Source organism: Uloborus diversus, chromosome 10 (assembly GCF_026930045.1).
Source record: "Uloborus diversus isolate 005 chromosome 10, Udiv.v.3.1, whole genome shotgun sequence".
Taxonomy (NCBI): Eukaryota; Metazoa; Arthropoda; class Arachnida; order Araneae; family Uloboridae; genus Uloborus; species Uloborus diversus.
Genome location: NC_072740.1, coordinates 100625548 through 100697636, shown reverse-complemented (window position 1 = coordinate 100697636; position 72089 = coordinate 100625548). Strand labels below are relative to the sequence as shown.

Genomic DNA, 72089 nt, shown 5'->3' with positions numbered 1-72089 from the left:
CAGAAATTACAGAATTTTTTTCGGGACATTCGACGAGTGCTAAAAAATTATAATTAAGCTGGTAAACATTACATGTCTGAAATTTTTAGTACCCGCTCCACCCTATTATGTGCACTAAGTTGAATTGTGAAAGAAAGGCACGGGAAAAAATATATTAATTTCATTATTTAAGTAAAACTAAAAGTATGTATCAAGGCTTGCCTAGGTGTGCTGAGTCTTAAGTAAGCACATTCTTTTCTTTTTAATTACAAACAGAAGTTATACAAAATATTGCTGGTATTGCATTTAAGCAAATCGTAGAGTTCCCACCATCAAAATACAAAATAAATGAATAATTGCTAACCATGTAGATACACGATATCAACAGAAATAAATACAATAGAAATAACCAATAGTGCCGTGAAAAATTCTAACTCTTCAAAGGATGCCGCGAATGTGAAAAGTTCAGGAACACTAGCTTTAATAAATCAATTTTTAAACGAATAACTAGAACACTAAAAGTAATACGTTAAAAGTAAGCGTTTGAAAATCGAAAGCAATCATATGCAAATAATTAATCCGTAGCAATGAATAATATTATTGTTACATTGCTATTTATTTGCTTCATAAAAGCTTGTTTGCTATAAAGTTCCTTGTATCTTTGTCTAGGAAAAACATTTTATTTGCCTTTAACGAAATTCTCTCTGAAGCTAGTTGTTTCGTTACAAGACGAGATAAATTCAGAAAGATATTGCTTTGAATGAAACAATTTAAGTAAAATAAATGCAATTGTTTTTTTTTTATATTCGAGTAGGGTTTTGCATTAAACTCACCGAGTGAATCATTTCAGAAAAATATTTTACCACCATACTTATTTCGACACTAACTTACATGATACATCCCAAACCTTGTCCCCAACAGCCGCGCTATAAGCAATTTTTTTTTCCCTGTCTGTCACGGAATCTCACTGACAGTGATAAATTGCCCGTCAGATCATCCTCTTGAGTAAAAAAAAAAAAGTGAGCTAGAATACCTGAAGGGAAGGGTTGTAGGGAGTTCGTGAAGTATCTCACTATTATGCTCTCCTGCATGGAACAGGGTATAAGAGATAACTCTTTTAAAACCTTCCATAGCTTTGCAAAAAAAAAAAAAAAAAAAACGGATATTGAGAGTTTTTGATAAATGATTTTGGCTTTTCAATGCGTCGAAAATTTTTCTTTTGCACTTCCTTCGTTGTTCTGAGCATACCTTTTGAAAGCTAGCCATTGAGGTCAGACATAGGGCAGATCCTTCACTAGCTTTTGTCCGGATCGAGACAAAAAAGTTTGTACATTGTGTGAAAGACTATTCTCAGAGTAATTTTGCCTTTATGACTGTTCGTTAGAAATGAGTTCACGTTTTCTTTTTCCCCATGTGTGTTTTCTTTTACCCCAGAGCGGGCCATTAAAGTCAGATATATGGTCAGTCGGGGTAAAAAGAAACTGAATTTCAATGTTTAACTTTAGATCCTTCAATTTCTTTTGGATGAATCGAGGCATAAAATTTTGTGTATTGTGTGAAAGACTAAACTTTCTGAGAGTAACTTGGTATGTAAATTTTGCTCTTATGACTGTTTTTTTAGCAAATGCGGTCATGCTACCTTTTACCCATGTGTGTTTCCTTTTACCCCAGAGTGAGCCATTGAGGTCAGACATGGGGTCAGTTGGGGTATAGGGAAACATAATTACAATGTTTTACTTTAGATACTTCATTTTCTTTTGGATGAATTGAGACATAAAATTGTGTGAAAATTGATTTGAGAATTTTGCTTTTGTTAGCAAATAAGCTCATGATTCCTTTTACCCATGCGTGTTTTCTTTTACCCCTAAGACTAAGAGGTAAATGGAAACAACCCACTTATTTCCTCATGAGGTTGATGTAGGTAAGTATTCGCACTATACACAATCAGATTAGAAGCTTAAGAAGTTCTACACCGGAAATACTCAATATGTGGCCTATAGGCCTATAGGTTGCATGCGACCCCTGAATCTTTCAAATGTAATCTGAAATCATTTAAAAAGAAAAAAAAGTGTTATGTATTTTTTTTTAAATCTGAGTTCAAGCAAAATACACACAAAAGTGTAATTTGCATTAAAATTTAATGCTCAAAAAAAAAAAAAAAAAAAATACAACAACAACAAGAACAAAAAACTTCGTTGCTTCCATGTGCTCTAGAGTGCAGTGTTTATGAGTGAATGGAAACTCTAAATCGCACATAAAAAAAGCTGGGAACGTGAAATTTATAAATAAATGATTCTAGTAACTTTCCTAACGAGTTGTGGATTGACTTGTTAGTTGAAGTTGAAACCAGTTACTTCGCATTTGTAGACCTTCTGGAGAAGAAAATGTGAGATTACTATCTTCAAAAAATCATACATAGAATTGTTTGGGAACCCGCGTAACTCTCAGAATTTATTCTGTATGTTGTTTAGCAATCACTCACAACATTTTAGTTTCAAAAATTACCACAAGTGATGCAACGGAGTTTGTTTCCGGTTATCCCATGTTTCCTTTTACCCGACTGACTCGAAGCGAAGATATTTTTAATGCTAAGTGTTTGAATTTTCCTTTTATACCAAAATATATACCACAAATTTAAAGATTTTTTGTGATTTGAAAAAATATTTTCCTACTTTCACAGCTTTTTGTTTTAAAGGCTTTCAGTTTTTCTGAAACTTGGAGAAACTTCGGGTATTACGGAATATCCTTTTACATTTTTTCAATTTTTTTATTGTAGATATGTATAATTTATTTAAAAAGTCAGACTTGGTACCGATAGAAATTTAACCATGACTTTCAGTTTGGTCAAAGTAGTTTTTTGAAGTTTTTTTATTCAAGGAAAAAAAAGGAGTATAAAATGAAATGGTCGAGTAATATGAAACAGGTGCTTGAAAAGGAAGAAAATGAGCGAAATATCTCGAGAAATGAGTTTAAATAAGTCTGATAGTGTTATAACACTCAGAACACATATAACACGTTAAAACGCAATATGTTTTATGTCACATTTCCTTCGATTACACGAATTATTGTCCATCTGGATTCACGAAAATCGAAGAGAATACGGAAATCGTAAGTCAAAATGATTTTGAACTCAATAATTTACTTTATAATATTAACAGTTTCGTAGATATCGAAGATAAGTTGTCGCATATTTGTTTCATCAATTAAAATCAGCTGAAAAGCAACTTTTTTTTTTTTTTTTTTTTTGTGTGTGTGTAATATTAAGTTCATACCTTTGGAGATTCTGCGGTGGGCATGGACGTCATTCATTTCGTTTCTCAAAAAATGACTAAAAACATTTAAACTCAACATTTTGCATTAAAGCGGTAAAAACTATTTTCCTCAAAACTTCACTTCACATGCAGGAGGTTGCGGGTTCGATTCCCGCCCGTGCCCTGGGTGTTATTTCCTCTCTCTCTCTCTATGTGGTGTAAATCTTTCTTCTGTTGTCTTATCTGTTAATAAAGAAGTTCAACCTTTCGAGGCAGTGGCGCCAATCTTTCCGTAGTAGTTTATTACAGACACGCCAACAACAACACTGATCTTAAAAAATTTAAAATCATTCCACTCGCAACTCACATTCAAATAATATTTGACGCCCAAAAAAATGCTCTACAGAGCTTTCATTTTACAAATAAGTTAATTGCAATATCCAAAATACTTATGCTGAATTAACCGTCATTTTTTCAAATGCCTTTCTCAGTTTCATACTATTTTCAAAAAAAAAGCTTCCTTAAATAACATTTTGCTAATCACTTTGCAAATTTGCCAATCAAGATTACAATCGTTCAGCATTTGGATGATTCATCATCTGAGTGATATACTGATCTCTTTCATAACAGCGAACCATGTCTGAGGGACGGTTAAAATTAGCACAGTTATCTTTCATGTTTTCGGTCAATTATGACAGCCGTGAATAGCTATTAAGTGCATTTATCCATAGGAAGAAAAAAATAATTTTTAAGCATCACTGTAACTCCGAAACGTCACAAATTATTTCTGGGATTTTACTGGTTTCCACCAGTTTCCGGTTAAAAACAAGTTTTTTTAAGTTTCTTGAATCCTAAAGTGATACAAGTTCTATGAATGTAGAATCTTCAAAATTGTGAAAAAAGATTTATTGATGTTGTGAAAAAACAATTTTAGATACCAGTGTGAAAATATATTCATGTGAAGACATATTTTTTGTGTGTGTGTGTGATACCAGTGTGAAAATATATTCAGCTTATTTACCAATGTTTCACCTTCAGACTAGTTATGGTTCTTCTCAGATTTACATAGCTATAAATAAGGGCACTATAATGCGCAATTTTCGGACTTGCGTCGGTCTGGCTCTGAGGTACAGAACTAACGAATGTGAAAAACGGCACTTTTCAAGAGAGACAAAACAACGAATATAATTGTTTTCCAGCTGACACGTTAAATTATGTTCAATGTTTTCATTTTTACAGATAACTTTAAGTGTAAAACTATCATTTGAAGTAGCTATAACCAGTAGGTAGCCCTTTTTGAGTAGTAAGGCAAACCCATCGAATTTGCAAAATTCGATTCGCGATTTTTCACATTCGTTAGTTTAGCATGGTGCCGGTGATTTTTAAGGTTTTATTTCTGGTGAAAAAAAACGATTAATGCCAGATTTGTTTTGAAAATTCTTCATACGACATCTACATCTCCAATGCTTTAAAAAGAATTTATGGAGCTATTTTTCTGTTTAAGAAAAACGGTAATCCGAAAAAGCCCTCAAACTTTCTAAATAAGTATCTGTTTAAAATTCATCTAATGTTTTTTCCTTGCTTGAAAAAACAATGCAAATCTTACTTGAAGTTGCATGATGGCTAGTGTGACAGGAAATTAAGATATAAATGTGATACTCACTTCAAATTTTTTCTCTTTGTATGAAATTAGTGTAAAGCTGGTAAACTATCAAATAGGGTCGGAATTCAAGGATATAGTCGGAATACCGGGAAAAAATTGTAGGCGTCAGACAAGTTATTTCTCACCATTTATTGAAAAATTCAGTGTAATATAGCTTCAGATAGATTCTTGTTTTGAAAGAGCTAGTGCCAAGGTATTTAAGGTATTTTTAGTCGCCTGGGCGAGCAGAAGCCCGGGATTTTTTTGAACACTACACATGAACAATATTCCGATAAGTGGTAATGATCAGTATAAAACGTTTTGCCATTTCATTAAATGTGTTCTGTTATTAATCATGAGTATCTAACTCACATACGTATTACTATACACTTCATTTACATTTTATCCCCAAAAATCTAACATATAGAAGACATTATGCTTCTGAAATCAATGCGTAAAACATTTATTATGAGAATAAGAGTAAAACATGTGTTACTATATCTTTAAACAACCCAACAAATTTCTATCAAATTCTAGAAAGTTGAAAGTAGAAAGAAAGTTAAAAAAAGAAAAACCTGGAATGCTATGAAAAAAATATGTGGAGGTATATAAAACTTAAAGAAAATATGTATGGAATATGTATGGGAACTTTTTAGAAAGATACTTACTATGAGCAAGTATTTCTCAATAAAAATTTTCACATGGTACTGGAAAGTCTCGGGGGGGGGGGGGAGGTTGAAAAAAAGAAAATCCTCTAACGCAAGCGCATGATGAGCACCTTAAATCGTTTGAAGTACTAATACAGAAACCGCTTTTCTTAATACGCAGGTATGTAAAAAATATGATGAGCACATTTTCAGGTACCTCGACGACGCGATCGAGATTACTTTCACGAGCAAACACTTGAAAATGAACTCGTGTGCTGGAAAGGATTTTTTAATAATATTGTGAAAAAGATATAAACTTTACTGTTTGTGTAAGGATAGTTTCGTTCTTGTAGAAGAATTTTGCTGTAGTATTTTTTCATTTGTACGAAAGGTCAACACTGCTATTAGAAAAATCTACATTTCAGCATACAATGAAATGTTTTTCTGCACAAAAAGGATTCCCTTGTGGTAAATCTAATACTTTTTTTTATGCTTACATTATGCTTAGTGGTCTGGACGGAGTCAGCTGTAAAAAAAAGGAAGAACACCCTTCGATTAACAGTCAACTTATCTGAATGATAACTGTAGCCTGCATAAAGGAGTCGAAACACCAAGTAACATTCCCACTGCATTTATTTTATAACGTGTGTTATCTGTTGTATGTTATGCGTACATGTAATGCGGTATATTAATGTAAAGTTGCTATTATGTCGGATAGCCCGAGCTTGCCCGAAGTTTAGATAGTTTATAGGCGAACGATCTACCGAAAGAAACTTATCAATTTAACCGAACAACTAAGTCCAGTGCTTTTAATCTTTATGAAACACACACACACACACACACACACACACACACACACACACACACACACACACAGGTTAATTAAAAAAAAATTCTTGCTGAAAGCGACGCAAAAATTGGAAAATTGTATTAGAACTTTGCTTTAAAAAAATTTGCATAAGAACTACAGGCTGTATAAAGGTTTTGCAACAGCAAGGGACGTTTCCGAAAACTTGATTTTCAGACCGTAAGTCTATTTTTCGTCATTAGTCGGCCTGATAAGTTTTAAAATGAGGGGGGAATTTCTTCAAGAGTTAAGAAAGATCTCGCATACTGACAGAAAAATAATCCACAGAAATAATATATAAGATAAGATATTGAAGAGGAGTGTTTTTATTTTTGAAAATTTTTACAATTTTTTATCGCAGGCTGCTTGAACCGTTATGGCTTAGATGGCAGCACATGTTCATCATTTAAATGATCGGTTAAAATACAAAATCAGTTGAACTATGTTCGTTTTTTAAGCGAAGCTTTTCGAATGCAGTAAAAATGTGACTGTCTATTTGTTTTTTGCCGATAGAAAAGAAAATGGTATTTTACCCATCAAATTGTTAGTAATTTTAATGTTTTACTGCGTATTCTAATAAATATTCATAGTTTAACTAAATGAAAAGCGTAATTTCAATTTGAATCAATTTCAATTTTCTGAAATTGGTGGATGAATTTTTTTCATTTGTACAAAGGGTCAAAAACTCATTAGAAAAATCTACATTTCAGTATACGATTTATTATTTTTTTTTCTGAACAAAAAACTATTCCATTGTAGTCTGAAATCTTAAACCTGATACTTATATTTTCGCTTACATTATGCTTTAGCTTTCTGACCGGAGCCAAAACTTTAAAAAAAAAAAAAAAAAAAAAAACCCGTAGTAAAGAATCGATATCGCTACATGTTGCATCAAGTTTTCTTAGCAGCATGGAATGTATCCATCTCATTTATTTTATTACCTCACTTTTATTATTTATTGTTTTTATGTGTTCATGTAATACGTGATACTTGTCTAATTTTTTGCTGCAGATCGTCCGGGCCGGGCCCGAATACTCATTCTTCTGGTTACCATTCGAACGCTCTGCCGATCGAGCTATTCAGCTCTGTCGGAGCATAGCTCGACATCATAGCATCGGAGCATAGCTCGAGATCATAGCGCAAGTTAAACTTATAAATTTTACCGAAAACCTCTGTCTCTGGTGCTTTAAAACATGTTTTGTTTTTGACAGAAAAAAACAATTTTTAGACAGTGGGTCTATTTTTCATCATTAGCCTGCACGATAAGCTTCAAACTGAGATGTAAATGAAAGAAATCGATCAAGAATTGAGAAAGATCTCGCGTAGGAACAAAAAGCAGGCTACAGAAATAATATATAAGGATAGCTGATGTAAATTTAATAAATTGATGAATTTTCAATTTGTAAGTAGAATTAGTTTCTGATTTTTTTAAATGCATCTTTCAATATTTAATATGACATTATTTAAAAATTCAATTAACTTTATAAAACTTAGTAATTCAGTTTTTTAAAAGTAAAACATTACTTTTACCTATTTTCCTTGTCAAATTCAAAAAAAGAAGAAAAATGCATGAAAGAAGGCTTTGTCCCCCCTTCCCCCATTAACTTTTGAGTAAATAGTCCGATTCGAACAAACTTTTTTTTTTTTGTTCAATTTCGGCATGAACACCTTATTCCCACATTTTACTTTTCGATTTGAACAATTTTTCTCTCAAATTTGAACAGTTCAAAAAAACTATAATTAGCTCTTACAGAGCAATTCAAGGCAAATATAAATTCTGAACTAAGAGGCGAATTTGCTTCAGACAAACTTTGTTGTAAAAAACTCTAGATGAAGAACATGTATAGAAAATATCTTTTTGATTTGAACAATTTTCTGTTCAATTTTAAACACTTCAAACCCTTTAACATTAGCACCATATAGACCCTAATCTTAAAGACGAATTTGCTTTAAACATACTTTGTTGGAAGTAGCTTTTGATGACGAACTCCCGACTCTGACTCCTGGAGTTTAGGGCTGTCAACTCCGACTCTGATTCTGTAGCTTTGGCAGAAATTTAGACACGGAGGGAAAATGACCGACTCCGACTCATGGAATTTTAAAGTCTCCGACTCCGACTCCTTCATCTCAAAATAGCTCCGACTCCGACTCCGACTCCGTAAACATTGGTAGAGTTGCGGACTTAAAGGGAAAATGACCGCCTCCGACTCCGAGTCTTTGAATTTAAAACTTTCAGCTTCTCGTCTCTGACTTCTTTATGACAAAATTAGATCGACTCCTACTCCAACTCCGCAGCCCAGGTTTTTACTGTGAAATAATTATTGCTGACATGATTTGTTTTTTTTTTTTTTTCACTCCAAAGTTTTAATTTATGCATTCTGTTTTTGGCTGCGGCTAATGAAGCGAAACTCCAAGTTCTTTATGTTTTAACATAAAAGATTTATTTTTCTTTTTTTGATGATGAAAATTATTTCGTTAACAATTTATTTAAACAAATTATTTCAGTTTTGTTTCTTACTTATTTTTTAAAGTACACACACACATATATATATATATATATATATATATATATATATATATATATATATATATATATATATATATATATATATATATATATATATATATATATATATATATATATATATATATATATATATATATATATATATATATATATAAATCTCGTGTCACGATGTTTGCTCGGGGTAAACTCCGAAACTACTCAACCGATTTTTCTCAAATTTCTTACCTATGTGTCATTTGGTCCAACTTAAAAGATAGGATAGTTTTTATAATGTTTTACTGCAAATTTCATATTAATTATGCAATAATAGTGTGAATTAATTGTTTAGTTTTAAAAATTCTTAATAGATGGCGGTGTAAGTTAATTAATCGATATAACTCTATTATCGCATGACTTACTGCTAAAAACACCACCACAAAAAATTTAGAAATGTTGCTTAGAATTTCCATATAACGTTTCGGGATATTACAGGTTATTATTCACTTCCTGAGAAAATCAACTATATTTTTCAAAACGTTTCCTTGAATTGCTACAAATTGCAGATTTCACACCGTTGTGAAAAATATTTTTCTCCACCAGTATCAAGATTAACTAAACGTATTTAATAGGTGTATCGGTTTCAGAGCGATTATGGTTCGTCCAGATTGACTAAACACGTAAAGAGTGCGAAAATATATCTGGATCACGAAGCTTTGCAAGAGTTGTAGAGGAGTAACATTCCAGCTACTTGCTTGAGAGTCTGTCTTCGCATTGGCGATGCGTGCATTAATGCTTTGAGAGCTTTCTTAGAAACGCAGGAAGGTTCAAGGCTATTATATTAAACCTGCGTTAGGCTTCTCTGAAGCTGCTAGAATCATAACTGCCTTTAACCAAGAAGACTACTGAATTCTTCAAAAATATTCCAGGTTACTTTCAGGAAGGTTAATGAATTTAGCGGAAAACAATTATTTTTTTTATTGCGTTCCCCAAGAGATTTTTAATATAATTAATTCTTGCAAAGATACGTTCGCAACAGAAAATTGCAGTGACAGTTGCATCATCAGGCATTGCTGCTACTTTTTTTAGTTGGTGGACGAACAGCACATTCAGCTTTAAAGTGGCCTATTAGATATTCATAACAAACAAAACGCAATCTGTAACATTAAAGAAGAAAAAAACGTGTAATGGCTGTAGTGTTGCAAGAGAGTGAAATTAAAATTTGGGATAAGTGTACTATGGCTCATGAGTAAAAGCATTCATTCGACGCACATCATAGGATTGTGCAAGATTTGAACGGCAACGATAAACTTTTAGACGAAATTGTCTGACTACTGTCTGGAGACTTCCGGCAGACATTACCAGTTATTCCGATGAAATCAACGCATGTTAAAAACAATCGTTTTTATAGCGTAATGTCGAGATAATGCGATTGGCCATGAACATGCGAGTATAAGTATTTTCTAAGCAATTGCTATGTATTGGAAACGGTGAAATTGAACTGTATCAAAATATACAGTACAACAAATAGCCAGACAATTTCTACACTGCCGTTGAGACGAAAAGTGAACTAATTGAGAGTCTATTCCGAGGTAAATTTATTTTTTTTTAAATCATATTTTCCTCTGTAATCGCGCTGGTTTTGTAGCAGTTTTGTTTTCGGTAAACATTCCCGAACAGACAGGAATATTTGTGGATCGTCAATTGTCGACTGTCAAATACATATCCCGATGTATGTCGCAAATAGTATTTATTGGTCGCACAAAGTTATTGGGAGTTGACACTTTCTAATGCAGGTTTGACATAAGGAGAAACAGTATTCGTCAACTGTTTAAAACAATTTTGACGACCTACTATCCAACATAATCATCATTTTTTAAAGAGAAACTATATAACTTTCACGTTTGAAGACGTATTTCATAAAGTTTAACAAACACATAAATGTCAAAATCCAGATTTTACACCAGAGATGAATATGAAGCTATAGTTTTAACTGAAGGTTTTTGCGTTTCAATTTCAAATTTGCCACTTAATTATTATGATATGCCGTCACTTGATAGCTGGGCCACCGGCTTAGTTAACACTGATTTGCAACGTATAACAACAGAGCAATGACGCTGTCTTAGCTACAATTATTGCGAATAATGAGCCATTACTGACGGCTGGAAAAAAAGCTCCCCATTGATGCTGAACAAGCCTATACAGTTGTCGATGAAAACAAATCAGTAAACATTCCAACTGAATTTTAAATTCCCTGGATACACCAGGAATGCGACTACACGATTTCCGGTTGAAAATTGGCTGAACAATTTATTATTTTTCGCAATTTAAACCCACCTAAATTACGAAACGGTACACGTTTCTTCATCAAAAGTCAACAATTTTTGTCGGGAACGTTTAAAGGAGAAATGTTTGTGTTGCCACGTAATCCATTAATAGCGTCATAATTTTCAAACAAATTTGAAAGCCTTCAATTTCTGATTCGTTTAGCATTTGCAAAGACCATAAATAGATTTCAAGAACAAACAATGTCTACTTTCGGTTTGGACATGAAATATAAATATTTCTCTTATGGACAACCATATATCGACTACTCATACGATCAAAGCTATCATACTTTTCGTATTAGCAAAAGACTGGTTAAGCAAGAACATTATGCACAACTTAGTGCTTAGACAGTTTTTTAGTTTTCAAATAATAGAAACAATAGTTCGAAGTCAATGTTATCTACTCCATTGAAAAAATTTAATTTTTATATGTTTTTAATTTAGTTAGTGTATTTTGTAAAGAAGCTTTTGATTACAAACTATAGAGAAAGCTGAGGTGAATAAAATGTAGTGTAGAATCTAAAAGTGTATGGTGGTTTACGCTTAGTTTCTACATTTGGTATTTTACAATCAGTTTCGATATTTACTATCACTTTCAAGTTTTTTTTTTTTTTTTTTTTTTTGCGGAAGTCATACTTACAAAATTTACTAAGCGTAAGTATAGTGCTTTTTCCATAGAAAATTTAGTTAGTACTTACTGAATTCAATAAGTACTTTCTTCAGCCTGCACTGTAAAAAAAAAAAAAATCCGAAACGTTACTGAGTAAAAATTTTCGATACTTGCTTGCAGTTCTGGCTAAGCTTTGGCTATGTTTGCATTACTGCTTATAGACGTTCCTTAGTAAATCAGAAAGGTGCTAAGCTTTTTTTTTTGTATCCCTTTCTAAGTTTACATTAAAGTTCCAGAAACACGACTTACTTCAAACGGGAAGATCTTCGAATTTTTCAAGAGGCTTCCGAGATGATTTCAGGAAGGTTATTAACTTTTATCGGAAAACGTTCCGGGTTTTGGCATGACATGTTATTGGCAGAAATTGGCCACATCAGCTGCCCATAATTTTCCAGGAGCATTTAGGAATCCTTTTTACATTGAATCACGCCCATTATCAATCTCATATGTTTTAAAATCGGCTATACTATTTTAAGCTCTAATAAAAATATTTATTTGATTCTATCAAAATAATGAGTAAAAATTTATTTTAATCCAACTTTTTTGCCACAGCAACGCGTGGCTGGGTCAGCTAGTATATATATATATATATATGTGTGTGTTTATTAATTTTTTAAATTATTTTTTGGCAACGGGGGAAAACAAACGATTTTTTTTTTTTTTTTTTGATGTAATGTATTTACGTATTTAAATGAACTCTTATTATTTTTGATTCCTTTTTTTTTTCTTTTTGAAAGCGAGTGAAGATTTTTTTTAATGGAAAAAATATATTAGGTGCTTTGTTTTAAAGGTGCTATTACTTGATTTGATCGTTTATTTATTTTTTACGTATCTATTTCTTTAGATGAGCGAAGCATAGTTTGTTCTTAGAAATCAGCTCAAAAAACGTTATGTTGGATATAATTAGCAATCTCAGCTTATTTAGAGAACATTGATTAGATAGATTGAAAGTCGATGTTGGTATACGGGAAAGTATGTTTGTTTAGTTTTGAACGAAAATTCTTGTTATACCTTCATTTTCGTAAGGATAACTGACGAGAAGTTTAGTAAAACGTCACTTAGGGCAAATTTAGCAAGCCACCTAATTTCTTAAATTTAATAATTTCTTATCGGAATATGCTTCCTATGAACAATTGCATTTTCGCACCTCACTTGTTTTAAATATGAATCAATGAAATCCTCTTCTTTTATAGACTCAAATAATCAAATATCAATCAAGCAACACATCTGAGGGTTTGTAAACCTTGACCACGGAGAGATGGCGCGTGAACTCGAAGCGAAAACAGACCACTTTATTTTGTAATAGGTAGGACCTGCAAGAACGCTAGACTTTACTGCTTCCGTGTTTCCGTTAATTCTACATATTGCAAAATGAAGCGGTCCGTTTTTTCTTTCAATTCACCCGCCATTTTTTCGTAGTCAAACTTCAACGCGGTTTTCGTACACAAACTAGTGGTATCACGCGTGCTCTTTTGGAACCAAAATGTTCAATAAGGATGCTCCGCTAATCATAGTGGCCTTAGATCTGACGAAAGGAACTAAGAATACAAACTTGTGGTGCCGATTAGGTAACAGTACACGATGGATCCATGTTCCACGGAAGTTGCTCGTGATGCTATCTACAGTCCGCTCCCGATTGTTGGTATTCGTCTTTGATCGCATCTACTTAAATATCGATTGAAAATAAGAGAAATCAGGGTTAGTAAAATTAAGCATTGTCGAAACAAATTTCCTTCGTGTAGCGACGTTGATTGTATTTTGCAAGCGGTAGAGTGTGTATAAAATAATTAATTTTTATAATTTGCCACGTGCCAATACTAATGAGGTGGACTATCACTTTAGCAGCATGTAGTGTTCTGTAAAAAGGTTAAAGCATGTTCTATAAAAGACGTCTGTCTTTACTCCCCCCCCCCCCACACGGAACAGAAATGACGCCTTCCAAATACCATGTGGACCCCCAAGAATGAGATCACTCTCACAAAAAAAAAAATAAAAAAAGAGAAAAATACCCCTGAAGACTTCAATGGCGCATCCTGCGTCCCCCTCCTGTCCCCCAGTTATACACCTGAGGTTAAAGTACCGAGTTCTTTACTGTTTCCAATATTTACTTATTGATTGGAAAACGAAGAAATAAAATATTTACAAACCATAAAGAATAACAATAAATTTCAAAATAACCAACTTTATTCGCATAAATGCCATTACATGAGAATTTGCTCACATAAACGAACTCGTTTTTGAAGTATTGCAGCATGTCCAGCTCAAGAGAACCGCCTTCAGTGGCATAAAAAATTGTATTTCTTCAAAATTACCCGTTTATTAAACTGTAATAATTTTCACCCTCTTTAGTGTCATCGACAAATATTATGAAGTACGATGCGTCCTAAAAAGAATTTTTCGAAAAATTCTTAGTTTGGAATTTATTACCTCACATATTTAGTTATTAATCAAAGCGAAAATGTTCTATTATAAAACTGTTGAAGTACTAAGATCACTTCAGATCCATGACGTGTTGAAGTACTAAGATCCATGACGCGTTTCAGATCCACGACGCTTACATGTGCCTCGTGTTGCCGAAGTTTTGACCGCTTTGGTTGGCACCTTTATTGGTGCCGTACTGTAGGTTGATGATGCCTTCACTGGCCCGGAGTTGTTCTTCGGTAAACTGTCGTTTGTTTTCTTCAGATGGTTTGGGTCCTAGGCATGGTCCGGTGTACTCTGGGTGTGTGTAACACTGGAAAAATAAAAAATATTGAATAAATACAAGATGAATTCGTTCTTCCAGTGTGATTCCAATTGGAAGCGATCTGTCATCAAGTGCAAGTAATTGTTTCAAGTGCGAATGTGGAAAATAAATTTAAGGAAACAACTGGTGAAGCTTTCACCATGAAATAACAAAGGAAGTAGTCGAACCTCCATATATCGAACTTCCACATATCGAAATTTTCTATACATCGAAATCCCAGCAAATTTCTATGTTCATTACATAGAAAAATTGTTTCTATATATCGAAAAAATCTCTATACATCGAAATTTTTTTTTGGGACATTCGTATATTTTTTCCACTTCAGACTGTTTGTCTTATGAAAAATGAAGGTTAGGGGAGAATATTATGTTCACCCAAAAGTCGCTACAAAACTCAGAAGGAATCTAGGGTTGAAGGATGTGTAGATAGGTCGTTGTTCCGTTCTGGAAGTCTTAAATTCCCTCAAGTTTATTTCAAATCTTAGTTGTAACCAGTAATAATTGTAAAATCAGTATCAAGTTATCCCTTTTGTCTGTTGATTATCATTCCTAGTATTTTTAGCTGCAGTAAAAATCATTCAAGTTAAGTAGATTGATTTTTTACTTTTCTCTTGATTACATTGTCAAAAGTTAATTGCCGAAGAATGAAGATGTATGACGGCGCAAAAATGTTATTTTTTTAATTATCAACTTTTATTTAATCCCGTGCTCGTACAAATTAGAAATTGGGTTTCATACACGAAAATTAGCTTTAATTTTAGTATTTTAGGAGATTTGTACGATAAAGTAAGATCGTTTCTATACATCGGAATTTCTATATATCGAATTTTTTTCCGACAATTTGCTACTTCGATATATGGAGGTCCGACTGCAAAAACTTTTGGATTCCATGTCTTCTGTAATGAAATGAGAGGCAGTTTAAAACACGTTTTACGGATATTTGCATCCACTTATTTTTTCAGCTCAGAGTAATTTGAAATTGTTTATTTCATTTTTTTTGAGGGGAATAGAAATAGATTCCAATTTCCGATAAACAGAACATTTATTTCTCAATGAAATTGAATAATTATTTGTACTCAATAATTAAACTAAATTTCGAAACATTAGTTTGTCAAAATGTCAAACTAATTTGACATTTTGGCGTGACACGAAACAGAATAAGTTTAGATGGATTTTTTTTGGGGAGGGGGGAGGGAGGGGTACTCATACTTGGAAAAAATGTTAAACTTCTATAACTTGCAATACTTTTGCCCAGTATTGTATATATTTTAATACTGAGTATATACAGAGTAAGCATAAAAGAATATCTTGGTTTTAAAAGTTTATGTTTCATAAACTATTACACTTACCACCATAAATGATACACAAAAATAAAGATTAACTGTCCAAATTTTTTTGAACACAAGTAAGTACTAAAACGTGCATGTTCCGCACTAGTGCTACCAGAAATTCCTTCCGGAAGGGTTTTATGTTTACAACAGTCCTTTCATGTGTATTAACTACTGTATTAGGAATGACAACAATGTTAAAATCAAGACAGGGGGGGGGATGTTTTTACCCCCCCCCCCTCGTTGCGCCACTGACGCTCCGCAACGCTGGATTGGCTGTGCAGGTGATGATGATAAATACTTTGTGCGTTAGCCAGCCAGATCCCCAAACCTAACCCCGTATGATTTTTTTATGAGGTTTCGTCAAAGACAGTGTTTATACACCACAATTGCCTACAAAATTGCAAGAACTGAAAGATCGTATATGTGCAGCATTACGAAAAATTGACAGCGAAACACTCCAAAAAGTATGTAATAGATGTGTGTCGCGGTACGAAAGGCGCACGAATAGAATAATTGAGTGAAAAAAACTCTCACAGTTTATCTTTATTTTCATGTATCATTTATAGAACTAAATGTAATAGTTTACAAGATAATTTGCACGTCTGACCAAAGTACGTACTTACTGAATTTATTAAGCATAAGTATAGTGAGAAATTATTTAACTATAGAAAATTTACTAGGTACTTACTAAATTTACTAAGCATAAGTAAAGTAATGCTCTTACTATAGACAATTTAATAAGTACTTACTGAATTTAATAAGTACCTATTTCGGCCAAACACGCCCATTCTGAATCACATATTATTTAAAGTCGACTTAACTATTTTCAGCCTTATTAAAAGTATTAATTTGACTGGTTCAAAGTGATGAGTAAAAAGTTAGTTCGATCTATCATAGTATAACTACTGGCCCACAGCAACGCGTGGCTGGGTAAGCTAATACTTTATGAAACGTATTTTTTTTTAAACCGGGATATCCTTTTATGCTAACCCTGTATTACATAATAGGGCCGTTTCCATGGATACTTTCGACCCCGGAAAAAACCTGCTTTTCACCGCATTCCGGTTATTTGCTGGGTCATGTGGAATATTTCTACTCCTGCTAGCTTCTGGAGTGAAAGCGGTGTTTTTACCCTGAATGCATTACGCGAAACAAGTTCGTCTACTAGCCACTAAGGATGCTGGGTAAAAACCGCTTTCTCTGATACAATGGGAGAACCTCTTTTTACATGGAAACGGGGAATTATTCAATCGGGTTTTTTGTGGAGCCAGAGCGGGGATTTACCGGGTCGAAAAGTGCGTTATGAACGCGACTAGTGTGTATGATGCTATGTTTGGATATAAACTTTATAAACTTACAGCTCTTCCCAATGCCATTAAACACTGAGCAACTTGGGATATGTTTCTTCTTTCCCATAAGTCAACTGTCTGGAAAACATCGATCTCTGGCACACCCCACTTCTTGGCAGCTTCCTGGAAGCGGTTGATGTTCTCCATCATCTTAAATTGGCCTCCTGAAGTGTTAATCTTTTGAATGCATCCAGGCATAAGCTTGTTCATTAAGCTGGAAGTATAAACATTAAATTATTAATGACGTTTTCATTAATTTTATGACTGCTTTGAAAGAGGGCTAGATATACTTCGTCAATCTTTCAAAAACCACAAATGGATCACACGATTTACGATTGGTGCCAACACATTTCACTCAGTGAGATATGATTAGAGAAAAACAAATGTCATGAGGTTGGTATATTATGTTAATCTTAATTGATAAAATATTGTTTTCTCTATTGAATTGTATCAATATTTTACAGAACTTTAGAGTTCTTTTAACGACATTATGTGCGAAAATATTTTCTAAGCCTTTCTTCTTCACTGCTCGAAATTTCTTTGAAATAGAGGAAAGAAAAAGGTACTGATCCTATAGATAACAAAACAAATTTTCTATCACAAAGTTTAAAATTTCTCATTTGCTATTATTACTTTTTGACTGGTTTCTGCGATATTGTGTGTGTGTGTGTGTGTGTGTGTGTGTGTGTTTTAACACATTCTAAATATGTGGGATGGCGTTTGAAAATCGCAGCAGTGCATGACACTTTTACGAATATTATTACCACAGTGATAATATTCGTGGATTCTATAATAATATTGTAAAGAAAGAGAACGGATTTTTGTATGTTTGTATGTTCCGGGTAATCTCCGAAACCATTGCAACTATTTGAAAAATTCTTTCACTATATGAAAGGTGCATTTTTATTGAGTGACATAGACTATAAATTATCACGTATATGTATATTTTTACTAATTTTTTAAACCAATAGTTTGTCATCGCTACCAGTTTATGTTTCGTACTATTTTATTCTTATATAGGTAAAAATTACCACTGACTGGAACGTAATAACAATGACATTATGGTTGAAGGCTTTTTGTGAACTAAATGGTGAGGGATAGCAAGCCAGGAAAGGTAAAACCTTTACATGTAAATTGAGGCTGCGGAGGATGAAGTTTAGCCCAGAAAACTAAACTTTAGTAAACTAAAGTTTAGAACCAGCATTATATTTGCCTTCGGCATTGTAAACCATTTAGAATCGCAGAATGTTTTTACTTCAAAATTTATTTAAACGAATTATAACTGAGATTTGGCCCTGGCAAATTAGTTTTTAAATTCAAGTAGTGCATATAGACGATAATTATCCGTGTTTTTCTAAAAGTTGTAATTTTGCAAGCATTTCGGGCCTATCCATTAAGGTTTTTTATTCATACTAAAATCGAAATGAAAAACATCTGCTAAACAATTCACTTAAGTAAATTTAGTTTGGAAAATCCTCAACTCAAAGAGTTACAATACATTCAAAAAACAATGACGAGCAAAGGGCATTCCATAGGAAAGAAATTGACGAAAAAGAGGAAAAAATAAATAAAAATTATTTGGAGAAATATTCCTCATGATGACCATATTTAAGCTTTTAAAATGAAATAATTAAATAATATAGCTCACAAATATCCTATCAGAAAGAAATCGTCAAAAAAAAAAAAAAAATAATAATAATAATAATAATAGAGGCATGTGAAAAAGGCAAGTTTCCCGAAGGGAAACGAGTACAGGAGGTTGAAAGGCAGCCCAGGATTGAGAAAGAATCAACTCTTACGAGAATATTAAATACTAGACGCCCGTCCCGAACTTGTTCGAGTTGAAAAATTAACCGTCTTAAACAAATATTATGCAGATTTTTTTTATTTTAAAATATCATGGTATGCAACCTTTTTTGTTCCATTTTTATGAGGTTTTGAAAGAAATTGATACACTTCATTTTCTAATCTAGAGAGATCAACCTTTACTTCGCCGGGAACAATATAATCTTCCTAAATGCAACGTCTTACTGCGCATAATTGTAACTCCTGTTTGTGAAAATTGCAACACCATGAAGGAAGCATCATAGTTGAATGAAATTTAATACACATTTGAGTGGCAATAGTACAAATAAATGATTACATTTTCAAACCAAACAAACAATAAAAAGAGATAGAAATTAGTATTTTGTGTGGCCACCACGCGGCGTAATAAGAGCTGGTACACGACTTGGCATGGAGTGAAACAAAGTTTGAATATCTGCCTGCGGAAGAGTATTCCATATTGTTTGTATGCGCAATCAAAGTTCGTCTGTCGGAGCAACAGGGCGAGGATCACGAGCGACACGCCGCCCAACGAAATCCCACACATGTTCAATCGGTGACATATCCGGGGAATATGCCGGCCAATGAAGAAGCTGTACCTACTGCGAATCAAGGTAGGATTTGACCGTCCTGGCGACATGTGGACGGGCATTATTCTGCTGGAATACAGCCCCTGGCAATCCTTGCAGGAAAGGAATAGCTTGGGGCTGTAAAACTTCGTTTATGTATCGGGTATTGTTCAAATTGCCCAAAATTTGTAGCAATTGTGATCGTCCATGATATGCTATGGCAGCCCAGACTATAACTCCGGGTGTTCGTCCACTGTGACGTTCGGTAATGCACTCCGGAATGTGCCGTTCACCCGCATAGCGCCTGACACGAATTCGGCCATCATGGTGTCACAAATTGAAGCGGGATTCGTCAGAAAAGATAATCTGCTGCCAATCAGCACGCCAGCTCCTATGCACATTGGCCAATTGTAGCCGCAGGCGGCGATGGTTTTGCGTAAGAAGAATCCTGTATAAAGGAATCTTTGCGCGCAGCCTGCGCTGCAGCAGACGTCTCCGAATTGATGAAGCACACAATGAAACACCTGTAGCTGTTGACCACTGTGCTGCCTAGAAGAAGCTGTGCGGTTCGTCAGCGCCATACGCATCAGGTGTCTGTCATCGCGAGCTGACGTCACATTTCGGGGTCCACTCCCGGATTTCCGAGTTGTCCGACCCTCGTCCGTCCACTGCTTCCAAACACTCATGATTGTGCAGCTGTTACGCTGCATACGAGCGGCTACTGCACGATAAGACAATCCAGCTTCACGAAGGCCGACGATTCTGCCCCGTTCAAACGCCGAAATTTGCTCAAATTTCGCTTTCTTTCGTCGAAGAGGCATAGTAAAGATTCAGTTAACTTTTACTCTAGCATATAACCACCGATAATCATACACGCTTCGCTACAGCAGACAATTTCAAATTATTGCAAATTGGTGTAATGCATGGCTGTCATAAGTGAAAATTTAGGAATTAAAAGAGTTTTAGAAAGGAAAATAGTTTGGTAAATGTACCTGCATATACAGTGGCTCCTAAAAGTGTTCGTGCACTTTGAAATATTTTAGCAAAACCAAAATAACGCAAAACTGAATTCGAATATGAAGTCCAATATTTTTTCACATCATTCCTGTGTCATTCTAAATATAACCCAGTTGTTTTTTCAAAATATTGATGGAACTTCTTTTTGAAATAAGTCAAAAAAACGAAGCGAAAGAGAAATATCACCCCACAAAAGTCATCGTACACTCAAATGTTTCGAATAAATTCATGATTAAAATTATCATATGTCGTTTTTTTATTATTTAAGTATTGTGTTGACCCTTAAAAGTCATTTGGCTTTAATTTTTTGTTTATTTATTGCTTAATATTGTTCTTATTATTTTTAAATGGCTGGTATTCGTAAAAAACAAGAAACACCATTTGAAATTTGAATTTTTTCCTCACAGTAGATATAAATTGGTTTGAAATGTGTTTAAATTAGTTAGTTTATTCCATTCTATAGTAAAGTGCTTGATCTAGTAGAATAGACCTCTGGTCGCAGTGCTTGGTTCGGTTGAATCCCCGTTTCTTTCATTTCAAAGAGCTTGATAAAATGCTTTAAAGAAAAGAATCGGATCGAAAACAAGGTAAGAAAAGGTCAACCGGCAAAGTTGACAAAGCGCGATCAGAGATTAAATGTTAAAAAAATTATGAAATATACACATTTGAGTGCTGTAAAAGTTTCTGCAGAGTTAAATGAAACATTTTGCATTTAATTTTCACCTAAAATTGTTCGCCAAGTTCTCTCATTAGCTGGATTAAATGAGACCTCTTCTCGCAGAAATTTTCTTGGTCGTGCGAAAAACAGAAAGCTTACGCTTTTCGTCACAAAATCAACGATAAATAAGCTCAAAACGTTTTGGAATTGCGTCTTATTTACAGATAAAAACGAATTTAACATTTTTGGTTAAATTGTTGTGTAATTGTAAATGGAAGAAAAAATTATGAACTTCATCTTAAGAACTTAGTTGGAACAGTTAATCAGGACGGTGAAGGTGTTCTTGTGTGAGGGTGCATATCAGCATCAGGACTTAAAAGTTTGCAATTTTTTGATGAAATAATGAATCATGCTGTTCATTTAAATATTTTAAAAACCAATTTTAAACTCTCAGCCAAAAATTTGGTTATCGGAAACAACTTCTTTTTTTTTTAATCAAGATAGCGATAAGAATCACACGGTTTTCAACGTTTGCATCTAGTGCATCGAAAATTGTCCTAAAGTTTTGAAATTTCCCCCTCTATCTCTAGATTTGAACTTAATGTAACATATTTAGAGATATCTGGAGGCTAGATTACGTAAATACGGCTTTGAAACGAAAACAGAAACAGTAAAACTCGAAGTATGGTTAAACACTTACTCAGAAATTACGCAAAAAAAAAGAAAGAAAAATAAATGAAATTTATTCCCAGACGTTTAAAAGTTGTTGTTGATACTGCATGATATTCTACTAAATAATAACTTAATAAAAAGTTAGATTATTCTATAATATATAGACATTTTATAAAGTGTACGAAGACTTTTGTGAGATAAAATTTCCGGCACTTTTTGATTTTTGATACTTTAAAAATTAGGTTTTAGTATTAAAAAAAAATCATGTAGTTTTGTAAAAAATTGACCATATATCTTATAATTAAATACCTATTTCGAAATATTAATTCTAACCAATGGATAGGGGCCTATTTCATTGAAAGTCGTAGGTGTACCAACACTTTTGGGAGCCACTGTAAGTAAGCATTTTCATTTTAATTTGTAATCAATGCTGCATATTACAAAATCTGGCCCAAAATTAGCATTAACTTGCTAAAATTATATTTTTAATTTACAACATTTTTAAAGTAAACAATTAAATGAATTATAGACTTGATGTAAGCAAAAGCTAGTACAATCAAGTTACAAATTACAGAAGTCCATAAAACAGCATCAAGCTATACTAATCTACAAAAAAAAAAAAAAAAAAAAAACTTGGTTTTGGTTACACGGTGATAAGTACGTCATCGTAGTGTAAAATGCTGCGCTGAATTCAGATATGTAAAGAGTTTTTCTCCATCAGCTACAAATTTTTGTTACATTCAATTGAAGTTTGCAATAAATGCGTAGATTCACATGCATGATCGATACTAAAATATTCATCAAAAACTTAGCTATTGTTCATTTCTTTCAGTATTTGGCATCAGGAGCATCCCTCTTAAGTGTCCAACAATAATCGACAAGCATTTCTTCACTTGGATAATGGAGGCGATCCGAAGTGCTTTTTTTTTTTTAGCTTACATCAGTAATACGTGGAAATTCTGGTTTAAGTATTGAAATCCAGCACCAGTGTTACCAATAGTCATCACAAAGTTTTTAATATGAAGGGTGAGTAGAATAATAGGGGTAATCTTTCTTTTCATTCTTCTTACCATTGTTGTCCCATTCGCAGAGAAGACAACAGCATTGTGTAAAGCCCAAGCAGTTAATCTATTATCTTACTTCATTTTAGGTCAGAAATAACTGTCCCACGGTATGTGTTGTATTAAACGTTATCGAATAAAACTTAAAAATGTCCATATCCTGTATTAGTGTAGTATAGTTGTATTGTACTGTATTATTTTCTGTGTATTTGGTAGTTTCTATTTTTATTAAAAATAACTGTAGAGTAACGGCACTAACATACATGCTTAAGACATCGCCGTAAGGTTAACTTAGTTTTCTGAGCCTTTTAATGTATTTAGGCTTTTAAAAGTATTTTTCTGTCATGCAACTACATCTCATCTAACGCTTGGCTGCTTCTGGATCGTCTGAAATAATTAATTCTATTTTTATTTGCTCAATATCGAAAAAAAATTCCGAACCCCAGTAACAGACACCGAAAAAATCTGATGATAACCAATAACAGATAGGTTGAAGAAAGGATGAGCAATGGACAACATACCCTTTTTCTGTTCAAAATATGCAAAAGTTCTTTGTTTTTAGAACTAAAGCCTTATTAAATTTAAATCACTATAGCACTAGTTTTGTTAGTAATAATGGTTTCGTATTTTACTTTATTTCGTCAGATATTTCATTAGCAACTGGCGTGACCTTTTATCGTTCCTGGAAAGAAAAAAGGAAACTGGATGGTAAAATTTGTCAAAAGAAATTTTTGAAGGACTGCGTGTCTCTTATTTAATTATTAAACCTGCTTCTGAATTACTTCAGCTAATTAAAATACCATTTGCTAAAATATGCAGTCCGAATTTGCAAATTTGATAGAAAATAGAGAAGTCAGTAAATTTAGAATTTATTTTACGATTTAAAAACAAAAGAATAGTTTAGAGAAGTTGTTTTTTAAAGGATTTTGTCTCATTATGAGGGTCGCGTTTTGGGGGGTGCTTAGTAAAACTTCAGGGGGAGGAGGAGCACGACTATTGGGGTGGGTACCTCTTGTTAGTTACTGCATTTTACTCGGTAAATAAATATTCCGGTAATTTATTCAAATAATATTAGCTGAAGCAGGGGTGCCGTCGGGGGAAGAGGAAGTGGGGGGGGGGGAGGGCTCATGATGGAGACTACACTAGCAAAAAATTTCAAAAGAAGGTATTTAAAAATAATTACAGTCTCAATTTAAGGGGGAACATTTTCGGGGGTAGGAGGGGGGCTCTAAAATAGTGAGAAGAATAGATAGATAGTGAGGGCTCTAAAATGCTATCGCCCTTAGGATGAGCTTTCCTAATTAAAGTTTTTACATAGAACAGCCTATAGTCATTTTTTTATTAAAATGTTTCAGTATTTTTTCCTAATATAATCATAGCTAAAACAAGGGTACCGACCCCGGGCGGAGGCGGGGGGGGGGTGATGGTTCATGGAGGAGACTACACTATTGAAATTTTTATAGAAGTTGTTTAAAATCGTTGTAGTCTCATAATCGGGGAAACTACTGGGAACTACTGGGCGGATGCCGAGTAAAATGGAAGAGGGGGGGGGGGGGTACTTTGCGCCATCACTCTTAGGAAACGTCCATAGATTAACTATCAGCGTATTTGTTTCTGTTATGTAGAAAATCAGTCTGCCATCTCGATAAGTAAATATTTCAGCAATTTAATTCTAATTATTTTACTAAAGCGGGACGGGGGGGGGAGGGGATAAGGCTTGTTTATTCCATTCAAATTTTTACAAAGGGTGCTATAAAAAGATAAAAGTCTCATTTGGGGGGTGGAGTGCTTCGTAAAATTTGGGGATGTGGATGGGTTGCGCGTTTGCTCTTTGGGTGGAGGGGGGCATCCATAACTAAACCATCTGCATTTTTCAAAGACTATCGGATATCAAAGTACATTTTCCAGGAAATAATTTCAATACTTCAAGTAAAGCCAAGGAAGGGATGACAAAGGGGGGGGGGGGAGTGGGCGTAGTCAGGGTGCAGATTAAACCATCAAAACTTTTAGAGGTGTTTAAAAAATATTAAAGTGTCATTGAGGAACTTTTTTGGGTGCGGTGGGGCTTCGTAAAATTTCGGGAAGGGAGGAGTGCTCTGTCATTCTTCTGTGTGGGGGGGAGGGAGGATACCCAGAACTAAATCTGCATTTTAAGATCTGCAATAAAAGCTATCTGTCAACTCGATAAACCAGCGATTCGAGCAATTTACCCTTAGCTGCACATGGGTGCCGAAGAGGGGGGAGGGGGCTATGGCGCAGACGTCACCATTGAAATTTTTAGAGAAAATCATAGTGTTCCATTCCTTAAGTCAGTGGCGTCACTAGGGGGGGGGCGGTTCGGCTCAGTTGTCACCCGTCTGGGGGGTGACACCCAAAGTGGAATTGCAAATTTCTGAAAAATATGAAGCTAAAATGCATTTTTAAGACTACAAATTTCAAATTTTTCCGGAGGTTTACCCCCGGGACCCCCCTCTTTCACCGCACATCATGGTGTGAATACTATACTCAGAATTAGGTTTATATTGTCAGTAATTGGACTGAAAATTTTATGAATTTCATGCTTACAAAGAATACTAATTTTTTTTTTTTTTTTTTTTTTGTGGAGGGTGAGGGAAGGGGCGTGACACCACAAACTGGCACCCCGGATGTCACTCATGCTAGGTACGCCACTGCTTAAGTTTCTCCTCATCTTCGGTAACTGTGGAAAGCGAAACGTTTTCTTTGCCTGATCCGTAACCACTTTTGCACGCTGGTATAAAACAAGATGTAGCTTTTTTCTCTTAATATTTCGACTTTGATGTGTCCATTAAAATATTTTAAAACTCTCTCATAATTACTTTACTAAATGCGGAAAAACAACATTAACGCATTACCGAATAATAACTATAAATCTCGCATCAACTAATGTGAACTCCGTCAAAAGTAACGTGCTCCCTAACCGCACTGCCCTCTAGCGGAATTCCTCAATTTCGTCCTCAAGAATCGCGGGGAAAACAGCGGCGGTCGGCACACTACTCTTTCTAGGCACTATACTAGTGCTAAAATTTCAATAAATTACTTTTTAAAAAGTTGCTTTAAAAGCTTATAATGTACTATATTCATCAAAGAAGAGTCATGTAATGTTTGTGTAGCTTCGAAAAATAAGTAAACACCCCTGCCAGACGTAAAACTTGTTCCAGAATCTATCTTTTAAAATGAAATAAGTTCGATCCGAAAAACGGGGCTTTTAAGCAGCGAAATTAGCATGTAATCGCTGATTTAAAACGAGTCTGATTGAGAAACATAACATGCTCCCGGGGCGCAGCGCCATCTGGATTTTCCTCAGATCTGACCTCACTTTTTCTCCGTTGATCGGCACACTACTCTTTCAGGCACTATAACTTAAATAAACATGAAACACCAGCTGACATCGTGGTATCTGTTCATAACCTTCCACCACTGCCTCGTAAATACCAACTGGCTCATAAAATTCACTCTGATAACACTAAATAGTTACACCGTATTCACCGGGCCACAGCAACATCAGTTTTACTCCCCTAAAATTCTTATTATTTAAATTCAAACTTATAACTGTTTCTGGACCCTTGTCTGTTATTGCTGCTTTTACCCTAGTCCATTTTTGAAAGTTTTAGATAGGCAGTAATAAAGAGAGTTACCTTAGAGAGTTTATTATTAGAATTTTAAAATAACCGGTAAGATCAAACTAATAAAAATAATAAGTTCAATGACCAAAACTGGCAACTGCTCAAAAAAATATTTCTGTGAACTGCTGTAATCCATTTAAAAAACCTCAAACATTGTTTTTTACAGTTAATAAGCTCTTTTTATGCACTACTTCTGGAGTGTATAGGTAATAAGATGTCTAGACCCCTGTCAGTTCCATAATAACTGTAGTTTTACTTTATAGCACATTATTGAGGGGTGTCCACGAGGGGGAGGGAGGGGTTGATGGCGTGGACTGCGCCACTGAATGTTTTGGAGGGTGGTTTTAGGAGGTACTTCTTTTTTTGGGGTGGAGGGGAGGAGCTCTCATTTTGAGTGAACTTTATAGATTGGAGGGGGTGTGCTATTGCTTTTGGAAGAGATGGTCATTGGTCACCCCTGCATTAATTGTTCTAACTGTTGATTGTACAACGTAAAAAAAAAAAATAATCGAAACGCCACTGATTATTTCCGTGGAACGTTTCCGAGTTTCACAGGTTTTCATCAATTTCCTGTGAAAATCAAGTATCTTTGCCAAAAAGCTTCCTGAATTGCTAAAACTTCCACTGAGGCAGACTTTTCAGTGTTGTAAAGAATACTTTTAGCTACCAGTTTAAATACTGACAGAACGTATTTACTAAGTGTATCAACTTTCGTGAAAGCTCTGAAGATGATCCACTTAGTAAATACGTACGAGCCGTCCAGCTTGATTGCACTCTCGGTAACAGTGAATATGTGTCTGGATTTTGTGCCGTTGCAAGCGATCGAAATGCTTGTACTTACTTGCTATTCTGTTTCAGGATTGAGATGCTTGTACAACCCAAATTCACAATAATAGAATATCTGACTTATTTGAACAAAACTTGTTCCTGTGTCGGAAAAAATGAACGCATGTAAATTGAAAAGAAGAAAAGACGTTACTCATGAATGGGTAAATTAATTTCAACAACTTTTCAGATATTATTTTAACAACTTATGGATCATTAACGCAATGGAAAATTATATTGATTTTTTATATGGGTCAAAAAATTAGAATAACATATTCATTCAATGGGAATTTTGAAAAGTAGCAAAACCATTTGCATACCTGTTGGCCGATAGTTTGTCACAAGTATGAAATTTGGTGTCCGGATAATTTTACGCTCTTTTAAAAACCTCTTATTGCTCAAAAGGGGCCGTCAATGTGATAAATAGGGAAAAAGAAGTTATGTAGTGTATCATTGCTTAAAGTTAGTAAAAAAGCAATACAACTCAATTTAAATGAACGTTTTACAATCTACGGTAAGATTTTAAAGGAATGTAGAAGAACTGGCCAACTGAAAAGTAACCGAAGTTAACGAGGTAGAAAAATTGTACAAACTGACAGAGATGAACCCAAATTAAAGTGAACCGTCAAAAATAGTCGTTTTAAAAATGCCTCTTACATCCATAAGTGTTGGAAAGAATCTGTAGTTATCGTGTCCAAGTCAACTACACTTAGAAAATTGCAGTTTCAATTGCGGATCTACGAAGCAAGACCTAAGATAAAAATAAAGCAGAAACGTGCACGACTCTCCTAGAGCAAAGAGAAACTCATACAAGGGCATTAAGGTTAGAAAAGTTTTATATTCAGTGATAAATCTTTTGAAATATCTGAGAACAAAAAAAGTGTTCGGGTTTAGCGTTTAAAAAATGAAACGTGTGAGAAATCTTGTTTTAAGATGTTCTCTCAATTTTGAGACATTTTTTATGGTTTGTGGGTGCATGAAGGCTGCTGGAATTGGATGATTGTATGGAGCTTAAAATAAAAAATGTGTAACTTCCACTGTTTATCAATAATACTGCATGATACTTCATCTGAGGCACAGCAGTGACACATTCAGTGACACATTTTATCTTTCAGCAAGATTCTAGTCCGTGTGACATCTCTAAATCAAATCATAGATTTAAACAGAAAGACAAATTTCGGTATTAAACTGGTCAAGCAACTCTACCGAACTCAAAATGATCAAGAATTTGTTTTACCTTCAAATCTAAAGAAAGCGTTCAAGACCAAATGCCCACCAATAAAATTGAACTCGTTGCCGCATTGAAGAGAGTATGGAAATAGTGTCAGAGAAAAGCGATGAATACAGTCGAGTCCCGACTTACGCGAGGGTTGCGTTCCAAAACCCCTCGCGTAAGTTGAAATTTCGCGTTGTGGAAAAGGGTATGTGTAAAAACTTTTATAAATATACCCAATTCTTTTAGACACTTGTAAACACCACCTCAAACTGTTAAAAACCATTTCTTAACTATACATTACTGTTTCTTACTTAAAAACTGAATTTTTATTTGTATTAAAAAAAAAAAAGTTTTATTCCACAGAAAATACCTGCTACGATGAACAAAATCAATGATCAATGGGAAAGAAAGACATAAAATTAACTAGTACGGTACGTACAGTATGTAGTAAGAAAAACAAATGCACTATAGTTGTAATGTATAGTAGATTCAATAATGATATGTATAACTTAAAAAAGTGAAGATGATGATAATTTATGCTGTGTAATCAAACCGTTACTCTTAAATATTGTTAAATACACAACGTAGTTGCTTCACTAGTTCTTTTATGACGTTCCCATCTATGGCAACACACCGCCTCCTGATTTCTTAAATTCACAATACAAGAGCAGCTTCCATTTTCATAATTTTTGCATTTTGCTTAGATACGACTCGGTGAACTTTTACGGATTTCCTTTCTTTCACTTTTAATTCTACATATGGAAGATTCACTCATACCTAATTGTCGTGCTATCTTCGGCGCAGTTTATAGCTGTTCAAGCACATAATCTTTATCCTTTTTTTTTTTGTATGAAACTTTCTTTTTTTTTCTTTCTATCTCCACAAACTTTAGATGAAATAGCGCTCTTAGGTGTCATTATAATTCATTAACTTTTGCATTTTGAATGAAAAAAAATAATGGAAAATGAGAAGTAGTTATTTGTATAAACGATGCTCAGACTAGTACGGTATGGGAACTTCCGCTCTCAGTGATGCCAAAAGGATGAAGGTTCATTCACGAAAACAAAAATTAGTAACCAATAACAAAGTCGATACTTACACACCACGATTCCCTTCCGAAAATTTTCGTGTTGCGGGTAAGGAATTCGCGTTAGGTCTAAAAATTCTTTGCTGGTGAAAAAATCGCGTTATAGCCATTTCGCGTAGGTCGGATCGCGTTGTAGCGAGAGTCGACTGTATATATAGGTGGTAGAATCCGTGTGTGAAAGGATTAAAAAATTGAAACCAGCAAAAAATGACGCATTCAAATGTTGGTATTGTTTCTTTTGAAAATGTTTTTCCCCTTTTATTGAATATTCTATTTTTTGACTCAATGTAAACTCTCATTACTAAAAACTTTTGAAATGAAATGTACACTTTAAGGTCTAAGAAAGGTGGCACGTTCGCTTAAAAGCCTAATATGCCCTTAAATTTGGTTAGAATAAACGCTTTTCCAAAACGTGAAAAGTATTCTATTATTTTGAATTTGAGTTGTATTTACTTGCAATTCTGCTGTGTTCATGGTTGCAATAATGCTTTTGGAGCTTTCTTGGTAAATGATGCAGATGGCAAGATATTCTTATAAACCTATCTAAGTTTTCTCTGAAGGTTCCGCAAAGACATGACTGGCTTTAACCGGAAAAATTTCGGAATTTTTCAGAAAAATTCCAGACTAATTTCAGAAAGGTTAGGGACTTTCAGCGGAAAAGTTTCTGTTTTTTGCAAGTTAAACTGGCAAAAACGGCCCAGTATTTTCCAGGAACACTTCTGAATTGTTTTTACAGTGTATTATGATTTCATTCAATTTTTGTGATCATTGAAATACATTAAACAACATGTATTATTTGCAAAAATTATCTCAACAAAAAAAAGTTTTTATGAACTTTTTAGCATCGAGGGAAAAAACTAATTCATAATAGTAATAGCAATAACAATAATAATAAAAATTAAAAAAAAATTGAAAGTTTTAAAACATTAAAAATTACATTGTTTCGTATTTTTTTATACACAAAACGTCAACCATTTTAAAATGTTAAAAATCGAAATAGTTCAGATCTCATCTTTCCCTGCCATCTTCTATTTTACCCTTTATAAAAATGTTTTTTTTTTTTTTTTTTTTTTTTCGAAATTAATGACTCTTACGGTCATCTTTGCTTTTGTATTTCTCTCTCCTCCAAAATGAATTTCACTCCCCTTGAAATTGACGCTTCGAAGAAAATCTTAGCTATATCTGTAGATCTGTAGTATTAATTAAAAATGAGTGCAGCCAAGAGCGTGTGCATGTAAATACTATTTTATAACCCATATAATAGTATGTGTCTACGTGGATGTATTATAATGTTTATCCAGAGTGAATGCAGTGCCTATTAAGAATCAGTAGCGGATTTACTAATTAGGGGGCCTGTCGCAATGCATTTTTGAAGACTCCTTCGTCTATCATAGAATTATACAAAACGTTTATCATATGCGTGTTTGAATCCCCTTCCAGGCCCCTTTGGTAGTGTGGGGGGGGGGGGGGGCCTCGCAATTGCGAATGTTACGTCATGGTAAATCTAAAGCCTAAATCCACCACTGTTAAGAATATGGAAAAAAATCAGTCGAGATTTCTCTTGGTGTGTCCATATCAAACGTTTGTAGAAAACTTATTATTATAATTTTTTATCATTATTATAGTTTGATGATTTTACAGATGAGTTATGAACAAAGCCGACAGAAAATCACATTTGTTATAGCGATGAGATTGCTTGAGGGTGTTCAAAAATTAACCTAATTGGATATGAAACCGACTGTATTTGCAAGAAAAGGATCGAAGGATAAAAAACACGATATCCAAAAAATAAAGGGGGGGGGGGGTAAAATTAAACACAGAATACGCGTTGTTGTCGTCTTGTGCCAGATAGACTAGCAGTTTGGGGTGCACTGCCTTACTTTTCCACTGTACCGTAATTTGGGCGTGAAGTTCGACTTCTACAGTACAAACATGTCATAAGGACCCGTTTATAGGGTAGGTAACCATTCATAGCACAACAACACATTCACATAAAGAACGGACAAGGACAGGAGAGAGAAAGTAGATCCATGCCCGAGCCAGGACCTCCCATTGCAGTCAGACTTCTCTAACCACTAGACAAGGTGGCCAGCACAGAATGTGAGTAAAAATGAATAATGACTAAATCTGTGCGCTCTTAAGCCTTACTTGCAAAGAATTGTTCCGTCCCTCAAAACTTCATCGAAAGGTCCAGGGGGAAGCTTTTGACCCATGATTTGCTCGATCCATTGTAGAAGTTCAGCTTCCAACTGTGGATCACGCTTTCCAGCCAACTGAAATGAGAATGTGTTTAAATTGTTAAATAAAGGAGCCGAAACAGTTTGCTTATGTTATGCATCAAGATATTTCAAACACTAAACTGAACAAAATTACCAGTCAAAGTTAATTTTTAAAGCCTCGAAATACTTGATTTTTTTTTTTTTTTTTTTTTTGCTGGGCAAACGTACCCAGCGTTGCCTGGGTCAGTGTAATAATATTAAGAAACAATTTATACTTTCCTTTAGTTATTTTTAGCTATGCCGTGGTTTCAACCGCGTTAAAAAGACAACAATGCATTAAAAAAACTATTTTAAGTACATCACACTATGATATATATCTATATACTAGTTGACCCAGCCACGCGTTGCTGTGGCGAAGAAGTTGGATTGAAATAATCTTTTAATCAATATTTTGATAGAATCAAATTAATATTTTTAATACAGCTTAAAATAGTATTGCTGATTTTAACACATATGAGATTGATAATAGACGTGTTTCAATGTAAAAACGATTTATAAATGTTCCTTGAAAATAATGGGCAGCTGATGTGGCCAATTTCTACCATGTCTTGCCAAAACCAGGAACGTTTTCTGATAAAGTTCAGTAACATTCCTGAAATTATCTTGGAAGCCTCCTGAAAAATTCAAAGATTTTCCCGTTTAAACCTAGTCGTGTTTCTATTACTTTAGTGTAACATTAGGTTGGTATTAAAAAAAAGCTTGCCACTTTTCTGGTTTATTAAGGAACTTCCATAAGCAGAAACCAAACATAGCAAAAGCTTAGCCAGAATTGCAAGCAAGTATCGAGAATTTTTACTCAGCAACGTTTCGGATTTTTTTCACAGTGCAGGCTGAAGCTAGTACTTATTGAATTCAGTAAGTACTAACTAAATTTTCTATGGCAAAAGCACTATACTTACTCTTAGTAAATTTACAAGTATGACTTCGGCGGGAAAAAAAAAAGAAAAATAACTTGAAAGTGACAGTAAATATCGAAACTAATTGTAAAATATCGGAATGCAGAAACTAAGCGTAAACTACTATACACTTTTAGATTCTAAACTACATTTTATTCATCTCAGCTTTCTCTATAGTTTATAATCAAAAACTTCTTTACAAAATACACTAACTAAATTACAAACATATAAAAATTAAATTTTATCAATGAGGTAGATAACATTGACTTCGAACTATTGTTTCAATTATTTGAAAACTGAAAATTATCTAATTACTAAGTTGTGTACAATGTTCTTGCTTAAGCTGTCTTTTGCTGATACAAAATGTATTAGAGCTTTCCCACTTGTGTGTAGACAATATATGGCATTAGAAAGTGTCAACTCACAATGACTGTGTGCGACCAATAAATACAATTTGCGACATGCATCGTGATATGTATTAAAAACTCGACAATTAACGGTACACAAACATTCCTGTCTGTTCGGGAATGTTTACCAAAAACAAATGCAAAAAAAAAAAAAAAAATCACTTTGTTTTGGATGCACAGTTTTGTTTTGGATGGAGTTTTGGTCCCAATGTCTTGGCTTTAATTATGCCCGAGATTGGTGAATGTTTTATTCTTTGTTTACGTGACTTCCGTGATTTTCTGATTTTATTCAACACTATAAAACAATTAAGAAACGCCCTTAAAATTAATGGGCAGCGAATAGGCCTAATTTTTGCCAGTAACATATCTTTCAAAAAGTAGCCAGTAACATATCTTTTCCACTTAAAGTCAGAAACCTTCCTAAAATTATCCTGAAATCTTTCTGAAGAATTCCGAAACCTCTTCGATTCGAAACAATCACCAGTAAAAATAAAAATGAGTCAAAAAATACAAAATTTAACTTTTTATACGGGTCCCATGTCCTCTAACTTATGTTTAAGGAAATAATCTCCATTGAAAACTATTTCCAACGCAAAAATTTGAAATTAGTACGACCAATATTCACCGATATATGAAATGCAGCGTTTTGTGATTTACACCACTTTTCACTCGTCGTCAATAACACCCGTGGGGGGGGGGGAATATAGTGGTTATCAAGTGTTTAAAATTACATGTGTGCGTACAGTGTGATTTTTCAAATTATTCGAGGTTTTGTAGTGTGTTTTTGCTTATCACGGCATAACATTTGCATTTAGTTTTGAATAGCAATGAAAACTATAAATACCTTGTTTTTCTTACTTTGACGACTGTCATTCTTCTGAAAGAGCGATAAGTTTCAATCTCATGTTCTGTATAATCCCTTAAAACTCTAAACAGGAATATCTCCTTGGGTTTGGTCGCACAAAGGTCAAGTTTTTTGTGTAAGTAATAGTTTTCAATGGAAAATATTTCTCTAAATGTTAGTTAGGGGACCTAGGGGCCATATAAAATGTTAAATTTCGTATTTTTTGACTCATTTTTATTTTTGCTTCAAACTTTCAATAACTTAACTCTGCATCTGATTTTGAACATTTTTGCAATTGGAAGTATACATTTAAGACTAATGGTTGCGAATATAAAGGTCTTGCTGGTTAAAACGGAAGCCCCTGTATATATATATATGGTACCGTTAAAGTATGAAATCCGTTATTTTATAGAATACCTAGTTATTTCATGGAATAACTGATCGTGTCCGTTAAAGTGTAAAACTCTCTTGTATTTCATGGTTTAACTAGTTATTTCATAGAATAACGATCTGTAGCCCGTTAAAGTGCAAAATAATCTATATTATATATCTTGCACGACAAATACATTTACCTTCCACCCCTGTGTTACCTCCAAAATGTTCACGTATAACCCAGTGTGTCAACAAAAAATGTTTTTTGTCACGAGCACTCGATAGTTTTGGCATTGATTGTTGGCAACACTGAGATACCTACAAAAGGGCGTTGCTGCATTGGCTCGTGGCCTTTTTTCGGATGTTCGTCAGCCGTCGATGTTGAGTTTTGTAATGAGCCGCTTTTGCTCAACCTTTTGAAATGCGCCATCCTTTTTAAACATTTTTCAATGTACATATGTTCCAGTTACTAATTAAAGTTCTAACCAGTTTAAAATGTTGAACTGTCGTTATTTCGTATCGAATAGAAAATTTGTTCTCCCAAATAATCAAGCTATTTCGGTGATGAATTGAACATTTTTGTTTTAGAAATAGTGCTTTTTGTAATTCCAAGTGTCATTTTAGTAATCCTTGTTGTAACAAATGATTTTATGGTACGTTAACATAAATACCATTTATTACGCTGCATAAATTAGATAAATTGCTTCTTTTTCATTTTAATTGTCTATCATTAGTTTATTTATAGAATACCTATATATAATTGTTTCATTTTGGATAAATTGTTTATTTTACACTTTAACTGTCTCTCATTAGTTAATTTAAAGAATACGTAGTTATTTCATAGAATAACTAGTTAAAGTGTCAAACTAATAACATATTACGCACTTTAACGGACACGATCACTTATTTCATGGAATAACTATAGGTGTTCTATAAAATAACTGCATCATATACTTTAACGGTAATATATACATCTCTGCGTCTTTGTCAATGTGTATATATACATGTATTGTGTGTGTGCGTATGCAATAGTTAGACTCGGGACTTAAAGATCTTTTACACATTCAAAAAGATAGTGTTGATATTACTCAGGGAACAACAACGCAAACACTATAAAAATTTTTGAGTAAAAAAAATGAAATTGGAGTAGCAATCGAAAGAGCATATTGAGACATTCTTTGTCACAAAAATTAGTTGCCATTGCGTACCCGTTATCGATACATATAAAGTCTTAAAGTCATCCAATATTTAAGAGAAGTAGTCAAATTTAAAGACTTGGCGAGAAATGGAAGATACCACAAGATTTCACACTCTGCATGTGGCAAGCATCTGCAAAGCGAGTTCCATTTCTCACCAAAACTCGTAACATTTGGCAAAATTTCTCAAAATTCGGGCAAATATTAAGACCTCATATTTCAATAACGGGGACACGAGGGCAAATAATGTATGCGTCCAGAACCAGTTTTTACTAAGCTCTTTCAGTTGCTACTAATTCAATATTTTCATTATTATACTTTCGTATGGTTTCCTGGTAAGTTATTTAATGTACACTAAAAAAACTCCGAAAGGTCACTGATTATTTCCATGAACCATTTAGGGATTTTGCCGGTTTTTATCAATTTCCTGTGAAAATCAAGTATTTTTGTCACAAAGTTTCCTGAATTGCTACAAGTTGCACTAATGCAGACTTCTTACTTTTGTGAAATATATCTTCAGTTATCCGTTAAAAGATTAACTGAGCGTATTTATTAAGTGAATCTGATTCAGTTCGATTACGGTCCGTCCAGATTGACTGAGCTTCCAATGGGAGTGAAATGTAAATCTCTGGATTCCGTAGCTTTACAAGAATTGCAGGCAAGTGAGATGCTTAGTACTAAATTACAATTCTGTTTTGGCTTGGGCCATGGTTGCAATAATGCTATTGGTGCTTTATTGGTAAATAAGGAAAGTCCCAAGCTATTATTTGAAACCAGCATAAGTTATCTCTGAAGGTCCCAGAGACATGACTGGCTTTAACCGAGGTGATTTCTGAATTCTTCAGAAAGATTTTAGGAAGGTTACTGGCTTTTAGCGGAAAACGTTCCTGTTTTTTGCAAGATAGGTTCCTGGCAGAAATTGGACACATTAGCTGCCCTTTATTTTTCAGGAACGTTTCTGAATTGTTTTTGCAGTGCAGTGAAAGTCAACAAAATGCACAATTCATAACGTTTATAGAAACGAATTTAGTTCCCCCCTCCTCCTTGAGAAGAGTAGAATATCCTCTTATCCCCAGCAATATCAACAAACATCCCATATGAGGCAGTGAGAAGCAAAGCGATGTAAGTGGACATTTTCAAGTTTTGGGTAAAACGCGTTTAAAGATAACATCCTAGGTACTTTCATTGAATTTTTTATCTAAATCATGCTATACAGCAGCACCTACCAGGGGTGCCAGTACTATCTCTTGCCCCAAGACGGAAGACATGTACCCCAACTATTTGTACTCTATATCTCCAAATTTTTAATTTTGCCACTTACATCCCTTTGCTTCTCACTGCCTCATGAAGTTTGTCATCCCCAAGCACTCACTCTTTCTCATTGACTATTTATAAACATACGTCTTCAGTTGGCTCAAATTTTACTTTTTACTTAAATTTTCTCACCCATTTACCAAAGAGCCGCAGATAACGGAATCCGAAAGCGGAAGTAAGTTTTTCAAGCGGCTTATAATAGAAAGACACCCACACCAAGACCAACCACGTGTTCCATCAACAACGTTAGGAGCAGTCCGTAGGTGACAGCGGCTTAAAATAACTTCCAGAATCTCAACCCACGCCGCTCTTGTTGAAGATCACCTTTTAACTTTACAAGATACAAAATGACTAGCAGCCATGCGATGCAGATACAGAAAATACTTGTTCTCATTCCAAAATTTCCCCTCCTTCGTTCTTTGCTTTGCAAAATGCTGCCTCCAAAATCTCCTTTTTTTGGGAGGCATACGACGTATCTTTGTGTTGAAATGATTTGTTAGGAGGAAAGTGTATTCTTCTCTTTTTTGAAGTAGTAATGCATATCCGGGAAATGCGTTTGAGAAAAAGGGGAGCTTTTTTTTTGTCTCCTGAGAGGAGAGAGGTGAGTCGAAAGAAATACTAGCGGGGTCTTTTTTTTTTTTTTGCTGTACTAAAATCGAATTTAAATATGGATTCCGTAATGGTTAAGACCACTACATAAGGGGAGCTGATTTATCCGACATTTTGGTTCTGAAATTGACCAGGTACAAATTTAGTATTTGTACAAAAGCCTCGTTGCAGAAAACTGGTGCCGAAGCTTTAGATGTGTTGCCTGATTGATGTTTGATTATTGTTTTCTGTAAACGAAGAAGATTTTAATTAATACAAATTAAAGACAAATGAGGTTCATTACAGTAAACATTTCCCGATACAGTTTTGTTGAATTTGTAAGCCAAGTTAACTTTCTAGATTTACCTTAAGTGTGTGTGTGTGACATTTTACTCAACTTATCATCATTTTTTACGACATAGCAACCAGCAATATTATAACGAATTTATAAATACGAGAAATAAGGTTGGATCCAAAGCCTTCTTGAAACCAAAATGTCGGATAAGTCGGCCTGTCTGTTCTTTTTAGGGGTTCTAGCTATGGTGAAAACTCGGTGAGCGTCAACGAATATGGTTTACGCTTTTTAGACGAAAAAATCAAACATTTACAACTGCAACTTTACAAGGCGAGAAATTAAGGGAGGTTCTTGATTTTAACTTGTGATTTGCCCAAGGTTGGATTCTTATTAAATCCTAAATCAGTAAGGTTCCAATCATTTAGGTTAAACGTACCTAGTGTTCCTTGAAGGTTCTAGGCTGGCTTTAACCCGAGAGATTTCCAAATTTTTCAGAAAGGTTCACGGGTAATTTCAAGGAAGGTTACTGTCTTTTACCGGAAAACGTTCCCGGTTTTTGCAAGATATGTTACTGGGAGAAATTGGGCACATTAGCTGCCCATTATTTTCCAGGAACGTTTCTGAATCGTTTTTACAGTGCTTAAGAACCTATGTGGGACATACACTGTCGTAGAAAAGTAAAGGGCAGCATCTGAAAATTTTAATTGTTCGATATTTATTTTTAAATTAATTTATTTGCATTTTTATCATCTTTTGTATTTCAACTTTATTGTGCCAGCTTGCTTCATTGATTTCCGCTGAAAATGAAAAAAACTTCAAATTCCAACCTCTCACTATTGTTAGCGGGGAATCCAAGCGCATTTCTTCAAGTATCTCAAAAACCCATTTCTGCAGATACTGCACTTTACCCTTCCAAGGCAGCATATATCCTCAAAAATCAAGTTTATTTTTCAAACTATTGAAAAAGAATTATTTATGAATAATATCTTTTTTCACTTTATTGAGGCATCACAACTTTAATAATAACCAAGAAAAAAACGTTCGTGTTTAAAAATTATGCTGCATTTTTTTTTTTCTTTGAAAACCCCACAAATTGCAATATTCTACCTGAAAGCTCATCAAAGGGTTAAAAAACAATGGCATGCAAAGACGGATCAAAGGGAATCCGAGGGCCAAGGGAATTGGTGCGAAGGAGGGCTGATCGCCCCGATCGCACCTCCCTTGAGATACCCTACATTGGTAATTTTTTCGAATTGAAGTCTTAAAAAGCAAGTGTAAGCCACCTTTGATGACGTTAAGGAAAGGAATGGGATTCGAATCTCCCTCCCCAGAGACTTTTCAGAATTATAGTTTCAGAATGGCAATTTCAAACGATCTTGGGTAATGTTAGGAGGAGAAGTCTGGAGGTCTTCCCCCAGGCATTTTTTCAAAATTTAAGTCTTAAAAATGCGAGGGTAGACAGCTCAGATAGAGTTAGGGGAAGGAACGGGTTCAGTGATTTTCCTGCGGTAACTTTTCGAAACTGAAGAAGTACCAAAAAGCGCAATTTTAGATGGTCTTCGATGAGGTTAGGGAAAGGGAGTTTTGAAATATTCTCCTAGAACAATTACAAAGCTGAAGCTCTAAAGCGCAATTTAAGAATACGTATTTGTCGTGTAGAAAAACGTTTTTATGTATATAAAAACAAAACAGTACGAACGTACTGCTAGCAAAGATAACTTATTAGTTTTTAAAATTAGTATAAAGACATATATGGTTAATTTATAGCCTATGTCACTTAGTAAAATGCGCCTTTCATATAGTAAAGGAATTTTTCAAATAGGTTCAGTAGTTTCGGAGACTACTCGGAACATATAAACATACAAATTCTGCTATCTCTTTCTTTTTCTCTTTATAATGTTAGTATAGATGTCACTCTGAAAGAATGTACCTTTTATACAAAGTAGGGATTTTTTGAATGTAAACTGATGATAAACATACAAAATAAACTCTCTCTCTTTATAAGATTAGTATAGGTTAAAAAAATCTCACAGGATAGCCCGAAATGCATGCCAGGTTACAACTTTTAGAAACACGGATTAATATTATCTATCTGCACTACTTGAATTCAAGTACTAATTTGCTCGAAGCGAATCTCAGTTATAATTATTTTAAATAAGCTTTGATGCATAAACATTCTGCGACTCTTAATGGTTCGCAATGTCCAAAGCTGTTATATACCTTATCCTCTGTAGACTCATATACATCTAAAGGTTTGGGCGATTCTTATGCCGACATGGTATATTTTTCTATCACGAGTTTCCATCCCTCAGCATTCGGTTCAAATGCCGACATGGTATGTTTTTTTATCACGTGTTTCCATCCCTCAGCATTCGGTTCACAGAGAACCTTCTACTCTTCTGTCACTGCAGCACCATTACAATCAACGATTGATTTTACGTTTGTAACAATAAAACTGTACCAAACATAAACTGGTAGCGAAAACAAACTATTGGTATAAAAAATTAATATAAGTACACATATGTATAGTATATAGCCTATGTCACTCAGTAAGAATGCACCTTTCATATATTGAAAGAATTCTTCAAATAGTTGCAATGGTTCCGGAGATTACCTTGAACTTATAAACATAAAAAAAATCCGCCCTCTCTCTTTATAATATCAGTATAGAATAGATACCAAATAAAAAACAAAACATGATTTACTTTATTTTTTCATAAGTTAGAACATTGATCCGCTGCATAAAGGTACCTTGCATAAAAAGTACTATAGTATTAATTAATCTCGATGCTTGCTAGTTCACCCGTGTACTCAAACGCTATTAGGTTTCGTAATTTTGAAAAAGATGCCGAAAAGAAACACATTTTATATATTACACTGGGGTAGAAACTAATGTCCATAGTTTTTGCCCACAAAGTCATCTGATTTCGATTCGTTCGTCGCTTGGCTCAAGCTGATTTATATTTTCTTTCCTTAATGTAAACCAATTATAAAAGCAAAAAAAGATTTACTACATTTTTTTATTATTAAAAATACTGATCCGATGCATAAAAATACCTCTCATAAAACATTCTGAAATAATAATTGATTTAGCTGCTTTCTAGCTCAACCGAGTTGAATTAAGCCTCGCAATTTTGAAAAAGAAGCTGAAATGAAACATATTTTATAGTGCAGCTCTGGTTAGTTGAGCTGTGACCTTGACTATGTTTACCTGCTTTAGGGGAGTTTATTGAAAAATAGACATTTTATTTGCTCGGATTTCAGTAGGAATATTTTTGAAAAACTACTAAGAAAGTTTCTCTACCAACTTAGCGCCAATTACCCCTCCCTATTTTCCGAAACAGAGGTAAACATTGTCAGAGTCGGAGCTCAACTTCTCATAGCCTCACAATATGTATAACCATTAGTAGAATTTAATGCCAGGAAGTCTTAAGGAGGAAACTACAATGGTGGATAGGAGTCGGTCTCAAATAAAAGGAGCACTTCGCGTGCTTTAAATGTCAATCAGGGTGCGATTGCATTGAACGTATTTTCTGCTTTTTTTTTTTTTTCTAGCGGATATAGATGCAAACCTGTTCTTTACTTCATGAAACAAGTTTAATGTATACTAAGGGGGGGGGGATGTATCACATAAGATTTTGCACTCTATGTCAGAAAAAAAATCGAAACAAGCAGTCTTAGTATACTGAAACAAGTTTAAAGTATACTAGAGGGAAAAAAAGAACTGTACACCATAAATTTCGGCATTAAAGACGAAAAATTAGCTACAAACAGAGAAATGGTTATGCATGGAAAACATTATTGAAATTATTTTATTGGAAAGCGATGAAAATTTTACAGGTTGTTGAACAGAAATATAGAAAATGCCTCCAAAAAAAAAAAAAAAAAGAGGAAAACAACAATAATTTTTTTAAATAAGCAGTATAAATATTAATGTCCCTAATTCCTGATAAAATGTACAATTGCAAATTGTTATTAGAGGTGTGTGATCGCCTCTACTGGATATGAAAACTCATTTTAAGAAACGTGAAACAACTAAATGAGAAATAAACATCAAACAAACATAACCGGAAACGCAACGAAAAACAATAGCAACTGTTGAAATCTGTCTGTTTTTAGTTCTGTCGCATTGCACAACTGTCCGTAGTTATGCAAATACTTAACTGCAGAACTGCTTTCGCAATTCACCGCAAGGTGGATATGCAAATTTTATGTAGTAACCTTTCTTCTTCTCGTGTTATGCTAGTTTTATTATTTCTTGCTTACTTTTTTTTTGATGTATACATTCAAATTTCTATTCTGCTTTACAAAACAAGCTTTAAGTACACTGAGTAAAAAAAAAAAGACCTGTAAATCGTAAATTTCTATTTCTAATATTCTATCAACAACAAAATAAAAACTGCAAATACCTGTGAAATTCCAATACCGCTTGTAGAAATACCTTTTATCAATAGTCCAGTTATATGATTGATTTTCAAAATTTTCAAAGGAAGTCCATATAAAAGTTTTCATTTAGGTGAAAAAGTTTTTGAGACCTTTACCAAATGTAGGTTGGTGCAGGCATCTCCAGACCATCTTTTGAATTGTGCGGGACTGGACAGAGAAGACATTTACACCAGTCCTCTCCTGGTTTATGATTTTTTGGGGACACTTGGGCTCATGGACCTGGTCTAGCCTGCGGCTAGACCGGAGGAATAAGTAATAATAATCATCATCATCATCCATATAGACAAATAGAATAAATTCATATAGAAAAATAGGACACCTATGCATTTTCCTTTATGCCTTGTTAAAATCTGCCTTTTAATTCCGTTCAGAAGCTTCATTTCTTTGCTTGCATATGCATTTTTTTGCAACTAAACACAAATGATAATTTTTTGTCTACACTGTAAAAACGATTCAGAAACGTTCCTGGAAAATAAAAGGCAGTTGATGTGCCCAATTTCAGCTAGAAACATATCTTTAAAAAACCAGGAACGTTTTCTGATAAAAGTCCGTAACCTTTCTGAAGTTGTCCTTGAAACTTTCTGAAATATTGGAAAATCTCCCCTGTTAAATCCAGTCATGTCTCGGGAACTCTCTAGAAAAAGTATGTACGTTTAATGTAATTGACAAGAACCTTCCTGATTTACCATGATAGCCTTAGAGCAAAAATGACCAAGGCGCCTTATGCTGTCCTTTAATTCAGGCACCGTCCGTATACTTCCACCATAGACCCGATCTTTCAGGAAGCCCTACAACCAAAAGCCACACGGATTTAGGTCCGGCGATCGCGGGGGCCAAGCTGTAGGAAAATGCCTAGAAATTGTCCTGTCATCACCGAAATGCATACGAAGCAGTGACTTTACTGGACGAGCAATGTGAGGGGGTGCACCATCTTGCATAAAGACACTTGAGTCCAAACACGCTCGTTGTTGCAAAGCAGGAATGACTTGCTTCTCAAGAAGTGCGCAATATCGGGAACCTATGACGGAACATCTTTTATCATCTCGAAGAAATAGGGACCGAGGATGAAATCACCGTTGAAACCATACCATACGGTAATGTAATCGAGATGCAGTAACAGTTCATACACAACATTGTTGTTGCCGTTTGTATTACGTGTGTAGAGCGCCCCTATCGTCGATTTTTGAACTATTTTTTTTATTGCATAATCCTGCTCCCCATGGTCTATATAATATATATTCCAAGTTTCATCGAAATCCGATGCGTAGAACGGTCACTAGAGGGATCTAAACAGGGTAACTTTAATTATAACCACCCTGTATTTAAAATTTCGCAAATTGAAACATTCCACCACTGCTAACAATCAGCTGCTGAATCCAACTCATGTCTCGGAAGCAAGATTTTGATGAAAGAAATGACTAAGAGAGCATTTAAGTTTCATGCTCCATTAACCAAACAATAACATCATCCATTTTTTTAGAACAATGTTAGCTACTTACATACATTACGTGATAATGAATAAGACAAAGCAAATAAGCAAATAAAACTACCAAAATACCAACATATGTCTAAGGCATTTTTACACTTTTATTTACAGTACACTCATGGACCCTTAAAGTTCGAACTAATGACAGTTTAATTTATTGAATAGTTTGAAATACAAAAAGAATGAAAAAAATCGAACTAATGGTAATCGAATTTTTAAAGGTAGTAGGTATACAGATATTTAGCATCGCATTGAGTACAATTATCTCACCACGTTGAACTCATTTTTTTTCAAACTTCATTGAAAAAGAAAAAAGAAAAAGAAATAAAATAAAAAGCAAAGGAAAAGAAGAACGAAAAGAAGCGGAAGAAAAAAAGAAAAGAAAAATAATTTGCTTGCTGTTCAAAATCGTTAACTTTGAATTTAAGAGAAATGAGAATGATTGACTTCGTTTTATAGGATGTTCGCAGGTGTTTTGCCGTTAATATCAATTTGAACTGCCAGGTGTATGAATACAGGATTTATTCGATTTAATGAGAGTTTATCTAGAGGACGAGTGATTGCTTCGAATAATCAGGAGATCCGAATCATCGAGAGTCAAATTATCGAAAGTCAACTAGTTTTCTTTCAAATGAACTGAAGCAACTTAATATTTCATAAGTGCTTTTCCTGATCAGTTGTAAATACGTCCCGTAAAAAATCCTTTTGGAGTAAAACAATTTTGTGCTCAATTATTTTTAAGCTTTTTTTAGTAAATAGTAAATTAATACGATCATATTTTAATCCTCATATACTTCTGAATACCAAATCACGCATGTCATTCTTTTTAAATAACTATAAAGCCACAAACCCTCCCCCCCCCCTGAAAGTGTGGTATGTACCATAAATTAGGGGAAGAAAAGACATTTTTAAGTAATTAAGAATAATATCAATAACGTAATAATTATTTAGTGGATCGAGTTTTATCAAGTTGTAAGAAAACGTAAGTCTCCAAGAAATTATTCTAGTAGAAGGAAAAAAAAAAATCTTTAATATGAAATAGATGAAAACAAAAATGCTATTCAAATAGAGGGGGAGTAGCGAAGCTCTGGTTTTCTCGTTTACTCTTTTATGTAGGGGAAGCTGCTGTACCCACGGACGGTTGTACCTACGGACGTTGGTCGGGAAATTCCAGGTATCGTCGAGAGGGATCCTAATTGGAGTTCAGCGTGTGTGTCATAACCCTCTCCAATACCCCAGAAAGTTTCAACGCCATCAAACGAACATTTAAGATTCTATCACATTTTTTCGGTTTTAGTAGGATCTAAGTAAAAAAAAAACATGAACAATTTCTTTTTTTTTTTTTACTCTGTCGTGGATTGTATTATTCATTTTTGTTGTAGGTATCATGATTCCCTATATTTTGAAGGTTTTGTTTCTGATTTTAATGTTGTAAAACTGTGGTCCTGTCGATGTGACTGCCTTGCAAAACCAAAATGGCATGCCTTTGTACCCAAGGACACACAACCATGTGTACCCACGGACAGCAATTTTTAGTCTCCTTGGGTCACACATGAGTCTTCCTACAATGTGAAGTACCTCAAAACGGTGTCTTGTCATCAACGTCCAAAATTTGCTTTTAACAATGATAATGAATTTGAAGTACGACTTGAAAATATAGTGTTGAAGTAACCCCCACACCTGTTGTAGGATCCAACGACCGTCAATCCCACCTGTTTTCATTTGAAGTCGACTTTTCTAGATTTTTGTTGGTTTAATCTAAACTGAGTTTTTTTGTAATGGGATAATTTTGGTTAAAGGTTTCAATATGCATATAAATTGAAGTTATGTAAGTACATAGAGAGTCATACTATCATGAATCTAGTTTTTTTTTTTTTTTTTTTGTTTAAAAACATATTAATTATTCATAACATCATTAACTCTCTTAAGACTTGTAACTTTTTTAAAGAGTTCACTCACGTTAAAAATTAAGGAAAATTAAAAAAATTGAAAGAAAACCCTCGATTAATTTTCAAAGTTTAATGACTGTTGGATATGTTATTTAATGTGATTTTCAATGGATGTTTGAAGTATTTCAATATAAAATGGCTTATGAAAATGCATTGAGTATAAATTAGTTCCTCAGACCTACTTATATATTATTGTTTTATATGTCTATGGGTACAAAGGCACCTGTCCGCGGGGTGAACGGGTTGCTGTTCCCACGGACAAAGAAGATGGTTTTTAAGATTTTTTTTTTTTTTTTTTTTTTTTTGAGGCTGAAAGCTTTGAGATTTTCACCTGACAAAAATTGCCAAATTAGATGATAAGTTGTAGTATCTGCCAGAAAAGTTTTCCGATCAGTTATCCATTCCCAGAGAACAGCAAAAATTGAAAAGTAAATTTTGTCCGTGCGTACAGCAGCTTTCCCTACACCTCTTTTATTTACTCAGTTTTTTTTCCCGGCTATGTTTTCTTTTTTACCTGACTTTTTTTATGCAAAGTCTCCATTCTGTTTCTGTTCTAAAATAACGCTCTCTAATTCCCATGTGTTAAGAAGTGTCAAAACTAGAGAAGTAAGATGAAATTTCTTAAAGCTGTTTTTTTTTTCTTTTTCTTTTTATAGTCGATAGCGTATGTAGAGAACGGGAGTGAGATCCTTCAAAAAATTATACTAAAAGTGTGACATGAATTTCTATCACATCTTTGTTAAAATGGTTTTTTAAAGATTTAAATCGGAAGAAGAGCTTTAAAAATATTGACACGAGGAAAATAGTATTTGAGCGAATGATCTTTTTACTTTTTATAATTCAAATGAATTAGTTAACCAAATCGCAATTTTTATTCTTTCTTTAAAAAGTTATTTGTATGTCCTATAGTGGAGATGAATTTTCAAATTATCAAAGGCAAAGACGTTGCGGTACACGGGAATAAAATAAAAAATCAACATCAAATTGCTTTAGAGACATAATAAATAAGCTGCCGTAAAGCTGAAGTGTTAAGAGATGTATTAATAAAACAATATTTTTTCATGGAATAGACTTTAGTTTAAGATTGTACACTTCTTATACAATGGAATTTGACAGAGAAACAATGAATAATAGTAATAACAATAAAAAAGGTTTTATAAAAATCGTTCTTAATATTAAGACTAGACAGGCGATATTTAATCTTTAAGTTCAATATCGGAGGAGAATTTTCAAATTATTAAAGGCAAAGGTGTTGCCGCACACGAGACAAACCTTCGCAATATATTTTCAAACATTATAAAAAGACAAATCAACACTTCCCTTAAACTTGTACTTCTTTTAGAGATATAATTAATAAGCTGAGACGTAAAGCTAATGGTGTATTAAGAGCTATATTATTAAAACAATATTTTTTATGGAATAGACGTTAGTTTAAAATTATACGTTTCATACAGTTAAATTCCACAGCAGAAACAACGAGAAAAAAAGGTTGGAAAAAAAATCGCTTTCAACATTAAAATTAGGGAGACAATTTGTAATATTTCTTTAAAAGTAATTTATAAGTCCTATGTCGGAGAAGAATTTTCCAATCATTGAAGGCATAGAAGTTGCGGAATACGAAAAAAAAAAAAAAAAAATTCATTGCAATGCATTTTTTTTTTTTTTTTTTGAAGTATAAAATAAAAAGATCAACAGCTCCGTAAAATGTGCATTTTCTTTAGAAAAATAATTAATAAGCTGATCTAAAATCAGAAAGAGTTTTCAGCGACGTACTGTCAATACAACAAATTTTTTTTATGAGGTGTACATCAATTTAAAATTGCACTTTTCATTCAATTAAATTCCACAGCGAAAACGATTGGAGAAGATAAAACGTGGACAAAATTTCGACAAACTAAGACTAGAGAGAACATTAATAAAAGAGTATCGAAGGCTTACTTTGTTTGCAACTTGGGCACTTAGGCCAAAAGAGGGTCCCCGGTTAGCCATTTGGTGCTTGCACACTGCTTGCGAGTTCCGTACGAAATGTGCCGCTTTCTGAGGGTTCCTTGCCAAAAATACTCCCTCTCCCGCAGTTGGTCAATGGGAAGAGAGGTTTCAGCTGCTATTGGTGGTCTACTTAGGAAACGCACCAAAATAGGCAACACTACAGTTTTAGCTCTCACCTTACTAGCGGGGGTGGGTATGGTAGACGCTCTAGTGGGGCTCGAATGTGAATTTTGCCGGGCAAAACGCACTTCCAGGTCAAGTTCACGATCATGGAAAGTCCCTCTGATTGCTGTCAACACAATGGTTGGGGGCCAAACTCCAATTTGCGTCATGATGCGAAGAATTAACTAATGGAACATTGCCGAGTTGTTGCGCAATGCACTCCCACAGTCGGATATGTAGGAAGGGAAATACCACGTGTAGCAAGATCTTAGCGAGACACTATATTTGCAGAACAATAACTTCGCAATGAAACTTCTACTTATTTACATTCATTCCAGAGAAAGTACAGTAAAACGGTGTACGTATTAAACATTAGTGCTTGTACTAAAACCCCTTCAGTCGGAATTATGAAATAATTAACCAGAAATGTTTATATTAGGTACACAGTGTACTATGGTTAAGAGTATCTTATAGACAAAATTTCACGTTTGTAGGCAAAAAATTAAGAGAGTTATGATATGTCTAATATTCTAGGCTTATATTTTTGAAATTAGTATTTCAGATTAAAAAACGATGAAATATCAAACAAACTTCATTGTAAAATGCTTTCCAAACAATTACAAAACATAATATAAGCGTTTGGAATGATTAATAAAGATTATATATTTTTTAAAAAAATCAGAAATAAAAAACGTCGCCTTTGCGAAGAAAATCCATGGTTGGAAAAATGAGCCACTATCCATCTTCCAATCCCTATATGTTAGTGTTGTCAATCCCAAAACGAAAAATTCTTTCACAGATAATAATAAGCAGAATGTAAAGAGTCAACCGCAAAAAAATCAAGTAATTAAATCAATTATTAAATGATTCGCAGATGTTTAAATCTTATGTCCGGTATACCCCGGACGCCAGGTCTGAAGGGGTTTAAAGAAACTAAATAGTTTGATCATAATGCAAAAATTTAAAATGCAATGAATAAGAATTGCAACAATATAGGAGGCAGTGGGGATGGCATAGGGATGTAAATGGCAAAATTAAAAATTTGGAGATAAACCTGTGAAAAAAAAAACTGCCTGACATAAGTTCTCATACGGTCCCTAAGTACCACTACAATGCTCATTACTACTGTACCTAGTACTGCTATGATATGTAAGCCCAACTATGTAGTGCTTTGATGATACTGCTGAGGGAAAACTACCACAAAACTTATGTGTTGTACGAATTATAAATAAGCCAGGGGTGGTCACCTAAGGGGGTCATGGCGCATACTGCGCCATCGAAGTTTGTTGGGGGGGGGGGGGGGCTGAGGGGTATTTAGGGGGTTCGCCGTTGCTCATACCTGACCCCCCTGGGCACCCTGAATGAGCACTAGTTAAGTGCGTTTTTAGCAGTACAGTAGTGAAGTGCACTATCTCAAAAATTTACTCTGTAAGACGATTCCGAAACTCACATTCCACATTACCACATATTATTTCCACATAACGTTCCGGGATTTACAGGTTTCTACCAGTTTGTAGTGAAAAACAAGAAAATTTGCGAAAAGTTTCCCGAATTTCTACAAACTTCTAAGACGTTTCTCACTATTGAGAAAAATATTTTTACCTACCAGTGTGAAGATACACTCATCTTCTTCGTTAGGTGTTTCGCTTTTTCTCAACTATTTTTCGCTAAAATTATCTAAATGTATTCCTGGTAAAGCGGGTACGTGCCAAGTTATTAAAATAAACGTATCGTTCGTTTTCTTGAAAATTTCCTGATTATTTCGGGATAGGTACTGGCATTTGGAAGGTTTTAGATTTTTTATGACGTATTTTTTCATTTTAGATAAATTTCACAAAATTTACTAACTTTTAGCGGGGGAAATTTTCTACTTTTTGCCATTTATGTTACTGGTAGTGCTCTGATACTGCTAAGTGAAAACTACCACCAAACTTATGTGTTGTACGAAGCATAAATAAGCACTAGTAAAGTGCATTTTTGCCAGTACTGTGGTGAAGTGCACTACCTCAGAAATTTACACTGTGAGACAATTCCGAAACGTCTCAAGTAATTTCTACATAACATTTCCGGATTTCATAGGTTTCCACCAGTTCGCAGTGGAAAACAAAAGGAGATTTGCGAAAAGTTTCCCGCATTGCGACAAAACTGCTAAGACGTTTCTCACTATTGCGATAAATATTTTTATCTACCAGTGTGAAGATATACTCATCTTCTTCATTAGGTGCTTTGCTCTAAGTTCCACATTGCATTCAGCCAAATAGCTTTGATTATCTTAAGGCATTCCTGGTAAAGGTGCCAAGTTATTAAAAAAAAAACGTATCGTTAGTTTTTTTTGAAAACTTCCTGATTCTTCTCAGAAATGACTGGCTTTTGTTAGGATGTTTTAAGATTTTTCCATGATGCTTTTAGATAAATTTCTGAAAGTTTACTGACTTTTAGCGGGGGAAATTTCTACCTTTTGCCATTTATGTTTCTGGTAGAAATTAGGCTCACTAGCTGCCCATTATTTTCCAAGAACGTCCCTGAATTGATTTTTTCAGTGTAGTACGAAAAGTTGTAGGTATCTATGTTACAGTTTACTTAAGATTCAATTTTTGAAAAAATGGCACAAGTTAAAAACCAATGATTGAATTGATGCACTGAAGATTTTTTTTAAGCATTTAACTTCACACCATATACATCTAGACATTGTTCTAATATTAAAAGGTTTTGTTATTGAAATGATAAATATTGTAAATACAATACCAGTTAAGTTACTTGTATTTACAATACTTTAGCATTTACTGGCACACGAAAATAATTGCATTGTTAATAAATGTTTTCGAGATTATTAAACTTGTAATACACAATCAGACAACGAATGCCGCCAACTGTTCTGTCACACATAATCATTATTTTTAAGTACATATAGGTACTCCTTCAAAATACTACTACTATATATACTAAGCACTATTGCAATGCTTAAATCTCAGTTGTTGTTGTTGTTGTTGTCTTGTGCCAACTAGGATGGCACTTTGGGGTGCGCTGCTTCACTTTTCCAACTGTACCGTAATTTGATGTGAAGTCCAACTTGTACAGCCATAAGGACTCGTTCATAGGGTAGGCAACCATTCACAGCATAACAACACATTCAGACAAAGCAATGACGAGGACAGGAGAGAGAAAGTAAATCCATGCCCGAGCCGGGATTCGAACCCGGGACCACCTCATTGACTTCTTTGACCACTAGACAAGGCGGGTAAATGCAATTGTAAAACTAATGCTATTTCCACCCTGAACGCCTTTTATGAACTCAAACAAATGAGACTTTTAAAATTTCATTTCCTGTTGTAATAATTGCTACTCGTCCATTTGCCTCCTTTTTGAAACATTACTCAGCTCAACATTAAGAAAAGGCATGTAATAAACAATCATAAAAATATCTAGTTTAATTTTCAAGGGAATTAAAACAGACTAAGGGGACAAAATATGAATAACTAATTGTCTCAATATTTATTCGATGGGGAATAGCAATGCCGTATTTAGGTATGGGTTAGTATAAGTTGGTTGGTCCAAGGCGGCTGGATTCTGGGGGAGATACAAGTTTCTTTACCATATCAAAAAATGAAACTATTTCATTTAAAAGAATGAACCTTCTTTTTTTCTTATGTTTTAAATATTTTTATGAATTATAAATCCAATTAATGCAATCAGGAATGCTGTATGTAAAGAATTAAATCAAAAAATTTCCTTTTATACTACTATGCCAACCTTAATAAGAAATGATATAATTGACAAGGTCACTTACACGACCGTCGCCAAGAATGACACAGGAGTGCCCCAGTTTTTCAGAATTGGCGCCCACAACAAAAAGTTTTTTCTGTAAAATTTTAAAAGAAAATGCAATTGTTAAACTTTATTTTGGGAACATCCAAAATTTTGTATTATTAAGATTACTTAATTGAAGACCGCCGAACTACACGTTTTAAGAAAAAATGACACAAAAAAAAGTATGCTGAACAATGTACAAGCTCATAACAAGCTTTAGTTTTAAAACAATTAATTGATGGAGGGGTCGTTGACATTTACATATAAATTTTTTTAATAAAAATATCATCAAGAAAATGAGAGCTAAGTAGCGAAAATGCAGTGCTAACTGTTTGAATGTAAAAAAGAAAATTAAAACACAACTTTGTAATGAGTTTTAGGAAGCATGATATTTAAAATAAATCAAGTGAAAAAACAAAAAAAAGATCAAAGTTATTACTGCTAAGTATCACATCGGTTCCTTTTTTTTTCCTATGGGGCCGCAGATGATTGTATTTCAAACAAATAAAAATGTCATGCTGGAAACTGAAATAAAAAATGAAATAAAATGTGTTTTTTAAAGCTACCATTTCGGAAATTTTCCAGTCAGGGTTCCTGCGCCCTTTGCCAATATCATGAAAGATTGTCTTGAATTTCGTTTTAAGGGCTTCAATTTTTTAAAAATTTCGTGGGAGACATTCCGAAAACTCCTCCCCGTAACATCATCGATGGTCGGCTAAAGTTATATTTTCGGAGCTTCAATGTCGAAAAATTGCCGGTCAACGTTACCAAAGATGACCTCTACGTGCATTCTAAGACATCAAATTCGGAAAATGTTCAAGATAGAGCCTCGAAAAATAACTTCGACCTACAGGAAGTTCGACTTCCCAATAGTTTCGGTTTTCAACATTTTAGTAATGAAGACCTAGGATTGTTCAGTTGAAATGTTCAACAGCTCAATTCAGATTATTTCCATCCGTAAACAATTAGACAATACTTTTAACTAAGAAAATGAAGTCGTACACCAAAGGTCAATCAAACGAAAATTAATTCCTTTGAAAATACTAAATAGACACAGCCAGTGGCGGATCCAACCGATTGTTTTGGGAGGGGGCATCCGAAATTTTTGAACAAACTCCGAACTCCCCAGAAATTTTATTAAAATGAAGTTTTAAAAACTCAATTTTCGGGATATCGAGACATTAGGTGAGAGGGTGGATTTAAGAATCTCCCTCGAAAATGTTTCAAAATTTAAATTTTCGAGTAATTTTTGAAAATTAGGAAACTAAAAACGCATTTTGTCTATTTTTGATGATGTACGGAGAAAGGTCAGGTTTCAGGTGCTGCCCCCAAAAAACTTTTTAAAAATAAAGCTTAGAAACCAAAATATTTTGTCATTATACATTGAGAAGTTAGAAGAGGAAGGGTGCTCTTCTAGCTCTTCAGCTGTCCAGCCTAAAAATGCACCTTTAGGTAATGTTTGCTGACATTAAAAGAAGTGTGAATGTGCTTAGAATCCTTCCTTCCTGGAAATATTTTGCCTTTGAAGTTCTAAAAATTCAATTTTTAACTATATTTATACATATTTTAGAAAGGGATGGAAGATTCGTGAGCTCCTCCAAAAACCTCCTTTAAAAGCTATCATCACAATATAAACTAGGGAGGGAGGAGATCCTATCAAAAATCGTTTGTAACTGAAGTCCCAAAAAATTACATTTAAGTTGCTTTTAAGCAAGTTAAGTTATAAGGGCTGGATAAGCTAGTTTCCGTTGACATTTTTTTCCAAATAAAAGACTTAAAATGCAATTTTTGCTACATATCAAGGGATTTGTGAAAGGGCATGGGAAAAGGGGGTTTTCTCCCTAGTTTCGAAATTAAATCCATAAAAACGAAAATTTAGGCTCTCTTTGGTCTTCTGAACAATAGGTTACTCTAAGAACAGCAGCATTTAGAGATCGTCCAAGCGTCTGTATTTGGAATCAAGAAATGATGTAAAAGATGGAGGAAAATTTTGGAAATAAAAGTTTTGTTTTGAGGATAGGGATATAATTTATCTCGCAATTAAGGCCTATACTTCTTTGTCAGTAAAACACATGTGTTAAATTTTGTTATCTTCTCATAATATTTTTTCTTTTTTTTCCTTAAAAAAATTCCTACAATCACAATGCTTTGGGAGGGGCCATGGCCCCCCTCTAGATCCGCCCCTGGACACAGCCAGGGGTGCCTCCCCCCAAGAGCAAGCGCGCACCATCCCCCTAAATATCGAGAAGAAACCTCCTCCACCCCCTCCCAAAAAAAAAAAAAAGCTTCCCTCAAAACAATTCCCCCCAAAAAATTTCAATGGCGCAGTCTGCGCCATGACCCCGCCTAGATAGCAACCCCTGAGAGCAAGAGGGAAAAGTGTTTTTTTTTTCCTTTGCCTTTCCAGTAAACTTTTAAAAAAAGGTTTAGTTGATTTTGGTACTGCATTGTAAAAACAATTCCGAAACGTTCCTGGAAAATAATAGGTAGCTAATGTGCCCAATTTCTGCCAGTAACAAAAAACAAGAACGTTTTCGCTAAAAATCAGTTACCTTCCTGAAATTATCCCGGAAACTTTCTAAAGATTTCAGAATTCTCCCCGCTGAAAGCCAGTTAGCCAATCATGGCTTTGAAACTTTCAGACAAAACTTCAATACGCTTAAAACTCCAAGAATGATCCTAAAGTATTACTGTAACCACGGCCAAAGCTAAGACAGAAACGGAAGTTGGTACTCTTTAACTGCCATTCTCGTTAAGTTCCGGAATCCAGAGACACTGCCATTGGGAGCTTAGTTATCAATCTGGATGGTTCCAGCATCCATTGACGCCCTCGCTGGGTGCATAGTCAACCTGAGCAGTTCCGGCATCCTGAGACGTCTTGGAGGAGACGTTCCGGCTCCTCCAAGACGAGGCTTCGCCAATCTTGACGGTTACGGCACCCAAAGACGCTCTTATTAAGAACTTAGTTAATCTGACAGACCGTAATTAAAATGAAGCCGATACACTAAACAAATACGCGCAGTTAATCTTAAAACTAGTACAAAAAATATTTTTCACAACAGTGAAAAGTCTGCATTATTGCAACTTGTACCAATTCAGGAAACTTTTTGACGAGGATGTTTGATTTTCACTGGGAATTGATGAAAACCTGTGAAATCTTGAACGTTCCACGGAAAAGAACCAGTGACATTTCAGAATTTTTTTACACTATTAACACCTCAATTCATAAAATAAAGAGTTTAAAATAAAATCTCTGACGATAATTGTCCAACTTTGATAAAGAACTTAAATGCTTACTTTTCCTTGCACTTGTACGCTAATACCTCTATCTGTTCCACGGTTGGCCATATTTCTCTTAGAAACTTTTAAAGAGCTTGTTAAGAAAGGTGCTGCTCAGTGAAGATTCGAAAGCAAAGTACTTCTTTCCGAGATTTTCAAGAAAAATAACGTTTCAAGCCTTGAGTCTTCACTTGTGGAATCGTACCAAAATAGGCATCAATAAGAAACCCAACTCTCAGTTTACGAGCGAGAGTGGAATGTTTTCTTGTTGTTTCAGACACGGTTTCCAAAAGTAAACAGTTCTTTTCAGGTCAAGTTCATCTGCCAGAAATGACTCCAAACAAAATCAGTTTGTAATCAAAATGGAAATGGCATTGCAAAAGTTGTGTAATGAGATTTTTCAAGCAGAGAAAAATAATTTTTATGGAAACTTGCCGAACTTAAATTCTGTTCTGAAGAGACAGGAAGAAGTTAGTCAGCTGCTACAGAAAAAGAACGAAAAAAAAGTCATTCTTATGGATGAATACGGAGGTTTTTCTTAGTATGTGCTGATTGGTCGCAGCTCATTTAAAAATCCATTATCAGATGTATTTTTTTTAAAAATTCTTTAATCTCGCCTCATTTTTACTAAAAAGAATATTCATTTCTCTTAAATACAAAGACTTGAAGAGCATAAGCAAGATGAGAGGTTCAGTCAATAGGAAAAAAGGGCGCGATATTAGAGAGAAATGCAGATTACACACAGTGTATGTGTGTATTTATATATTTATGTGTGTGTATGCATGAACATACAGCCTGTGCTTGCCTGAAGATAGATATAATACTCTACTCCTGAAGATAAATAAATATATACTTCCATCTACCAAGTGTTGCCTAGATAAAATACGGACAATGTATATTTTTATTATGAAGAGTCTATTTTGCATTTGCGCAAATTCGTCTTCAAAACGGTACATTAAAAGTAGAAAATTAGTGAGCTTTTTCAGGAATCTTATGCTCTTAGATCCCCATTTTACCTATTCCTACACCCTTCTCACTTGCACCACTTTTTTTAAAAATATTCCTTAAAAAAATATTTGAAACAGAAACAGCTCTTCAGACTTCTCGGACCACAGGGTTTTTTTCCTTGTTGCCTCCTGCTATCAATTTGCCAGTCCTTTGAGTACGTAAAGGACGTCACCTTGACCATAACAGAAGAAGAATGAAATGTTCTGTAGTGGCATTAAATACATAGATTGAATGACAGAAAAGTATTTAAAATTACATCGAAAGAAAAGTAATTTTTGGTTCATTAATTTTATCTTTTTACTTAAAAGCAAGGGAAAATATTAAAATTCCGCTCCACGTACTTAAAAAGCATGTATGCTACCGTAAAAGACCAAAATTGGAGATGATCCATCAGGTGTACTATTGCTCGAGCATTAAAGTAATACAAAATTTTAAACGATTAAGAAATTTGTTTGTTTAAAAAATGAAGCAATATTATGCATTCTTAAACAATTTAAATTAATATTTCTTTGCATTTTTTCAAAATTTACACTCTTACCCTTCCAAAACTATATGAATTCTGCCGTATTAAATTTCCGTGTGGTTTTGCGGGTCTAAAGGTTCACAGCCTTTTATTTAACCTCACATTGGCAATCCTAGTATGGTATTATATGTACATGTAATAAAGACCATGACTATCCCCCTCCATCTTGAAAGATAAATTCCAGCTACAATACTATGAACAAAAAATGGTTATTTTGCAATTCATTTGTTATATTAGTATTTTTACCCCTGACCTTTGATAACCTGGAGCGATTTCTGTTAAGCTTAGTTGAACCGAATTAGATAAACCATGGAATAGTATGAAGAACATATACATATTGCATATTGATTTGTTTATGGAAAATACAATATTAAATTAAAATTCTATTGCAAGGACTTCGTTTTAAAGAAAGTTTAGTACTCTAACGCTAAAATTGTTGAAGATTGTACTTCGATAATGAATGCATTATTAATACCTATCTCATTTTGGTATTTTCTGTGCTGTTTCATGTAGAAATACTGATCAATAATATCGATTATTGTTACGGTATTATTGCTTGAAAACTTATTAGCGATAGGTAGCAAGCAATTTAAGTAGAACCGACGGTGACTTCAATGCATCCTTGTGTCTTTGCAGGGTGCAATTCAAGAAACACTGAACTGCACAGCAGCATTTCTTTTTCATTCGGCTTTCCTGCCAAACATGCTTTACGCTTCTAGCTAATCGAAAAAAACAGCCACTGTTAAGTATACTTTTTGTGTTGATTGCATTTAAAATATCTCCTGGTGATTATATGTTGATGAGCATTTTCATTTGCTTTGAACCAAGGTTCACAAATTTAAGAATCACAGTTAATCTTTGAAGAGACTTCATTTCGGGCATTTTTTACAGGCTTTTCCTTCAGATCAAATTCATAACAATATGAAAATTCATTATGTTGAAAACAGCCCTTTTATGATTAAAAATATAAACTTTAACCTCTTTGGATCTTTTTTAAATTCCAAAAACCAGCCTATACGATTTCTTGAGCAATAGTTTACCTCTATTCCAAATTTGGAAGAAATCCGACTAAAACTGTGGATTTGTATAAGAAACATACATACACACACACACAGACACACAAACACACCCCACAAGCATACATCCATTTATATATATATATATATATATATATATATATAAGATTCACGTATTAGTTAACTAGTTGCTCCAGTTACATTCTTTCATTAAAAAATCCCATATTTTTTTAATCATACACTTATTTTCTTATTTATTCACTATTTTATTCATTCATTTAATTTTTTTCACATACTTTAACTTATTTATACATTTATTTATTCTTTGATTGTTTCATTTTATTTTCATTTGTCCATTCATTCTTTTATTTACTCACTTATTCGAACAAAAATATCTTTAACAATCGAATAGAAAACATTTCATTAAAAAATTATTTTATTTTGCACTTTGCCCCATAAAAAAAAGAAGGGAAAAATTTCCACCCTTTTACGAAGGTACAAATTTACCGTCAAAAATAAAAAATAATTTTCTAGCGCAAGTTTTATTATAAATGTATTGTTCTTTCTTTATGTACCGTAATTTTCAAAATAATTTTCCAATTTGTTCATTTTGGAAAAAAGTAATCAATATTTCACTTTGCCCCACATTCCCCTACTAGTCTTTATAGTTTAACACTTACTTTCCTCATTTTCCAGTCGGATGGCATTCCAAATGCTAAATGTACGGACTGCTCACCAGGCAAACAGTAGAGATAACTGTGTGAAAATCAAACTAGGTTTACCTTTTGACGTGCAACATCATTAAACAATATTATGTACTCAATTTTTATTTAGGCATTAGAGAATATGCCATAGGGTATGTGAGCTCCATTAGGAAGAAATTTTAAAAGTTCTTTAAAAATAGGAGGTGATCACACTGGCTCCTTCAGTCTTTCTAGGCATATAGCAAATTTTTAGTCTGTCTGGTGTTGAAGTATGGAGCTGTCTCGGGATCTCAGAGCTTAAATTTTTCGGAGGAGAAAAATTCTCAAGTTTCCGAACAATAAAATACTGTTATGCACAATAGCGTATACCTACATGCAAGTTGTTTTGTACCAGCTTGGTTGCCACTTTGGGGTGCGCTGTTTTATTTTTCCTACTATACCGTAATTGGGTATGAAATCCGACTTCCACAATACACACATGCCATTAAGATCCGTTTATAAGGAAGACAATCACTCACAGCACAACAACACACATACACAAAGAAAGTACATCCATGCCCGAGCCCGGACTCGAACCCAGGACCAGGACCGCCCCACCCGAAGTTCGACCTCTCTGACCAGTAGTCAAGACCGTTTTGACTAGACGGTCGGCTATACATACATCTAATGAGAAGATTTCTTATAGGCATGGGCAGTGGCGGCGATTCGAGGGGAGGGGGGAGGGCGATTGACCCCGCACTTTTTCATCATCGAAGATTGCCTAAATGTTAAGATTTTAATTTCAAAACATTCTGGGTGAGATTACCCGAACATTAACGGCATCAAATATTGCTGAAAATTTCAGTTTCAAAACTTCAATTTTGAAAATTTTCCGGGAGAACATCCGCGAACGCAATCCCTCCTTGCACATCTTTCCTTCCTTTAAATTCAAAGACGACCTAAATTTGCTTTATAAAGACTCCAGTTTGAGGGGGAAAATTCAGGAAGAGAATCCTCCTAGATAGAGTTAAACTGCGTTTTTAAGACTCCAATATAGTAAAAAAAAATCCAGAGATCTTTTTTCTGAAGTTCCCAAAGAAGTTCAAGACTGAGTTCTTATGACTTCATCAGTTCAAAAAAGAAAATGAAAAAAAATGGGAGAACCTCCGAACCCTTCCGTTCTTCTTTAAGTCCATAAAAGAGAAGTCTGAAATAACATTTTAAAAGACGTTTAAAAAACGTTTTAAACTTTACAAAATTATTTGAAGAGAACCCAAACCCCTTGTTCTAAAATTGTTAAAAATTGCTTTAAATTGTGTCTTTAAGACATCAGTTTAAGATTTTTTTTTCCGGGAAGAGCTTTCCTTACCCTTAAATTACCAAAGACAGTTTAAAATTCTTCGGGTTTTTTTTTAACTATTTATCATTAATTCGACTTTATTTTTAAAAAATACGGGAGACCAACCGTGGATACTCCTCTTTATTCCCCAAACGTTGACAAAACTATACTAAAACGGGGCGTTTTTAAAACTACTGTTCCGCAACATCTACGCGAAAGAACATCAGAAGCCCCCCCCCCCTCCCTTTGTCACTCAAGATAGCCTAAACTAGTCTGTCCCGCACTAATAAGTCCCAGAGTCGCCGCCTCTGGTCATGGGGAAAAAAATGCAATTCTACACTAGTATCTTTCACTTCGCCGAAAGGTTACACAAAATGCGCCAAATGAGGATTTTTTTGAGAGGTCGCAGTGACCTCCCACGACTTCTCATCATGGTGCCCCTGGAGATGTGCCTCTTCTTGCACTGGCGTCTTCCATTCGCCATCTTTCCCGCAGTCACATATTTCACTGTGTATAAATTTGAATGCAAAACGTTTCTCTTACTAGGTTGATTTTTGAAGGCTAGAAATATTCTTCAGGCAACTCACCATCTTTCAAGAAGTAAGTTCATGCGTCGTTTTGAACGATTCCTTTCCTTGTCACTTGGCCAAGGCAGCCAATAAATTTTCATGAGTCACTTGACTACAATTTATTAACACTCCTGTCACGTTTTTTCCAAAACGTTAAATCACCTTAAATGATGAATTAAATTTTACGTAAAAACCCTAGTGTTATGAAGTATCTGTATATAAGTAAGAATTTTATTTTCATTCCTCATATTGCTTCTAGCTAAATAAAAACTAAGCATTAAACGAAAAATGTTGCTGTTTTCGGGTACTTCTTAATGAAAGAATTTACTGAATAAAAATTGAAAACTTCCATAGGAAAACATTTTTCCTCAGTTGAACTTTTTTCGATACTTTTAAAGTGACTAAATATCGCTAGATAAAATTAAACTAAGTGTTCTTAAATACATAAATGAGTTTTTGGTACACCTAAAATAATGCTGTTTGAAATTGGAGGAAAATGTGAACCAAGCAGCATGCAGAAAAATGCGATATAGTGCATAAGATTTAATGATTGGCTTCTTTAATCAGTGGAGAAGTTAAAAAATAAAAAGAAATTTGCTTGAAATTAATAAAAACCATAAAATTAGAACATGAATATTAATAATATTAACAATTATTCTACTAATACTTTTAATTTTAAAGCACAGTAGACCCTCGTTTTACGCGGGGGTTACATTCCACGGAAATGCCGCGTAAATCGAAACCGCGTATATTGAGACCTAAAGATTTAGCTTCTTACTCAAATTTTAAGACGGTGCTCAATGGCCCCTTAATTTAACATTAGCAGTATCATAGAAAATGCCACAAATTGAGGAATATTTAATTTCCCCTGCTGTTTTTTTTTTTTTTGTAAATAATTGTTTTATTACAATGCATATGCATATTTTTGGGGGGAGGGGGTTGAGCACCCTCTTTCAGTTGAAATAGGAAGCTAAAATTCTTCCAGTATATTGCTATCCACAAGTCTAAAAATATTGAGGGGTGTCCCGGTATCAAGGAGAAACTTTTTTTACATGTATTTTTGAACAACCCTAGGGGGGAGTCATGACTCCCATGACCTTCCCCTTGTATCCGCCACTGATCCAAGCTTGGCATTTTTCAAATAATTTATTAGGGTAGTCTGACACTTGAATTTGAATATCTTTAAACAGTAGGTATTTCGATAATATTTTATCCCCCCCCCCGTTAAAATGTTCTGCAAACAATAGCATTCCCTCTTCATTGTCACAAGTGCCCCCCCCCCTTGCCTCTGGATCTGCTACCATCCTTAATGAATGACTTCAGTGACCATGTGGTTAAGCTATTTTGTGACGCTGTTTAATATAAATTGTTGTAAAAATACAATTTGCTGAAATTTATATAAATCAAATGATTAATTTGAGGTCTCCTCGGTTGGGAATAAATTATTAACTGTGTGAGGAATCTGAAATTGATTGTTGCAAAAAATATCATTATTAGATTTGGGGTCCCCATCAACTGGAGTTGTGAATGGGCTTTTCCGCCTTCCCCTCACCTCACCTAAATGCCTTTCCAAAAAGCGAGCGCTTATCTCTCACGGGCACTTAAATAATTTCTTAGCAAAAATGCCAGAAGGACTTTTTTTCTTTTCCAAATCCTTCTTAAATTGAAATACAAATGTATATTACTATGCAAATCTGTGCATTAATTTCCAACGCAAATCAGTGTTTTCGAAAAACGAAATTCAAGCTATAGCTGAACTTTGACGATCTTTTGAGAAGAAGAAGTCAAGAATTTGAAATTCGAAACTTCGGTAAGCGGAAAAAAATTAAAAACAGTATTTTCCTCCTGTTTCTGTTTTAATAATAATCGTTTCTGTTATTTTTCTCAGCAAAAATATCAGAAACACTCTTTTTCTTTTTCAAAAAAATAATAATAATAAAATACAAATAGGCACTATTGTACAGATATGTACTTTCATTTTCAAAGCAAATCAATTTACTTGAAAAATGAAATTCGAGCTAAAGCTGAATTTAGTCAATCTTTTGAGGAAAAAAAATCAAGAATTTGAAATTCGAGACTTCGGTACGCGGAACAAAACGAAAAACAGGCGGAAAAAATAATCCTCAATTCTGATTCGGAGGAAGCTCTAAATATACCCCTCTGATTCGCAAAAGAGGAGTGAAGATGACAGTTTGAGATCTGAAGGACGGAAAACTTTTTTTTTTTCTGGTCTAAGAAGCAAAACATTCACTTGAAGTCTTTAGTTAATATCTTTATTAACTTACTTGACGTAGTTTCTGGATGTATTATGTTTGTTAAAAATAATGTGTAATAAACACGAAAGAAGTTATTAAATTTCTCCCACGCAATTTAGTTAGAAAATAAGTTAAATACATAAATAACAGAGTAAAAATTGTGAATTTTTGCTAAATTTTTTTTAGTATCAGTTACACTCAAAATCAAATGCACTCTAGGACTGGTGCACCAGTAAAAGCCATTGTAACAGTTGTGGCCTGTTTGAATTTCGAACTAGAAATACTAAAAATATTGAACACACTGCGAAATGTTAATGTTTGTTTTATAATCTGAAGAGCATTTATTAGACGTTTCTCTGTGATTGGTTTAGATGTAAGGGTAGGGCCCAATTTCCCAGTAGGCAGAGTAGGCAAAATTTTCAGGGGTGTCAAATTTTGCCTTAACCACGTATTTTTTTTTTTTTTTTTTTAATTATTACTCTTGAAGTGAACTACTGGCATTCTTCCATTTTCCATAGTAACATCACTTTGTTGTAATTTAATAAAGTTTACTTTCATTCATCTTATGAAAATGAAATATTTTTCAAGTATGGTAATAGATGTGTGTAAAACAATAAGTGTGAAGAGGAAAAGCGGTGTCGATTGAAGAAAAGCAAGTGTCATTGCGTTTGATCAGAAGCTTCAACAAGATTGGAGTTTGACTAAGGTTTTTAGTGCCATAGTAAAGTTTATTCAATAATGGTTTCTTCAGTGATTGACGTATATTTTCTCTCCTACATTATTAATATTTAAAAACCTTTCTGTTAATAGTATTAAATTTGGGCGGTAAATGAAAAAGAGTGATGAGCGAAAAAGTGAGTGATTAAAAAGAAGAAAACATGCTTAGTTAAAAACCGATGAACAAAAAGGAGTCATCAAAAAGTTTTTTAAAAAATGATGCATATTTTTCAAATGGGCAGTTTTCAAAAACAGACTCTTTGAACTTTTTAGAACGTAATCCAGCAAAAATTTACAAGTTAAATACAATCGAGCAATGAAGAGTGGTAAGAAACGTAAAGTGGGTAAACGTAATAACACGGAGGAAATTATTTAAATCGTTGATTCATAGATGAAAACAATATTTAGTCCACTCATATTATACATTAAAATCGTAAAACGCGATGTAGTTTTGATTTTTTAATTTGTTGTTTGGGTCAATTAGGGTTGTGAAAATCTAAGTTTTCAATTTTCAAAACCCCGCTGCGTAATTCGCGAAAAACTGCGAAATTTTCGAACTTGTTTTAGTTTTTCTTTTATAACTCCTAAACTATCCTACTTTTGATGCTAAATGTGACTACCCGTTTTAAAGCACATTACATTTTGAACAATTTAAGCTCAAATGGCGTTCTGTACGACCAATAGTTTAGGAGATAGCGTTTTTCAAATATTGGTCATTTTTGGCGAGAAAAAAAATTATGCTTCGATCACATTCCACGCCAAATATGGACATGAATTCCCGCTCTAATTGAAAGAAACTATTATAGTACATTTAATTGGCTTTCATTTAAGCCAAAAACGAAGTCTGTAGATTCAATAGTTCTTTTACAATCGCAAAACAAACAAATAATCGGAAAATTCGATTTTTGAAGAAATGAGAAAAAACACTTTTCAAGACAATATGGAAGATCCTATTTAAAAAAAAGCGAAAAGAATGATAAAACAATACTCTAATGAGTGTTTATATAAGTTTTGTGCGCTGGCAAAGCAGGGCGGTTATAAAAAAAATTAAATAGGCCAATAGTTGACAGTCCTATGCAGGTAACGCAAACATTCCTTAACCTACATATTGTGCCTTTCACATTCATGAATTTTCGGCCGGATTTCATTTTTCAATTGGAAAGTTATCTATCGAGTATTTTGGATGGAGAATAATTTTGGCATCAGACGAATTTGTAGTGAGATTTAATTATCCTAAGACGGACGAGCAGAGAAATACAGAATAAATGAAAAAGAAAGTTCACTCTTTTGCAAAAGCAAATGAAACTGTCCAGGTTCATCATATCAAGCGTAAAGCTTCAGCAGGACACCTAGAATGAAAAAGCCTCCCTATACACTTTAAGTGCAATATTATCGAATGACTATAATTATTGAAAAATCATTGAAGCAGAAAGTAGGGAAAATAGGGATGCACCTAGAAACATTTACCACAATGCTTCCACTTTTTCACTTAGCAGGTCTCGATTTATACGCAAAAAATGCTCGTCTTTATTTACAAGAGGCATGAAAAACCTAATGAATTCAAAGGGTTTTTACGTACACTGTAAAAAAATTCTGAAACGTTACTGGGTATATCCGTGTTACGTTTTGGGATTCATCAAGTTTTCGTAACATCAAGGAGCGTATCCATCTCATTTATATTGTAACTTCACTTGTATTATTATTTGTTTTTACGTGTTCATGTAACGCGTGATATTTGTCTAATTTTTTTACGCAGATCGTCCGGGCCCGAACATGCGTTCTTCGGGTTACCATTCGAACGCTCTGCCGATCGAGCTATTTAGCTCTGTCGGACAAAGCGCAAGTTAAACTTATAAATTTAACCGAAAACCTCGGTCCGGTGCTTTAAAAGATTTTTTTTTTTTTTTTGACAGAAAAAAAAAGTTTTAAACCGTGGATTTATTCTTCATTAGTAGCCTGCACGATAAGCTTTAAAATGAGATGTAAATCAAAGAAATGGATCAAAAATTGAGGAAGATCTCGCGTAGGAACAAAAGACAGGCTACAGAAATAATATATAAGGATGGGTTTATTTATTTCATCTAATGTATTATTTATAAGTTACTGGTTGTATAACCATTTAAAAAATATATTGTCTCAAAAAAAAAAGAACTTTATTATCCCAGAAGTGATCAAAAAATGTCCCTAACCATGGGCTAATTTCTGTTCAGAGAAGTAGAAATAATATCGATTCAATTGTAAAGTTCAAAGAAAAGAAGATTAAAGTAGGACTTGCATCACAAGTGATCTTTCATCAAAGTTAAAATTCTGGCTTCAATAGTTTCTTCACAAAATGGATGTGTTTGCCTTTTTTTCTTTTTTTGTTAACAATTTCCCGTGTCTCTCTGAAAATTTCTCCCATCACATTATTTCGATGATGTTTTGGTTATGATTTATCAATTACAATAGAACCTCGTATATCCGGCCCTCATTTATCTGGATCTCCGGATAATCCAGATCGAATTTGAAGATTTGTTTTGCCTTAAATTTTAATTTCACATACGTATAGATAATTTTTAACTTATGATTGCAGGAACGCGATTATAAATACGTCCAACATTCGTTTTTTTTTTTTTTTGTTACTTATGTGATAAAACGTTTTCGTATTTGTGCTCCAAACAAACGCTACTCACATTTAAAGCGGAAGACATTAGAGTATTAGAGACTACATAATTCTTTGTTAAGAAATGGGGTGAAAATTTATTTAAGCATTTTTTAATGTCTTGTAAATTATTCTGCATACAGTTTGTTTCAAAACATAGTTTTTTTATTGTAATAAATAGTAAGTTTGCTAACTATCCACCTAACCGTATAAATTTACAATTCTTTTGCATGTCCAGTAATGGGACATGTTGTACCTGCTTTTGAAGTTTGCTTCCTTCCAAGAGAAAGTAGTCGAGTAACCTGGCTTTAACGCTGGGTTCTCAAACTTTTTCGATTCACGGCACCCTTTGAAGTACTGGAATTTGCTCACTGCATCCTATCCAGGGGTCTTCAACCTATGGTCCGCAGGCCTGATCCAGCCAGCGAGCAGATTTGTCCCAAATTTGTGGAAGTCCGCAGGACGCTTACAAAAAATAAACTGAAAGAAAAAAGTATTTTTATTTGATTAAAAAAAAATCGCCTCTCCCTGCGGCACACACTTTGAGAACCCCTGCTCTAACGTCAAAAACAGTCGGAAATTCCGTCTTAAATACTTCTATTTTGTATGTTATCCGAAGGAGAACATCGAGATGCATTAGCTTTCCCTCAGTTAGCCACTCTTAGCAGTGAAAGCAGTTTTACAATGAAGCTTTAAAGTTGGTCTATTATGATATAGCACTGGGAGAAATTCTCTTCTTATGTATTTAATTGCGATTTATAAAATAAGACAACTTAAGAAAATAATTTAAAGTAAAATTAATATATCTTGATAAGAAGTCCTCTTCGTGTGTAAGAGCAAACAAAAACTTCAAAATGAAAAGGAGAATCAGCTCTTTTCAACAAATATACGTATTTAACCAGTATTGAAAATCAACGTTAAATACTTAGTTTAATGTTAAATTTGGTTCGGCGGTTATTTCGCAATGATATAAAGAAAAATTCACCTCTTAGTTGAAACATTTATTGATATTCCTCCTCATAAATTACCATGATTTTATCACTTCACTTATATGAAAAAAGAGTGAATTAACCGAACAATAAAAACAAGCTATGTGAATGAAAAATTGTTACTTTTGATATGCGCTATAAAACCATGATCGGTAAAAATGTGATCTGAAAACAATATCCCTACTAGCAAAATTTCTTGCATCAACCTTGACAGATCTTGATATTATACTGACGGCGTCAATATTGACATGTTTCATACTGCATAAAGCTTGCATAAAGATTAAAAAGCAATATTACAATAACAACACGTATGCAACATTGCATTCATCTTAAAATATCAATATTGATATTACCTTACAATAACAACATTGCATACATGTTAACGCCGTCAAGATGATATTGATTTCATGCTGTCGCCGTCAAGGTAATTAGTACACAATAGAACAGGTGGACCTTCGTTGATACTTGCGCATGCGCACAGTTCTTTCTACCCAGCGTCCCTCGCATTGCTTGCTGGCACATCTTTCTAATTCGATTCGATTCAGTCGGTTCAGAGGAGCTGCACGTGGCGTTGCATTTCTTTAGGCTTCGTTAAGTTGGTTGCTTAGTTATTAGTGTGGAATCGTATTGTTTTAGGAATAACTTATGAATGACTGATAACTGCATTCGTTTATTATTATAGTACTAAACAAATCATATAGCAGACGATGTGCGATCATTGTTAAAAATGGCCGAAAATAACTTTTTTCGTCCCTAGACTTTGAAACAAAGGACATGAAGCCCAGAATTTCGTATTATCACTTCAATCTCATGAGTAAGATTAATTTTATTCAATGGTTATTTATGTTATTCTTTAAGATAAATTCATGTGTTTTGTCCATGGGATATTTTCAATGCTGACATCCATTTGGAAATGTACTTTATTGTATTTATTTACTTATTTATTATTTTGCTTTCTTTACTCCTAAATGTGTTATAAAAACTTCCGCAATTATTCCTAACTAGGCATTTTATGTATTTATAATACAATTAGAAGCATGAATTTAAAAAATAAGTCAAGTATTACGCCAAACGAAGAAACTTTCATTTTTTAAATTAAACTGCGAGTACTATTAATACCTTTATATGAATTTCCGATCAGATGTCAGCTTTAAGAAAATATTCTTAGGCTAGAAAACTAAATTGAAGAATAACAGAAATAATTAAAGAATGAAACTTAATTCCCGACTTTAAAGTGAAAATAATACAAAAAATAAAATAAAATAAATAAATAAAATAAATAGATAAAACACCTTGCAAACGTGCTGATTTCATACTGTCATGACAATGTATCCTGACATTTTCCTGTCATATCAATACGTATGCAATGTTACAAAAGCAAGATCATCTTGCATAGACCTTGATTTCATGCTGTCATGACAACATCTTGATATTATCCTGTCATATCAATACGTATGCAAGATTACAAAAGCAAGATCATCTTGCCTAGACCTTGCTTTCATGCTGTCATGACAACATCTTGATATTATCCTGTCATATCAATACGTATGCAACATTACAAAAGCAGCATACCTTGATATTTTCCTGATATTATGCTGCATACACCTTGTCAGTCAATATTGTGGCAGCCTGCTGACAGCATAAATGGAGTAACATAACAACATTGAGGCAGCATTAATGCAAGATGATTTTTCTTGCACGTCAACCTTTATGCAATACTGAGGCAAGATATTTTGCTTACTGGGATATTATACTTGTAGGAAAAGAAATTAACAGTAAGTGTTTCATACAGTTATTCAAAATTCTATCTGAAAATATTCAAGAAAATGTTTTCGCTCTGCATAAAATATTTTCTTTCTACCATTTCAGAGGTTGTATAGCATTCCTAAAAAACATTACGATATTAGAAAAGCTTTACTTGGCTCTTATGAATTAAATAAAAAAATACAGAGAAGTATCGACTTACGCGAGGGATGCGTTTCAAGACTTCTCATGTTAGTCAAAATTTTGCATTGTGAAAAGGAGTGCTTGTAATAAACGTACACAGTTATTTCAAACACTTGTAAATACTCCTAAAACTGCTTTAAATCATTCTCTAGGAATGTCAATGTTTTTCACATAAAAACTAAATTTGTACTGCATTAAATAAATAAATAAATAAATAAATAAGAAAAAAACTGCGTTATTCACTATAAAATACTGTTATGAAGCACAAAATCGATGATCAATGGGAGAAAGAGACATAGTTCTGCTACTGTCGTAATACTGTTTCAGCAGTACGCAATAATAATAATGAAATGCAGCACTATTATACTACTGTAACAATAGATGTAGATACAGGGAGTCCTGAAATCGACAGATTGTTTTCAACAAAAATTTATAACAGGAAAGCGGTTCATTATAAAGAACAAATTCTTGTGGTGGACAGTAAATCCCCCCCCCCCAATTCCAAATTTTAGCTCAATGTTTTTCAATAGATGGCGCTGCGGATTGTAAGCCTGTAAGTAAATAAAAAAGATTAAAATTCACCGATTTTTTTTCTCCGTTTGCGACATGTGACGGTAGACTTTTTTGAACTATTGTTATGAAATTTTGTTCATTAAAAACTTTTTTCGAAAAATTATGATGTAATTTTCTGTTTCTCTTTGATTTACGTGCTTATTATCTGCAGCGCCATCTATTGGAAAATTTTGTAACTGAAGGGGAAAAAATTTACGCCCCACCATGTGAATTATCTGCAAGAAATATTTTTTCCTCATTAACCGTTTTCCTGTTATAACTTTTTGAAAATAGTCAGTCTATTTATTCAGGGCACCCTGTAGATAATTTTAACTATAAAATAAAGATACTGCGTGTCGAGGATCTTCGCTTTTTCTTTGATTAAGTGTCACTATGTGAAAATTAAATTTCACATTTAGAATGAAAGGAATGAATGGTAAACACGGAGTGGTTTTTTTTGTATACACAAGCAAAGCGATGTTTAGAATAGTACGATGTGGGAACTTCCGCTTTCTGTGATGATAAAAGAATCAAAATCCATTCTCGAAACCAGTATTTAGTAGCCAATAACGAAGCCGATACTTATGCCCACGATTCAATTCTGAAAATTTTGATGTTGCTGACGAGGAATTCGTGTTAGCCCTAAATTTCGTAACTGGTGAGAAATTGGCTGTGTTGTAGTCGTTTTCCGAAAATCGAATTGCGCTGTAGCGCCAGTCAACTGTACACTATTAAGTAGAGCATTATTTATCATCTTCCAAATACGCTTCAAAGTATTACGTAGCTCACAAAACAATGTCTAACATGTCAATACTGGTGCCGTTCGATACAGGACATCCCGGGAAAGCCATTCCTCCATGTCTCACCACTCTAAACCTAAAGGGGACGGAAATATGAACTGAAAAAAACACAGAATATCCAAGGGAACAAGCATTAAAATAATGAATTGTTACTCTCCGCAGGCGGTTTTGAGTCACGGCAGGTGACAAATGGGGATTCGTGAGCGAAACGAGCATGGGTGATTATTTAAGAGCTGTCGCACTGATTAAGTACACATTACATCTAAAGCAATTCCGCGTTTGCAATTCAAAATAACATTTCTAAGGTGTCTACTAGAAGCTAAGGCCTTTCAACCCTCAACACACACCATCTTCAGAATTTCACTTCACTCATTCTTCAGAAAAATTATCTTGGAAATAAAATTTTCCTTTTTTTATATAAGAAATACACGACAGTGTTTTCTAAATAACCTTAATTATGAATTTTCAAAAATTGTTAGCACGCGTATCGAGGCTACAATAACTTTTCCTTCAGTGCAAAAAAAATATGAGCTTTGTTACAAAAACATTTGATAATTTCTTTTATCTAATGTTACATAAAGAAGCTCACATTTTTTGCCCAGAAGAAAGGGTGCCTTGTAACTCTGAAACAAGAGTCTGCATTTTTTTTTCTTTTTTGTAAAAATTTGTGCTTAATTATTTTTCTTTACTTTTTTTGCTTAAAGATATTTATTTCTTAAGAGCAGCTTCTCGAAAATTCCGCCAAACTTAAAAACTAAAATTAAAATTACCCTTCAAGCACGAATATTTTTCTACATAAAACTTTAAGATTTATATTGATGAAGTGACGTTTATAATAGTACACTTGACACTTAATGGTGAACACAGTTTGGATTTGTTGATGTTTCATGTATTTATTTCAGTTTGAGCAATAACAATTCTTAATTCAACATTCAGAATTAATATAGAAACAAATATTACTATAAAGAATGCAGGGAATGCTGAGAGCAATGGCGCACCCTACAAAAAATCGCGAAACACCCAAAAGCAAGAGCTCCTCCCCCCATAAAAAAGAAAAATACCCATCAAAACACCCCCTAAAATTTCAATAGCGTGCACCATGACTCCTCCCCCCCCCCTCACCAAGGTGGGTATTCCTGAAGAATGCTATTAGTTATATAAAACTACTTACGTAATCAGAGGAAGAAAATATGTGTATGTGAATCCTATGGCTCGACGACGCACTGGCCAGCGGGCCGATTAATGTGTTAGTTATTAGTAAGCAGGGGTAGAATGGGTGACCCAAGAGGGCGCCAACCTTGATTCCCAAAGGGCGCACAGATTCGAGGGAGCCAAAAAGAAAAAAAAATAAATTAAAAAAAACGAAATCAATTGATTCAGGGGCTGAGGGAAAAATACGAAAGCGCGCAAGTTCGATGGCGCAAAAAAGGAAAAAACGCACAGGTTTGAGGACACCAAAAAAAAAGGAAAAATAAATGTGCACAGGTTCTAGGGTGCGAAAAAAAAAAAAAAAAAAAAAAAGAAGAAGAAGAGAAGGCGCACAAGCGGCAGGGTGCACCGGCCGGGAGGCCGTGGCTTTCGAGAGGAGGTCACGAGCAGGCCCCTGCTCAAATGAGTTTCTTTAAAAATTTATTATGAAGTTTGAGTTTATTTATTTTCGAAATAATTAAAAAACTACATCATTTAGAAACTTCCTATGAATGAATGTATTTTGGTGAAATTAATTTTAGATGTATTTAATATTATTAGGTTGTGAGAACAGTATACTCTTCGATACTTATAACCAGAGCTGTAGTTGGAAACAAAATATTCGAGGGAACTTTATTTGGGGTTTGGAGGGACTCAGCACTCGCTAAAAGAAAAGGTATCTTGAAACC

General features: G+C 34.1%; 1 protein-coding gene across 2 annotated transcripts; it reads right to left on the bottom strand.

The window, feature by feature from the left end:
* Nucleotides 1-14032: 14032 nt before the first annotated feature.
* On the bottom strand, nucleotides 14033-55336 carry LOC129231213 (muscle-specific protein 20-like). 2 transcript variants are annotated; one of them, XM_054865469.1, is made up of 4 exons: nucleotides 55192-55336; nucleotides 32013-32137; nucleotides 17301-17505; nucleotides 14033-14600 (listed from the first exon to the last, which is right to left on the bottom strand). In XM_054865469.1, exons 1-4 carry the CDS (start codon nucleotides 55240-55242, stop codon nucleotides 14421-14423), a joined length of 561 nt encoding a protein of 186 aa, XP_054721444.1. In that variant the 5' UTR covers nucleotides 55243-55336; the 3' UTR covers nucleotides 14033-14420. The 2 variants fall into 2 exon arrangements, with proteins under 2 accessions (XP_054721444.1, XP_054721443.1); XM_054865468.1 differs by lacking the exon at nucleotides 55192-55336 and adding an exon at nucleotides 47875-48030.
* Nucleotides 55337-72089: the final 16753 nt, after the last annotated feature.

Excerpts from the sequence above, each read along its gene's own strand:
- LOC129231213 (XM_054865469.1), bottom strand. The coding sequence starts at position 55,242 with ATGGCCAACCGTGGAACAGATAGAGGTATTAGCGTACAAGTGCAAGGA. Across the intron at positions 32,138-55,191 it reads GCGTACAAGTGCAAGGAAAA|TTGGCTGGAAAGCGTGATCC; the intron begins GTAAGCATTTAA and ends TTCTCATTTCAG. Across the intron at positions 14,601-17,300 it reads TAATGGCATTGGGAAGAGCT|TGTTACACACACCCAGAGTA; the intron begins GTAAGTTTATAA and ends TTATTTTTCCAG.